This window comes from Salvia miltiorrhiza, chromosome 3 (assembly GCF_028751815.1).
Source record: "Salvia miltiorrhiza cultivar Shanhuang (shh) chromosome 3, IMPLAD_Smil_shh, whole genome shotgun sequence".
Taxonomy (NCBI): Eukaryota; Viridiplantae; Streptophyta; class Magnoliopsida; order Lamiales; family Lamiaceae; genus Salvia; species Salvia miltiorrhiza.
Window position 1 is genome coordinate 14,320,311 of NC_080389.1, and position 72,089 is coordinate 14,392,399.

General features: G+C 37.0%; 1 protein-coding gene and 5 long non-coding RNA genes across 11 annotated transcripts; 2 read left to right on the forward strand and 4 right to left on the reverse strand.

Annotated features, from left to right (window-relative positions):
• Nucleotides 1-10,378: 10,378 nt before the first annotated feature.
• On the forward strand, nucleotides 10,379-10,818 carry LOC131017753 (uncharacterized). Its single transcript, XR_009099845.1, has 2 exons — nucleotides 10,379-10,456; nucleotides 10,540-10,818. It is a non-coding gene; the product is annotated as an uncharacterized LOC131017753 (long non-coding RNA).
• Nucleotides 10,819-22,012: 11,194 nt separating this feature from the next.
• Nucleotides 22,013-24,498, reverse strand: LOC131017754 (uncharacterized). Its single transcript, XR_009099846.1, has 3 exons — nucleotides 24,152-24,498; nucleotides 22,860-22,935; nucleotides 22,013-22,240 (listed from the first exon to the last, which is right to left on the reverse strand). It is a non-coding gene; the product is annotated as an uncharacterized LOC131017754 (long non-coding RNA).
• Nucleotides 24,499-29,774: 5,276 nt separating this feature from the next.
• LOC131017756 (uncharacterized) lies at nucleotides 29,775-32,260 on the reverse strand. Its single transcript, XR_009099847.1, has 3 exons — nucleotides 31,914-32,260; nucleotides 30,622-30,697; nucleotides 29,775-30,002 (listed from the first exon to the last, which is right to left on the reverse strand). It is a non-coding gene; the product is annotated as an uncharacterized LOC131017756 (long non-coding RNA).
• Nucleotides 32,261-40,401: 8,141 nt separating this feature from the next.
• Nucleotides 40,402-42,648, reverse strand: LOC131017758 (uncharacterized). Of its 2 annotated transcripts, XR_009099850.1 has the most exons (3): nucleotides 42,243-42,648; nucleotides 41,274-41,357; nucleotides 40,402-40,672 (listed from the first exon to the last, which is right to left on the reverse strand). It is a non-coding gene; the product is annotated as an uncharacterized LOC131017758 (long non-coding RNA). The 2 variants fall into 2 exon arrangements; XR_009099851.1 differs by having other exon boundaries at nucleotides 41,274-42,648.
• A 7,195-nt stretch (nucleotides 42,649-49,843) lies between these two features.
• Nucleotides 49,844-52,095, reverse strand: LOC131017757 (uncharacterized). Of its 2 annotated transcripts, XR_009099848.1 has the most exons (3): nucleotides 51,690-52,095; nucleotides 50,722-50,805; nucleotides 49,844-50,120 (listed from the first exon to the last, which is right to left on the reverse strand). It is a non-coding gene; the product is annotated as an uncharacterized LOC131017757 (long non-coding RNA). The 2 variants fall into 2 exon arrangements; XR_009099849.1 differs by having other exon boundaries at nucleotides 50,722-52,095.
• Nucleotides 52,096-57,640: 5,545 nt separating this feature from the next.
• LOC131017759 (probable disease resistance protein At1g58602) lies at nucleotides 57,641-64,739 on the forward strand. 4 transcript variants are annotated; one of them, XM_057946474.1, is made up of 4 exons: nucleotides 57,641-58,856; nucleotides 61,422-62,132; nucleotides 62,217-63,208; nucleotides 63,337-63,451. In XM_057946474.1, exons 1-3 carry the CDS (start codon nucleotides 57,806-57,808, stop codon nucleotides 63,185-63,187), a joined length of 2,733 nt encoding a protein of 910 aa, XP_057802457.1. In that variant the 5' UTR covers nucleotides 57,641-57,805; the 3' UTR covers nucleotides 63,188-63,208; nucleotides 63,337-63,451. The 4 variants fall into 4 exon arrangements, with proteins under 4 accessions (XP_057802457.1, XP_057802455.1, XP_057802453.1 ...); XM_057946472.1 differs by lacking the exon at nucleotides 63,337-63,451 and adding an exon at nucleotides 64,433-64,739 and having other exon boundaries at nucleotides 61,422-63,208; XM_057946470.1 differs by having other exon boundaries at nucleotides 61,422-63,208.
• Nucleotides 64,740-72,089: the final 7,350 nt, after the last annotated feature.

A 72,089-nucleotide genomic window follows, 5' to 3' on the forward strand; every position in this document is an offset into this window, starting at 1 on the left:
TTTTTTCTTTTATGAAGAGAAAAATTCACTAATTAACCATGTTGTAGTGAATTTGGCCTTTTGGTTAATATGTTTGAGTAGTTTTTTCATCCAATGGTGTGGTGTAAGCTGAAAAACTGTGATCGCAGATTAAACTGTTGTCTATTTATTAGAAAAAAAATTGAAAGACCACGGGTTTTATTAGCCATGTCTTTTTATTTGGTTTATGTGAAATTTTGTGGCTAGGGGAATGATTATTTTTTGTACTTCAAATTCTGCAGACATGGCGATGCTAGAAGTTGACGCATGAAGAAACTTTGATACTATTTTTGTGCACGTAATTGAGTAACTTGATTGTTAGACTTATTGTAATGATGATATAAAATGAAAAAAAATTCATATACAATTTAGATGCAAAAATTGATGCTTGAAGAACATATTGCATTTTTGTACGTTGTAGTTGTATACTTGATTGTTAGACTTATTGTAATGAATATTAAGGGTTAATGCATGTAATATCATGAACTTTGCCCGAAATTCATTTTCCCCACGATCTTTAAAAAGTTCTTTCACAAACTTTGACATTTGTTCTATTTCCCATGGTTTTTATTTTCCCTCAAATCAGAATTGACGTTGCGATGATGTGGCTCGTTGGCACGCGTCATACACTCATACTTGTTCCATTCTGGCAGTTAAACGCAACGTTTGATTATTCTAATTAAATCTCAAGAATTAAGCATTAACCCTAATTTTTCGTCTCCCCCATTCTTCCTCAGTTGAACGCACAGATTGCTTGGAATCTGCAATCGTTTCCTCTTTCTTTATTATCCTTCTTTCTCATTAGCTCCCTCCTCGCGTTCTACGCCATTTTCCCAACTTTGATTGACCCTTCTGTCACCCCGCCAGTAATCCACCTGCCTCCCACTGCAGCGGTGGCGGGAATGCTGCCCACCGGCAATCGAGAGATTGGCAAGCACCAGTGCCAGCGATCGGCGAAACACCCTCCACCGTCGAGAGATTCGTGTGAGGGAAAGAGGAATTGGCGAAGGAGATTTATTAATTCACGATGAGTCAGAAAAAAAAAGATGAATTTCTTTTGAAACACAAGGAAGAATATATGAAGAAGATGTGTAATTTTTTATGAAACACGAAGCAATCCAACAAACTAGGGCTTTTTTATGAGTATTAATATATATGTGTAAATAATTTTAAATTTACATATATTCCACGTCAGTGTTTACGTGTAAAATTAAATCCACATCATTGCCATGTCAATTTTAAGGTCACGGAAATAAAAATGTGGAAAAATTGAACAAATGTCAAAGTTTGTGATTAAAATTAATGAATTTTTTAAAGATCATGGGGAAAATGAATTTCGATCAAGGTTCGTCATATTAAATGCATTTAACCCAAAATGAATATATTGGTATTGTGTGATTTGATTTGTCTTTATTATTTATGAATAATTGGATATTAATTATCAAAAATTGTTATAGCATTAGGACCATATTGAACTATCTGGGGTGTGCATTTCCACCCTTGCATTTCATAAACCCCATTCAGTTTAGTTTTATTGAAATAGGGTATGGATTCCTGTGATGGCATCGTCAAGTACTCGATCGACAGTTGAAAGTTGTATACGCCAAGCAAATTTTTTAAAAAAGGAACAATGTTTCCATATAAATCTAAGACAACGGTTTTCCGCTTCCGAAACACTATTCCGATCTGTTACCACAATTTAAAACTATGATCTATTAGTGCAATAGTTAGAAAATGGTTAATTTACCACTACGGTCACTACAAAAAAACCGAGAATTACCGGGGAAATTACCGGCGGCGAAACGCCCGCCGGTAATTATCGGCGGCCCCCACGACGCCGAAGAAGGCGGGTCGGTTTTTTCTTTAACGGCGGTATTACCGGCGGCATTATCACCGCCGGTAATTAGAGGCGGCTCGCCGCCGGTAATGTTAAATTAATTTAATTTAACTTTAATTTTAAAAAAATTGTTGATTAACGGCGGCATTGCCGCCGTTAATTAACGGCGGCAAAATGCCGCCGGTAATTCTTTAAATAAAATCGACTTCAGATCCCCTTTTTCTTTCACAGCAATCACGCGCAGCCCTCAAACCCTTCTCCCTGCCCCCTGCGCGCCTCCTCGCCGACCCAGCAGCCGCCGTCGACCGCCGCCGTCAGTCCACCGCCGCCGGCCAGCCACCCCTGCAGGTATTATTTCTCTCTCTTTCTCTTTAATTATCTCTCACTTTCACATTTAATTAATTTATTTCTTTAACATTTAATTAGTTGAACGACGCCGCGCCGTTGCCGACACCGCCATCGCCACCGCTCCGCCTACCACTACCGTACGCTTTCGTTCTCGTTAATTATTTGATTTATTTATTAATTATTTTGTTAGATTAAAATTAATATTAATTAGATTAATTTTAATTAATTTATAATATTTGAAGTATGATAATTAATTTAAAATTTGTTTTTTAATATTATTTTGTTAGAATCTTAATTAATGTTAATTGATTAATTTTAATTAATTTATAATATGTGAAGTGTGATTAATTTTAATTAGTTAAATTATATTGAAATTTGTTTTTACAATCTAATTAATAATTAGTTGGAGTTGATTAATTTTAAATTAAAGTTGTTTGATTAATTATAAAGCATGATTAATTTTAAGTATGAATTTGTTAGAGATTTATTTATGTTAAATAATTTTGTTAAATAAAGTATGATTAATTGAATTTTAAGTATGCTACGTATGTGTTTATCATGAAATGATATGATATTATATATTGTGGGATAGATTTAATCAATTTCTTAAGGATCTTCTCCCTTGGGGATAGAAATTGATTATTTCTTAAGGATCTTCTCCCAACAAATGATTGTTTTAAATTTCAAACTTTATTTTTTATTGCTTATACTGTATTGTATATTGCTTCGACATTGGGGGGCCGGGTAGTAGACCTAGTTATAGGCTTAGTAAATTAGGACCACTATGGTCACTATAGCTGCTGGTAGAGTCGAGCACTTTGGTAGTTAGGATAGTGTGGTTATGCTGTCGAAATTTCGTTTGATTCAAGTAATTATATTTATTTATTTTTCTCAATTAGAATTTGCAAGAATGAGTGATAATCGCATGTGGGATGTATGCGAGATACAATGATCGTTCTGCATTTGAACGGGGCTGGAGAGTTTCCTTGATTATGCGATAAATCAACGGCGTATACAGATGGAGTAGGTAACATTAGGTGCCCGTGTAAGAAGTGTAACAATGAAGCCTTTTTATCTGTACCTACAGTCAGGAAAACATGTTACTAGGCGTGGATTTGTCCACAATTACACAACTTGGGTTTATCACGGGGAAGCACCGATGTATATGGCGGCAGAACATGCTGGACCTAGTAATTACCAAGTAATGGATGAGGATGATGGGTCATACAATAACTATGAAAGGATGGTGCATGATCATGCTGGACCTAGTAATTATCAAGATGTGTCAAATCTGGAGGAGCCGCCCAATCCTGATGCTCAACAGATTTACGACATGTTGAGCGCGGCCGATAATCCATTGTACCCAGGCTGTGACACTTACTCACAGTTATCCTGGATGACTCAATTCATGAGCATAAAGACTGAAAGTCACATGTCAGAGAGAACTTACAATCAGTTGTCTTCGATGTTTCGAAATGCTTTTACCGAATGATAACAACTGTCCAGAAGACTTCTATAGTACGAAGAGAGATCTGCGCGGTTTGGGTTTGCCCGTGGAAAAGATCGATTGTTGCGTTAATAATTGTATGTTGTATTGGGGGGAAACTAGTGAGCTACATAGTTGTATGTTCTGTGATCAATCACGATATAAGGACAATTTGCGTGCATCTGGAAGTCGTCGAAAGAAACAGGTGCCCGCCAAACAGATGTACTACTTTCCTTTGACGCCCCGACTGCAGAGGTTGTTTGCATCTGCAGCAACAGCCGAGAACATGCGTTGGCATGCGACTTCAACAGACGATGGGGTTATGCGCCACCCGGCAGACTCTCCGGCTTGGAAGCACTTGAATTCAGTTTTATCCTGAATTTGCTCAAGAGACCAGAAAATGTGAGATTAGGTCTATCTACAGATGGTTTTGCCCCTTTTGCACAATCAGGACGTCAATATTCTTCTTGGCCGGTCATTGTCACACCATATAACTTGCCTCCATGGTTGTGCATGAAAGAACAATTCATGTTCCTCACAGTTCTCGTACCTGGCCCATCCAATCCAAAGATGAAGTTGGACGTATTCTTGCAGCCACTGATACAAGAGTTGAAATATTTGTGGGACGTAGGTGCGAACACTTACGACGTATCTGTGAAGCAAAATTTTCACATGCGGGCAGCTCTTATTTGGACTATCAGTGATTTTCCAGCGTACGCTATGTTGTCTGGGTGGGGTACAGCTGGGAGATTGGCATGTCCACATTGTATGGAGAATACAGAAGCTTTCACTCTAACGAAGAGTGGAAACAATCGTGGTTTGACTGTCATCGGAAGTTCTTACCTCGTAACCATGTGTTTAGAAGAAATAAAACCTCATTTTTGAAGAATAAGACTTGCAATGTGTATGCACCAGAACAGAGATCGGGGACAGAAATCTTGAATCAAATAGATCAGTTGGGCTTCGTGAAGGTTACAGAAGACTTTGATGGGAGAAATGCTCAACTTGCAAGACATCAAAATATAGGGTGGAAGAAGAAAAGCATATTTTGGGATCTTCCTTATTGGAAAGATCTTTTGATTCGACATAATTTGGATGTCATGCACATTGAAAAAATGTGTTTGATAATGTGTTCAATACTGTCCTCAATGTGAAGGGGGAAGACGAAAGATACAAAAAAGTCAAGAGAAGAACTGAACGTCTTTTGTCGCCCGGCCTGAATTAAAGAAACTGGATGGAGCCCGACAGTATCCAAAAGCATGTTACACGCTTGAAAGGGATGAGAAGAAGATTTTACTACAATGGATACAGAGTCTTAAGTTTCCTGATGGGTACGTGTCAAATATTAGCAGATGCGTTGATTTGAACAACCTGAAGATGCACAACATGAAAAGTCACGACTGTCACGTGTTCATGCAAATACTGCTACCTGTTGCCTTTAAAGAACTTCTTCCTAAGAACGTTTGGGAGGCAATTACAGAGTTAAGTTTCTTCTTCAGAGAATTAACATCTCGCAACATCTCAATAGATGATATGGGATCGTCGACATTGACGATGACGATGAAACCAGAATCAGATGATCAACCGTTAACATCTGATGACGACGATAGTGATGATGACAGTAGTTGATAATGTATTTGTTTGCACTAAGTAGTTGATAATGTATTTGTTTGCACTCAGTAGTTGATAATGTATTTGTTTGTTAACAGTAGTTGATAATGTATTTGTTTGCACCCAGTATTTGATAATGTATTTGTTTGCTTGGTTGATGGATAGTGGGGGTTATGCTGTCGAAATTTCGTTAGATTCAAGTAATTCATCATATTTTGTGTGTGTCAATGCTTATATAAATCATTTTGAAACAGGTAACATGTCTCGCCGTAGAAGTATATTTTCGTTTGCTGCATCTACTCGGTCTGATCGAGATGACCAGCCGACTGATGACACATCTGATGGGTCCGGCACAGGGATTTCTACGACTCCTGAGACCCCCCAGGCGTCTAGTAGTTCACGGGCTAGAAGGCCCATCGCCCCTCCAGCTGCCACCATCAGGGCCAACGCGCCTAGGGAAGCTCATGGGAGGATTGTCTTTCAGAGGATGCCCGATGGGTATGTATTTTAATTTAAATCATTATTTTTCGTACAACAAACAAATCCTTAAAGTATCCTTTACACAATGTTTTGATGGAGCCAGTGGGCATGGCCAAAGCCTGCACTAAAGCATTTAAGAAGGTGGATAACCCAGGCGGGTACACTTGGAGGTTGACTCCCCCGGATGTGAAGGAGTTGTACTATGCCGAATTACAGGTATGATTGAATTTATAGTGCATATAAAATATTTGATAATCTATTGTAAAATGTTATATATTAAATTAACTATTTCATTCAACAGAAAGAGTTTTCTTGGTCGCCTGCGGACGAGCTTGAGGTCAGGGCCATGTGGGAGGTTAAAGCCAGCAAGAGGTACAGTGACATGATGAGCGACTACAAGAGGAAGCTCAGGGCTCATACTGATGCAGGTCGGGAGATGGATAGACCCGTCTGGATGTCTGCCGAATTCTGGACAGGACTCAAGGCATACTGGAGTCAGGAGGCTGTTCAGGCCGTTTCCGAGCGAGCACGTGCGAACCGGATGTCTGAGCCCGATGGACCCGGTACTGGGATCAGCAGGCACGTGGGAGGGTCTCGGTCCACTCGTGTCCTGCAGCAGAGTCTGGTTAGTAATTATCAAATAAATTCATAAGTATATATATATATATATAATATCGCAAATAATAACTTGTTTATCTTATATGCATGCATGGACAGAGCTTGGACACTGGACTTCCCCTGACTGCACAGAACTATAGCACTTTCCTCCTCCTCCACATGCGCGAGGATAGATCTTTTCTGTCACAGAGGGATGCGGACATTGATGTAAGCGGTTAATTAGTTTAATCAAATATTAGTAATTCATAGTGAAATGTATTTATTTTAATACAATTTTCAATTGTTATTTCTGAATTAGGCGGAGATTCGTCGCATTGCTGTTGAGACTGGGCGAGAGGACCGGCTGCCTGAGATCTACTTGGAGGTCGTACGGCCCGACAGGTCCCGGCTCTACGGCACTGGAAGTGCCGGTAGGAGCCAGGTTAGTAGGGGGTCTTCTCAAAGCACAGGCACTTCCATGATGTCTCAGCAGATGTATGAGACACGGATCTCCACGCTTGAAGAGCGCCTTCTGGCCGAACAAGCAGAACGTGAGGCCCTCCAGCAGCGTATGGCTGAAATCGAGGCGTTCATGAGGCGGTCGGGTCAGCTACCTTGAGCAGCACTTTATATTTTGGAACTATTAATTTAATGTTTTGGACTATGTAATTAATTCATGTTTTGGAACTATTTGTCTGAACTATGTTTTGGAACAAAATTACACTTGCACTTTCTTTTACATTTATATATGTTATGTTGAGCAACTATTAATTTCATGTTTTCAAACAACATTACAATTAATTCGTAACAAAGTAATAAATTCAAAATAACGACGAATGGAAATAAATTCAAATTACTTATCTTATAACAAATTATCTCCTTGTTTTTTATAAAAATAAGGACGTATGGAAATAAATTCAAAATACAATAATTATCATCATAAAATACTAATGGAGTATATAAACTATATTGATTAAAAAAAATTAATTAATTAATTAATAATAATAATAAATTAATAAATAAATACTTTTGCGACATAAAAATAAAGACAAAAACGAGTTCGATCCGTAATTAACAGCATCTCATCGATATCATCTTGATATATTATAAGGTTATGAATATATATATGATTTTGTATAGTGAATTAGACTTTAAATGAATTAATAGGTACTCTATATATCAATAATACGAATGTTCTGTACTGGTGACCATTCGAAATGAACTTCCAAAGTTAAGCGTGCTTGACTTAGAGCACAACTAAGATGGGTGACCGACTGAGACGTTCGTCTAAATAATAAATAATAAATAAATTACAAAAATATTACCGGCGGTATTTTCCCGCCGGTTAATTAGCAGCGGCATTTTACCCGCCGGTGAATATCAATTACCGGTGATACTCAACCGCCGCCGTCCGGTGAATATCACCGGCGGCAAACCCCCCCGCCAGTAATTAACGACGGCATAATGCCGCCGGTAATGTGCCGCTATTTCTCCGCCTTTCGCCGAGGACCAAATAACGTGTCACGACCGCACTTGCTAAGGATAGCAATTCGGGAAAACCGCGAACTAAGGGAGGGGATTTAGGAGCGGGATTTAGAAAGGGGCATATTCGGTTTCTTGATGACTTGACTTGTATAAAGAAATCAATCGAAATATCTAGATATCAATGAAGGCCACAAGGGGACCGTACATAATATTATTCAAAGGGGTACTCAACGAGTTTGAGTACATTATTAAATAGTACATATTGTTTTGACAGATAACATAATGTCTTAGTAAAATCAGTGTTTGCAGCGGAATAATAATTTGAATATATGTATGAAGACATATACTCTACTCTGAGGTACTCATCCTAGATTGACAGAAGCTCCGCTTGCACACTACATCCTCGATCACAGCTCAACCTGCACATTTATAAATACATGCAGGGCTAAGTGGACACTTGCCGAAATTTACATACATGCATAATATTTTATTGTCAAGCCTTTCAACAGTAGTAAAATACGAGGGTTTTCCTTTAAAGACTCGTATTTACCAAACATAATATCATTTCTTTCATCAATAACCCGCGCAGGTATTTTATATCATTAATTACCATATCAGTAACTCGTGCCGAGAGGGAGGCCTCCCTCTACGGACACTATGATCGGCCAACCCGCTAGATGACTCACGATCACAAGGGTGTACACTAATTCCGAAGGGATTTGCGGTCCCATCCAGAATCCGAATTCGATTAACATCAGATAGGCAATTAATAATAAAACATAAAGCATTTAGGCATTGACAATATTCATTTAAATTCATAAGCATAAAGTCTTAACAATTCTAATATATAATTTTAGTTTATACGTAGAAAGCCTACCTGAATAGCAGACTCACGGTTTAGCTCTAACTCTGGTGCTTGACCTTTAATCCGAGAAAATAAAATAAGATTCTAATTCTCGAAAAATCTCAATAAATGAGGATGCGTGAAATGATTATGCATGACTCATATTCCTTTAATTAAATTATGAGATGCTAATCCTATTTAAGGAATTAAAGCTCGTCTTATGAGGTCGGATTATTAATCTTTAATAATCTACTCATCTTAAAATAATCTAATTCACTTACTAATTAATAATTAGTAAGTCTTAAAATCTTCTCTAATTAAACTTAATAGAATAATTATGAAGACCCAATTAAAATAAAATAATCAAGGCCCAAAAGGAATTTAATTCGAGCCCAAAAGAATAAATTCGAAGCCCAGTGCATTAATAATATTAGGCCCAACATCAATTTATTTCTAGAGCCCAACAAATGAGGCCCAAGATAATAAAATCATGAAGCCCAATAAGTGAGCCCATCATCACCCTTAAAAATTAGTAAATTATAATATTAATCTTATCTCGTCAAAACCTTAGACTCAAAACATTATCACATAACTATCATTTAGGTTCGAAACTATTTATTCGAACATCAACATGCGCATTAATCATAACTCGTTCTATTTATGTCATCAAGTCAAATATTCCGTCATTTAAAAACAAAACCTATAATATTACATAGATAAATTATATCATCATAGATCATGCTTTCTCATACATAAAACAATTTAATCATTTTCAAATAATCCATATTAATAAGTCATTTGAAAAGAAATAAGAATTTAACTCAAAATATTTTATTTTAAAAGTTCATTTGTAAATAATCAAATGGAAGACTCCATTTAATAATTAATTTAAGAGGTTAATATCAAGCTCAATTTAAATTAATAATTAAGAGCTCAAATAATTTAAATAGATATAAGCCCAAATTAATTAGATAAATTAAGTCTATCATGTTTTTCTTTGAATAAGGCCCAAACAATTTAATTAAAATAGGTCCAAATCCTTTAATTAAAAGAAGCCCATCAGTTAATTAAATAAGGGCCCAAAGACTTATTAAAATCGGCCCAAGTCTCGGCCCAAACAATTAATAAAATCGGCCCCAAACAATTTAATTAAATTGGCCCAAGAGTTTAATTAAATCGGCCCAAGAATTTAATTAAATCGGCCCAAACAATTAAAAAAAATCGGCCCATACCCGGCCCAAATCCTAACCTAAATATACACACACACTAAATACACTCAAACACACACATAACACAAGCTGCGCCCCATCTCTCCTTTCTCACTCTCTCTCTCGCCTTTCCCTCTCTGTTCGGCTGAGGGCGGCGCCGCCTCCGGCGCGCCGCCTCGCCGTCGCCTCCTCCCCTCCTCTCCTTCGGCCACCGCGACCAGCCACCAGGTGTCGCCACCCTCGACTCCCTCGCTCCCTCGGCCGCTGGAACCAGGCGCAGCAGCGCGACCACGCCGCCGCTGTCATCTCCTCCGCCTCTCCTCCACGGCAGATCCGCCGCCGCCGTTCAACGCCACGGCCACCCCTTGTTCTCCCTCTCTCTCTATCCCTAACTCTCAACTTCATCTCGATCTCTCTCTCTAACCTCACTGCCACACACGCCGGCAGACACGGCGTAAGCCACGCCGCCGCGTCGCCCTCCCTCTCGCTGGCTGCACAGGCCCACGGCCGTGGAGGAGCCGCCGTCGCCGGAGACAGCCCAGGTAAACCCTAAGTTTCCCCTTCTCCTTTCATTTTTTTTTTAAAACTTGAAGCTAAAAACCCCCTCTTCTTTCATTTTTGGCAGATCGGAACCACGGCAGGTTCACCGCCGCCGCTCCGTCGCCGGCGACGAGCCACCGCGGCTGCCGCCTCCCTCTGATCTCGACTCACACACACACAGCAGAGTCAGCCCCCCCCCCTTCAAAGGTTTCAAGCCTCAAATTCAGTCGAACACTTAGTACATAGGATTTGAGCAAAAATCAAATACTGTAATTGCTTAATGAAATCTGAAATTCTTTTCTTGAAACTGAACTAGTCTGTAAATTTCAGTTCATATGTGCATATGTAAACATGTTGTGAAATATCAGAACAGCCGTATGAATTGGTATGAATTGGTGGTTCCCTGAGGGTGATGATACCTTGAGTAGGTGGATAATAGTCTCTGCAGATATTGTATATCACAAAAATTAGGAATCAATTTGGGAAGAGAATGGAAAGATGCAGAAATTTCTTTGTTGCATTACCTTAAAATTGGCTGTGAAATTGGGCTGCAGTAGTTGAAAATGGTGGTGTGAGAATGGTGAAAGTGGCTGTGGTTTTAAAGAAAAATGGGGTGGTTTGGATGGATGAGGATTGTGGAATTTTTCAACTTACAGGTATGAACCCCTTTCAGCCTGCATGTATGACTGAAGAATTTCTTCAGCATGCGCTCAAAATTCTTCAGCATGCTTAGGATTCAGCATGCTTAGGATTATATATGTAATAAAATATCTAAGAGATTAATATATTAATTATATGGTTCCAAACTCATTTAAATACATTAAGACATATAAGCCTAATTCTTATTGAAGCATAAAAATCCATTTGAGCTTGCTTCTAACATAAATTAAATTACTCATGGGCTTAAGTAAACAATCGATAAAAGATTCATATTTAACACTTCAGTGTTAAATTCTCCACAATAAATTAATGGACTCAAAATATATTTTGAGTGCATCATCTATTGAAAATAAAAAAAATAAATCATCACATATATAAATTATCAAATTCATATAAGTTCGTATTTTATTAATGGATGCTGAACTCTAATTACCATAATAAATCCTTAAATCAGTAATTAAAAGTATATAATCCTTAATAAAAAGTCGGGTCATTACATACTATCCCCCTTAAAAGAAATTTCGTCCCGAAATTTGCATACCTATGTGAAAAGTTCTGGGTATTTTTCTTTCATCTGGTCCTCAAGTTCCCACGTTGCTTCTTCCGGTCCATGGTGTCTCCACAGTATTTTGACTGACGCGATCGATTTATTCCTCAACTCTTGCACCTTTCGGTCCAAAATGGCTTCAGGTTTTTCTTCGTACGTCAAATCTGGGTTAAGAATCATTTCATCTCGGTGAATCACGTGTTTGGGGTCAAACACGTACCGTCTCAGCTGTGACACGTGGAACACATTGTGGACGTTTCCAAAGCTAGGTGGCAGTGCCAACCTATACGCTACGAGACCTATTCTTTCAAGGATCTCATAAGGTCCTACAAAACGGGGTCTCAACTTACCCTTAACACCGAATCTAACGATCCCTTTCGAGGGTGATATTTTAAGGAAAACCTTGTCTCCAATCTGAAATTGTAGTTCAGTTCGTCGGGTATCAGCATAAGACTTCTGTCTGTCCTGAGCCTCTTTAATTCTTGCTCTAATCTGGCGGATGGTCTCAATCATCTCGCTTACTGCATCTGGCCCAAGGATTTTTCTTTCACCTACCTCATCCCAGTAAAGTGGTGATCTACACTTCCTTCCATACAGCGCTTCATAAGGTGCCATATCAATGGTTGCCTGGTAACTATTGTGTAGGCGAATTCGATTAACGGCAGCACTGATTCCCAACTTCCTCCTCGGTCTAGCACCACTGTCCTCAACATATCTTCAAGGGTCTGAATTGTCCTTTCTGATTGTCCATCTGTTTGAGGGTGAAAGGCGGTGCTAAAGTTTAATCTCGTTCCCAACTCTTTCTGTAAACTGATCCAAAATCTAGAAGTAAATTTTGAATCTCTATCTGAAGTAATGGATATTGGTATTCCATGTAGCCGTACAATCTCACGAATGTACAGTTGGGCTAGTTTCTCCGATCCATGGGTAATTGGAATCGGTATAAAATGAGCGCTCTTCGTGAGACGGTCTACTATTACCCAAATAGCTGTGTTGCCTCTATTTGTCTTGGGTAAACCCGTCACGAAATCCATCGCTATGTGCTCCCACTTCCATTCTGGGATTTCCAATGGCTGTAATTTCCCATATGGTCGTTGATGTAAAGCTTTCACTTGCTGGCATGCAAGGCAACGCTCTACAAACGAGGCTATATCTCGTTTCATCCCGTCCCACCAAAACTTCTGTTTTAGATCTTGGTACATTTTGGTACTTCCGGGATGAGCGGTATAGGGCGTGTCATGAGCTTCACTCATGATCTCGTTTCTCAGTTCCTCGTTATGGGGAACACACAATCTTCCTTCAAAAAGAACTGCGTTATCCGTTGCCTCTTGGTAGCCTCCTGGCGTGCCTGTTCGGATCTTGAGACGAACTTTTTCCAAGCTCTCATCCGTTCTCTGGGCACTGACGATCCTTTCTCTGAGGTCTGGGACGGCTACCAGAGTTGCAATAATTGCTCTTGTCGTTGCCGGTGGCTGAACCACTTCTATCTTCAATTTGTCAAAATCCCTTACAAGCGTGTCCTCTTGAGTGAGAAGAAGTCCTAACTCGGATTGAGTTTTACGACTTAAAGCATCAGCTACTACATTAGCTTTTCCCGGGTGGTAGTTGATACCGCAATCGTAATCCTTCACGAGCTCGAGCCATCTTCTCTGTCTCATGTTCAAGTCTTTCTGCTCGAAAAAATACTTAAGACTTTTGTGATCAGTGAAGATTTCACATCTAACTCCGTATAGATGGTGTCTCCAAATTTTCAAAGCATGCACAATTGCTGCTAGTTCCAGATCATGAGTGGGGTAGTTCAATTCATGTGGCCTTAGTTGTCGCGAGGCGTAGGCAATAACCTTTCCTTCTTGCATCAACACACAACCTAGCCCATTTTTGGACGCGTCTGTGAAGATCACGTATTCTTTATCGGCTGCTGGAACTGCTAGCACTGGTGCAGTTGTCAATTTCTTCTTCAGCTCTTGGAAGCTGGCTTCACACTCTTCGTTCCACTTATACTTGATTCCTTTGCGAAGTAATTGCGTCATTGGTCTCGCTATTTTAGAGAATCCTTCGATGAATCTCCGGTAGTATCCTGCCAAACCTAAGAAACTTCGGATTTCATTAGGTGTGGTTGGTGATTTCCACTCGCGCACTGCTTGCACCTTGGCGGGGTCCACCTTGATTCCATCTGCTGATACGATGTGCCCTAGAAACATTACTTCTTTCAACCAAAATTCGCACTTGCTGAATTTGGCGAACAACTTCTCCGTCTTTAATGTCTCCAGGATGATTCTTAAATGATTTTCATGCTCTTGGTCATTCTTAGAATAGATGAGGATATCATCTATAAACACTAAGACAAATTTGTCTAAGTATGGATGGAAAACTCGATTCATGAGGTCCATGAATACTGCCGGTGCATTGGTTAGACCAAATGGCATGACAATGAATTCATAGTGACCATATCTTGTGCGGAAAGCGGTCTTAGATATATCCTCTGGTCTGATCTTCAATTGATGATAACCAGACCTTAAATCTATTTTTGAGAATACACTGGCTCCTTTGAGTTGATCGAACAAATCATCTATCCTTGGAAGAGGGTATTTGTTTTTAAGTGTCAGTTTGTTCAACTCTCGATAATCAATGCACATTCTCATGGTTCCATCTTTCTTCTTGACAAAGAGTACAGGCGCTCCCCAAGGCGAGACACTGGGTCTGATGAAACCCAAGTCCAAGAGTTCCTGTAGTTGCACCTTCAATTCTTGTAGTTCCTTTGGGGCCATCCTGTACGGTGCCTTTGATACTGGGGCAGATCCAGGTTCTAGATCAATGGTGAAATCTAGTTGCCTGTCTGGAGGTAGTCCTGGCAATATTTCAGGAAAAACTTCTGGAAAGTCTCGTACTATTGCCACATCTTCCACCTTCTTGTCTTCACTAGCTTCCCCGTTTAGGTAGACGAGATAAGCTGTGCTTCCTTCCTTCATCATCTCTTTTCTGGCTTGTAATGCGGATATCACTGGTACTCTTTTCTTCATACCTATGCCGTGAAATTCCGTCGGTTCCTTTCCAGGTGGTCGAAGAGAAATTTTTCGTTCACTACAAAGGATGGTGGCGTGATTCTCAGCTAGCCAGTCCATTCCTAAGATCATATCTACGTCCCACATGAGCAGAATATTAAGATTGTTCGCTACCATCTTAAGTTCTCCTATTTCAAATTCTACGTTCGAGCAAACATGTGTGGTGGTAGATCTTCCTCCTGAGGGTGTAGTGATTCTTAAGGCACACTTAGCTCGTTCTGATTTGATTTCTAAAGTATCTACGCAAGGGGCAGATATAAAAGAATGCGAGGCACCAGTATCGAACAGAATCATTATGGAAAAACCTTTAAGCTTGCCCATACCTGCCAGGTTTCCTTGGTTTTTCTCGGGCTGGTTTTGGGTGAGAGCAAAGGCTCTCGCCTGCTGCGGCAATGGTTGTTGCCGCCTCTGTTGCTGTTGGCGCTGTTGGTGCTTGTGTTGGTATTGCTGCTGGTATGGCTGTTGTTGGCGGGGCTGGTATTGGTATTGCTGCTGGTATGGCTGTTGTTGGCGGGGCTGGTGTTGCCCTTGAACTGCTTGCAGGGGCTGGGCATAAGTGGCCCTGATTGCCGCGCCCTGCTGTTTGTTGGGGCATTGTGACGAGTAGTGGCCCTTCTGGCCACACGTGTAGCAACTGTCAGTTCCAGCCTCACAGACACCACGATGTGGTTTGTGGCATTTTGGACAAAGGGGAACTTCATTTTGTCTTTGGCTGCCTCCAGCCGGGGCAGGACCCTGTTGCTTCCCTTGTCCTTGTTGCTGATATTGTCTCAACGGCGCATTTCCTTGCCATGGCCTCTTGTTAGTCTGGTTTTCATTTCCTCCATGGTCGTTCCAGTTGCGCTTCCCTTTAAAGTTCTGAGGGCGTGCAGGTGGGTTGGCTGGCGCTGAGGTCTGTGGCGGAGCCAACCTTTCTACTGGCATCGCAGCTTCGATGTCCAGTGCCCTGTTCAAAGACTCAGTGTATGAGAGTCCACCATGACTAGCTAGAGTCATCCGAATCTCGTGCCTCAGACCGGCACAAAATTTCTCCGCCATTTTCTCATCAGTATCCACCTGTTGTGGAGCATAACGCGATAGATCGCAGAACTCTCTGTCATACTCGGTCACCGTCCTTTTCCCTTGTTTCAGGCTATAGAACTCAGCCTCCTTCTTCTTTCTGTAGCTTTTGGGAATATACTTATCATATAATCCCGTCTTAAAGTCTTCCCAAGTGTATGCTGCCCATTGTTCGGGAGTCAGAGTCTTTCGGCGGGCTTCCCACCAAAAGTCAGCCGATCCGGCTAGTTGGAAAGACATACACGAGAGTCGCTCTTCTTCTGTGCAGTGTAGGAAGGTGAAGATACGCTCCAAGGCGCGTATCCAAGCTTCGGCCTCGGCTGGGTCGCCTGTCCCAGTGAATGTGGGCGGATTCTGTCGAAGAAACAGTTCTTCAGTCCTTCTAGCAGGGGGTGGAGGGGGTGGGGTAGGTTCCCTATCGTTTCGCCGCCCTTCTGGTATTTCATCGCGATTTCCATCATTGTTAACGTTTCTCCTAGGGGGGCGACCTCGTTTAGGCGGCATTCTGCAAATTACAAACACCCTTTTTAATACATTCTATACAGGAATCTCTAAGGTAATTAATAAAGAACTGTTTGTTAAATTTAACTTATCATAACTCCAAAACTAATATATTAACAGGAAACGTTGCATACACAAGTCACTTTATTCAAAGTTACTACATTCTTAACTGACTCGTGAAGAATAAAACCCGTAGAGAAACATAAAACATACACGAGATCGTCGTAGAAAACCCATGCTAGGGTCATTTATATCTCATGGAAAATTGTCTCATTGAGGGCTTTTACATTGTCAACCCAAAATGTAAGTAAAGTCTATCTAGTATTCCCTATGATGTACCGGCTTACTAGTTAAGCAATCACAAAAGGGTTTTTATTCACGGAACGTCCTAGAGACCAACATTTCCGTACTAATGCTAGCTAGAAACAACATAAATAAAATCATAGTCATTGGAACGAATCATCGTTTCCGGAGTACATCCACAAGCTAAAAACTATCAAATCTGTGAACTCTGAGTCGCGGTACGACTGCTCCTCGGTGACGCCAGGGGGTCCTCTTCTGGATCCTCCTCGGGGTCTTCCTCCTTATCCTCCTCGGGGTCCTTCTCCTCATCTTCCTCGGGGTCCTCCTCCTCATCCTCGCCCGGCTCCCAGCTGGGCAACGGAGTCTCTCCCTGGCCCTCGCCTGTCTCCTGCATGATCTGGGCTGAGCGGAAGATGTCGTTCACCATCTCACGGATCGGATCGTCTCTGGTGCTGATCCTGGCCGTGGCACGAGGCTTGATCGGAGCTGGAGTTGGCACGGGCTCGGGACGAGTACTCCTCATCGTACCATACGGTACTGTACCATCATCCTCCTGCATAGGGGCTTTGCCCCTATCTATGAACTCCCTCAGGTTGGACATGACCCTGTCAGCGTTGGCCATGGCAGTCGAAAGCCTTGCTTCTGCCGTAGGTATCATTGGTGGTGGAGGAGTAGCAGCCCGGGCTGATAAGTCAGGAGGCGATGGGAAATCCCTGCGAGCCCGTGGACGAGAAGGGCCTGTCTCGTCATCGTGCCTACCACGGCGCCCTAGAACTGAGGCACGTGGTGGAGAATCTCGTGGCAAGGCCATCGGAGACTCAGGGGCAGTAGCGGATGTCTCCGCTGGCAAAGGCGTCCCCACTTGTACGTAGTCTCCCGGAAGGATGTAGGGCCCTAGAGGAGCACGGCCCCACAAAGTGAAACAGATCTGAAGCTCCGCAATAAAGCTAGGGAAGTCTCCCATGAGGTCGTGGTAATCTTCTCGGCGAAAGATGTAGTGGGCAGAAATCTGTCTAGCCCATCCCTGCCACTCGGAAGGTAACAGTAAGATCAACCTCTGGATACCGTCATACCCTGATACTCCATGTGCACTCGCCTCGACCCAGTGTTTGTGAAAACCTGCGAGGAACTGTCCGAGGTTATCCCCGTGACATGGAGCATAGGTGCGGTAGGACCGCTTGACCTCCTCTGGACTAGCCCATGGGGGCAGTGGTCGTCGTCGGGTGAAAACAGTCCTCGCCATCTAACAAAGGAAATTCTATCGTCAAAAGTAGCACACGACACGTAACTTAAGGCGATAAGGTTCTAAATATCTAAAATGGGAAAACAAGTTCGGTTCAATAACCATAACGTGCAAAAATACCTCATCATCTAAATCTAGCATTTACACAAGTCATACAGGTTCTTAATACTTAATCACAGATTACCTAATTCGACTATCATATAGCTCTAGTGTCGTTGTTTACCGAACTTAGGGCTTGTTATGTGATGATGATATTTTCTTAAATCTAGCAACGAGCACTAAAAGTTTCAACAAAATAAGTTCAAAAGGCCAAGCTAATTCGAGATCTCATCGTAGAAAAACACTCGAATATTTAAGTTATGCCCATGCCATCAACGTACTATTGGCGTTCGTTACGCTGCTCAATCTTCATGCTCGTGGTTTCATCATGCGACCCTTCGTGTGATTCTTCTTTCTCTATTTCGACCATCATTGTCGATGTCATCGTAACATGAAGAAAAAGTTAAGGCATCTCCCTAAGTTCTCTTCTATGTTCCGTCGTGAGAGTGAGCATATATAACTTAACAGTTCTAAGTTCTTGTGATTCATACCATAGTCATACTTATTCATGCTTCATACATTTCAAGAAATTAACTTAATTAAAACTTGAAAGTACTTACCATAACCTCCGTTGAGCGTGACGAGATGTAGTGCCAAGCTTTTGTCAACTAGTTCAAAGTGTATTTACTTACTTAATCTAGACTCAACTTAGAAGGAATGAGTAGTACTCAGAGCAAAAGAAACGCTCTGATACCATTCTGTCACGACCGCACTTGCTAAGGATAGCAATTTCGGGAAAACCGCAACTAAGGGAGGGGATTTAGGAGCGGGATTTAGAAAGGGGCATATTCGGTTTCTTGATGACTTGACTTGTATAAAGAAATCAATCGAAATATCTAGATATCAATGAAGGCCACAAGGGGACCGTACATAATATTATTCAAAGGGGTACTCAACGAGTTTGAGTACATTATTAAATAGTACATATTGTTTTGACAGATAACATAATGTCTTAGTAAAATCAGTGTTTGCAGCGGAATAATAATTTGAATATATGTATGAAGACATATACTCTACTCTGAGGTACTCATCCTAGATTGACAGAAGCTCCGCTTGCACACTACATCCTCGATCACAGCTCAACCTGCACATTTATAAATACATGCAGGGCTAAGTACAGGAGTACTTAGTGGACACTTGCCGAAATTTACATACATGCATAATATTTTATTGTCAAGCCTTTCAACAGTAGTAAAATACGAGTGTTTTCCTTTAAAGACTCGTATTTACCAAACATAATATCATTTCTTTCATCAATAACCCGCGCAGGTATTTTATATCATTAATTACCATATCAGTAACTCGTGCCGAGAGGGAGGCCTCCCTCTACGGACACTATGATCGGCCAACCCGCTAGATGACTCACGATCACAAGGGTGTACACTAATTCCGAAGGGATTTGCGGTCCCATCCAGAATCCGAATTCGATTAACATCAGATAGGCAATTAATAATAAAACATAAAGCATTTAGGCATTGACAATATTATTTAAATTCATAAGCATAAAGTCTTAACAATTCTAATATATAATTTTAGTTTTTACGTAGAAAGCCTACCTGAATAGCAGACTCACGGTTTAGCTCTAACTCTGGTGCTTGACCTTTAATTCGAGAAAATAAAATAAGATTCTAATTCTCGAAAAATCTCAATAAATGAGGATGCGTGAAATGATTATGCATGACTCATATTCCTTTAATTAAATTATGAGATGCTAATCCTATTTAAGGAATTAAAGCTCGTCTTATGAGGTCGGATTATTAATCTTTAATAATCTACTCATCTTAAAATAATCTAATTCACTTACTAATTAATAATTAGTAAGTCTTAAAATCTTCTCTAATTAAACTTAATAGAATAATTATGAAGACCCAATTAAAATAAAATAATCAAGGCCCAAAAGGAATTTAATTCGAGCCCAAAAGAATAAATTCGAAGCCCAGTGCATTAATAATATTAGGCCCAACATCAATTTATTTCTAGAGCCCAACAAATGAGGCCCAAGATAATAAAATCATGAAGCCCAATAAGTGAGCCCATCATCACCCTTAAAAATTAGTAAATTATAATATTAATCTTATCTCGTCAAAACCTTAGACTCAAAACATTATCACATAACTATCATTTAGGTTCGAAACTATTTATTCGAACATCAACATGCGCATTAATCATAACTCGTTCTATTTATGTCATCAAGTCAAATATTCCGTCATTTAAAAACAAAACCTATAATATTACATAGATAAATTATATCATCATAGATCATGCTTTCTCATACATAAAACAATTTAATCATTTTCAAATAATCCATATTAATAAGTCATTTGAAAAGAAATAAGAATTTAACTCAAAATATTTTATTTTAAAAGTTCATTTGTAAATAATCAAATGGAAGACTCCATTTAAATAATTAATTTAAGAGGTTAATATCAAGCTCAATTTAAATTAATAATTAAGAGCTCAAATAATTTAAATAGATATAAGCCCAAATTAATTAGATAAATTAAGTCTATCATGTTTTTCTTTGAATAAGGCCCAAACAATTTAATTAAAATAGGTCCAAATCCTTTAATTAAAAGAAGCCCATCAGTTAATTAAATAAGGGCCCAAAGACTTATTAAAATCGGCCCAAGTCTCGGCCCAAACAATTAATAAAATCGGCCCAAACAATTTAATTAAATTGGCCCAAGAGTTTAATTAAATCGGCCCAAGAATTTAATTAAATCGGCCCAAACAATTAAAAAAAATCGGCCCATACCCGGCCCAAATCCTAACCTAAATATACACACACACTAAATACACTCAAACACACACATAACACAAGCTGCGCCCCATCTCTCCTTTCTCACTCTCTCTCTCGCCTTTCCCTCTCTGTTCGGCTGAGGGCGGCGCCGCCTCCGGCGCGCCGCCTCGCCGTCGCCTCCTCCCCTCCTCTCCTTCGGCCACCGCGACCAGCCACCAGGTGTCGCCACCCTCGACTCCCTCGCTCCCTCGGCCGCTGGAACCAGGCGCAGCAGCGCGACCACGCCGCCGCTGTCATCTCCTCCGCCTCTCCTCCACGGCAGATCCGCCGCCGCCGTTCAACGCCACGGCCACCCCTTGTTCTCCCTCTCTCTCTATCCCTAACTCTCAACTTCATCTCGATCTCTCTCTCTAACCTCACTGCCACACACGCCGGCAGACACGGCGTAAGCCGCGCCGCCGCGTCGCCCTCCCTCTCGCTGGCTGCACAGGCCCACGGCCGTGGAGGAGTCGCCGTCGCCGGAGACAGCCCAGGTAAACCCTAAGTTTCCCCTTCTCCTTTCATTTTTTTTTTAAAACTTGAAGCTAAAAACCCCCTCTTCTTTCATTTTTGGCAGATCGGAACCACGGCAGGTTCACCGCCGCCGCTCCGTCGCCGGCGACGAGCCACCGCGGCTGCCGCCTCCCTCTGATCTCGACTCACACACACACAGCAGAGTCAGCCCCCCCCCCTTCAAAGGTTTCAAGCCTCAAATTCAGTCGAACACTTAGTACATAGGATTTGAGCAAAAATCAAATACTGTAATTGCTTAATGAAATCTGAAATTCTTTTCTTGAAACTGAACTAGTCTGTAAATTTCAGTTCATATGTGCATATGTAAACATGTTGTGAAATATCAGAACAGCCGTATGAATTGGTATGAATTGGTGGTTCCCTGAGGGTGATGATACCTTGAGTAGGTGGATAATAGTCTCTGCAGATATTGTATATCACAAAAATTAGGAATCAATTTGGGAAGAGAATGGAAAGATGCAGAAATTTCTTTGTTGCATTACCTTAAAATTGGCTGTGAAATTGGGCTGCAGTAGTTGAAAATGGTGGTGTGAGAATGGTGAAAGTGGCTGTGGTTTTAAAGAAAAATGGGGTGGTTTGGATGGATGAGGATTGTGGAATTTTTCAACTTACAGGTATGAACCCCTTTCAGCCTGCATGTATGACTGAAGAATTTCTTCAGCATGCGCTCAAAATTCTTCAGCATGCTTAGGATTCAGCATGCTTAGGATTATATATGTAATAAATGTCACACCCCAATTCTTGAAGGAATAAATACAATCGAGGTGTGAATAATTCATAGAAATAAACAAGGGAAAAACCTTGTTAAAGCCGAGTAATAAAATATCAAGTCGGGCTATGCCCCTTTGGATCACAAGTTTTGTTTCATGCTTCTGACAACCGACATTCATTAGCATAAATTTAGTCAAAAGACGGATATGAGTGATTGCTACAACGGAAGTCTAAAATAGGAATTTGACCCTAGCCTCAGCTCCGTCCCGTCAGCACCAGCCAGCCAACCTGAAAACATTTGAAAGTATTTTTGGGCTAAGTACTAATGTACTTAGTGGGCATGCATTTTCTGAAACATTTCACATTTTCATAAAGACAGTTTATCCAATCATACTTGACATGACTTAGAAGGTTTTAAAGTGAAAGAACTTCTAAGCATGTTAAAACATTTCTTTCATTTGTGCGCACATGTCACACTCCCTTTCTGTTACTCGCTGTGATCCCGGACCTCTAGCCACCGACGGATCCGTTTCTCCCATTTACTTGAACTGAGGGCGTAACCCAGACAAGTTTACTTTTGACCTCGGGACGCTACCCAGGCAGGCCCTTACATTACGTGCTTCGGAACACATCCAGCAAGCACCCTTATAACGCCTCTTAGTTAGTGCCCGAATGGAGATCAACCCACCGAGTTAGCTAACGGTGTACACAATTCTCAAATAACGTTTTAGGCTATAAGAGAACCTCAATTGATTCGTTGTGGCGAGCCTTAAACAGAGCAGAGTGCACATAAACATTTTATTGGATAAACAGTTTGCATTTCATTAAATAAACATTTTGCATTTCATTGAAACATTTAGAGCTTAATAACTCAATCATACTTTATACATTTGGAAAGTAAGCCCACCTGTATAGGCAAAGCCTGTCGTTTAACCTTATCTCAGAATCGGAATAGCAGTGCTAATCCTCCTGACGTTCAAAGCCTACAAGAAATCTATTCTTAATAGGTCTCCTTGAATCTAATCTTAAGTCATGGTGTAGTGCTTAACATTCTATGATTCACTTAGCCGAGTTTTCAAAATTTAATGAATAAATAATTGAAAACAATTCTTTTGAGTTAAGAACACCAACAATATTCTTACTCCTCTTTCTTTAATAATTGGAATTATAAATAAACCAATTAAATCATAAATACTTTTATTGTAAAATATAAAGCAATTTCATGTCATAACATGGTGTATTACTCCACTAAAACCCTTTAAAATCCTTAATACAAAATTAAGGTAAAATTTTCGGACACCAACAGTTCATCACTCTGTTCTGTCTCAACTTCAACGAATAAACTGTTTTAATTCCGAAATCTCCTGGACTCGAGACTTATACCGATGAAAACCTCTTTGAGTCTAGTTTTGTTTAAAAAAAAGTAGAGTGAAAAACTCCAAGTGGTTTAAGAGATATGGGTGTTTTCCCACAGTCTACCAGATTCGGCAGTTTCGCACGACTGGAAGCTAGGATTTTTAAAAATTCGTAAACGTTGTCCGAATGCTTTGAAATTTGACATGCGTCTGTAAAACACATGTATCTTTCTCCCATAAAACTTTTGGAGGCTGAATATATTTGAAAGTCACTGAAAAGTGTGACTCTACAGACTGCCCTTCTAAATTTCCGGCGGAAATGCGCAGTAAAAGATTTATATTTTAAAAAGGTAGTAAACAAAGTCCAAATGACTTGAAATTTTTCCAGAGCTTACAAGACACATATGTCGACACACTGTAAAATTTTGAAGATTTTTGGAGGAGGGAAACCTCGTCGACTGAACAGTCCAGAACGTAAGAAAACTTTCTGAAATGGTCGAATTTATAACATATACACATATCCTTTTAGATCCATGCTTTCACCATCATTCTCATGCATTTTCTTACTAAGAACTCATCATGCTTCACTTATCAATACATATATCCCTTTCGAGGGTTCTCAAGAAATATATCTCTTCCTCTCATGCATCTAACATGTAGAGGTGTATGAGCACATGAAGGTAGTGGAAAGTTGAAAGAATTCATCATGCTCTTCTTTTATCAAAATTTTCGAGAATTACAAGAGTAGAGAGGGGACTTTCATGCTTCAATATACATCAATATACATGCTTATATATCACGGAAAATATATATATAATCATGAGAGGAGGATTGAGGTTGCTACCAACAAGATCAATGGAGGTGAAGTAGGGGATGATGCGTAGGCCTCTTGGAGCTTGTGCTTGAAGATTGAAGCACACTTAATAGCTTGGTGTGAGGGTAGCACTTTTGGCTTCCTTAATCCTTTCCAAAAATGGTGAAACAAGGAGAGACGTGTGGTGGAGTGAGGAGGGGAGGGGGCTGCCGAAGGGAGTAAAAAGGAGAGAGGGAAGCTTGCTTTGATGAGCTTTGATGAGATGATGTGATGGAGTGATTTCTTCACTTAATGCATATCTTGAATTTAATGGGATGATAAATGTTGAGGATGTCATCCTATTAATGGTGTAGGAGAGTGAGAAGAGAGAAGGAGAGAAGAGAGAGGGGAGAGGGCCAAGCATGAGGGAGAGAGAGGGAGATTGGTGCATGTGCATATGTGATCTTAAAATGGGGGATCTTGTTTGCTAGAAAGGTTGGCTACTTAGGTTAGTGTTTAATGCTTGCATGTGTGCTTCATTGATGGTGAAGAAGAATGAAGTAATGAGGGAGAGAAGAGAGAAGAGAGAGAGCTGCGTGAGGGAGGGTTTCATTTGGTTAATCAAATACTTAACTTAAGGGGTCCAATATAAAAATCAAAGCCCAACACATAAAATAATTAAAGTCCAATCATAGACTTTAATTTAAATCTTATAAAAATATTAATTATGTGTAAAATATTTCACATATACACATGCTCATATTTAAATTAATATGCAATGCACAAAAATTTAAATAGCTAAAATATTTACAAACGTTTTTTGTAAATCATTTTGTTGGAATTAAATAAATTCTTTTTCTCAATCCGGCGTGAATCATCTTAAATCTAAGTTCAAAATTATTCTAAACTTAGCTCGAGGAAACGGGGTATTACATCCCTCCCTCCTTAAAGAAAATTTCGTCCCCGAAATTACATACCTTGGTAATCTAGCTCGGGATACTTGACTTTCATTGAATCTTCAAGTTCCCATGTGGCCTCTTCCATCCCGTGATGGTTCCACTTCACTTTGACAAGAACAATGTTCTTGTTCCGTAAAACTTGAACCTTGCGATCAAGTATCTGGATTGGTTTCTCTTCATAACTTAAGTCCTGGGCTAGGACCACTTCATCGTGCTTAATCACATGTTTTGGATCAAACACATACTTTCTTAACTGAGAGACATGAAACACATTGTGCACGTCTCCAATACTGGGCGGCAATGCCAACCTATAGGCTACAGGGCCTATCTTATCTAGGATCTCAAAAGGTCCTATATAACGGGGTCGTAACTTGCCCCTCTTTCCGAAACGTATAACTCCCTTTGAGGGAGAAATTTTGAGGAAAACTCGATCCCCAACATTGAATTCTAACTCCGATCGGCGTTTATCGGCGTAAGACTTTTGTCTATCCTGAGCTTCTTTGATTCTTTGCTTGATGTGGTCGACTTTCTCAACCATCTGTTGGACCAGTTCAGGACCTAACAGCTTTCTTTCACCCACTTCATCCCAGTAAAGTGGTGATCGACATTTTCGGCCATACAAAGCCTCATATGGAGCCATTCCAATTGTTGCTTGATAACTGTTGTTATAAGCAAATTCTACAAGAGGTAACAAATCCTCCCAACTTCCCCCTTTGTCTGCGACAATCGTTCGCAACATATCTTCTAGAATCTGAATCGTTCTTTCTGACTGCCCGTCAGTCTGGGGATGGTACGCTGTGCTGAAGTTCAGCTGAGTGCCCATTGCTTCTTGTAAACTTTTCCAGAAACGCGATGTGAATCTGGTGTCACGATCCGACGTGATAGATACAGGTACACCGTGGAGGCGTACTATCTCTTTGACATATAACTTTGCAAGTTTCTCCAATCCAAAAGTCATTTGAATTGGCAGAAAATGCGCTGACTTTGATAATCGGTCCACTATGACCCAAATAGCAGTGTTTCCACGTGCCGACCTCGGTAAGCTTACGACGAAGTCCATGTTGATGTGCTCCCACTTCCACTCGGGGATAGGTAGTGGTTGCAGCATTCCATACGGCCTTTGATGCACGGCCTTAACTTGTTGACAAGCGAGACATCGCTCTACAAACAACGCTACATCTCTTTTCATTCCTTTCCACTAGAAATATTTCTTCAAGTCCTGGTACATCTTTGTGCTGCCTGGATGTGCAGTGTAAGGAGTATCATGAGCCTCGCTCATAATCTCATTCTTTAATTCTTCTTTATGTGGCACACACAATCTTTCACCAACCATTAGTGCGTTATCTTGTGCTTCAGTGAATCCTTTCGTTTCATTCGTTCTTGTAGCAAGATGCATCTTCTCCAAGAACCAATCTTCTCTTTGTGCTTGCACAATTCTTTCTCTCAAATCAGGTTTAGCTGTCAGCGCAGCTACGCAACCCGACACTGAATCTGGGGGACAAACAATCTCTAAACTGAGTGAGGCGAACTCACGAATCAGTTCTTTCTGTTGGGTAATGAAAAACCCTAGCTTAGCCTTCGTCTTTCGACTCAGGGCGTCAGCTACTACATTCGCTTTTCCTGGATGGTAACTGATGGTGCAATCGTAATCCTTTACTAATTCGAGCCATCATCGTTGTCTCATGTTCAAATCCTTTTGCTCAAAGAAGTACTTCAAACTCTTATGATCTGTAAAGATCTCACACTTAACTCCATAGAGGTAGTGTCTCCAAATCTTCAACGCGTGCACGACGGCTGCTAGTTCTAAATCATGAGTCGGGTAGTTCAGCTCATGAGGCTTCAATTGACGAGACGTATATGCTATCACTTTCTGATTTTGCATCAACACGCAACCCAATCCTAGTTTCGAGGCATCAGTGTACACCACGAATTCTTCATTCTCTTATGGTATTGCTAACACTGGTGCAGTAGTTAGTCTTGTCTTGAGCTCTTTAAAACTTTGTTTACAAGCTTCGGACCAAACATACTTAGTCCCTTTTCTTAAAAGTCGAGTCATTGGCCTAGCCAATTTCGAGAATCTTTCGATGAACCTTATGTTGTAACCTGCTAGACCGAGAAAACTTCTGATCTCATTGACATTTGATGGTGCCCTCCCTTCCTTGACTGCTTCGACCTTGGCGGGGTCTACTTAGATTCCTTCGGTCGACACTATGTGACCGAGAAACATAACTTCCTTTAACCAAAATTCACACTTGTTGAATTTGGTAAACCATTTCTCATTGCGCAGGGTTTTGAGTACGATGCGTAAGTGCTCTTTATGTTGTTCTTCGGTCTTAGAGTATACGAGGATGTTGTCGATAAACACTAAGACAAAACTATCAAAATACTGATGGAAAACTATGTTCATCAGGTCCATGAAAACTGCTGGGGCATTCGTTACATCGAAGGGTATCACTGTAATCTTGTAAGGTCCATAACGCGTTCGAAACGCTGTCTTTGGGATGTCTTCTCTTTTCATCCTGAGTTGGTGGTAACCAGATCTTAGGTCAATCTTGGAAAACACACCGGCTCCTCTCAACTGATTTAACAGGTCGTCTATCCTCGGAAGAGGATATCTATTCTTATGGGCTTGCTTCAACTTCTTATAATCAATACACATCCTTAGTGTATCATCTTTTCTTTGACATCTTGAATTAGTGCTCCCCATAGTGACATACTATGTTGCATGAAACTAGGTCTGGTGAAAATTTGATAATTCATTGGGAAAAATATCTTTGTACTCTCAAATCTGTTGAACTTCCTTAATTGTTTCCTTCGTCCTAAGTCACCTTCTCAGATTGACCAGGGAATTCTAACATCAAACTTTTCTCATCGTCTTCGTAACTTTCACTTCGAGGGTTAATGGCACTCCTTCTGCCATGTAAACTCATTTTCCCATTTCCAAATGGTTATTTAATGGGGGTTTTTAAGTTTCCATTGTGATGGCGTTCCATCTTTATTCTTGCTGTAGCTTCTGGAACTTTAGCCAAAGCATTCACTCTCTTAGCTTGAGCTTACTAGCCTTGGGGTCGGGTTATACCTTAAGTTAAGTTCCATTGCTTTCCTTCCATTTCAGAGTTTCCTCTATTTCTTTCATTCCATTTCCTTTTCTTTACCTCCATCTTGAAGTGGTGTACATATCTTGTTGGTGCGTGAATTTCTCCTTCTCCAATTGTTGTAGTGACTCGGTGGTGAGAGTCTCGCTCATTGCTTGTTCCTTCGTAATATCTCCCTGGTTTACTAGGGGAAATGAAAATCTCATGACGCGATTCATTTATGAACTTCTTTACGCATTTCTCATTATTGTCCACCATGTGAACCACACATATTGATAGCTGGTTGAAAACTTCACCATACTCACTATCTGCTCCAGTTCTTCGCTTGGGATTCCAAAAATCGCTTTGATTACTAAAGGACAGCTTGATACTTAGTGCATCGTTCTAATGGTTGAAAACTAATGACAAACTTGAGTAATTCTAATCGCTACTATACTTATCGTGATAAAAGGATATTCTATTGTGACAACTATATAGTGCGAGTCTATATATTGGGATGATGCTCTACCTCGAGATAAAAAATCTTAATTGACAATCACCGAGATCTTAGTCATGTGGGCTGGCCAGACCCAACAAAACGAATCACTCAGTCAAATGGGAGCTTCGCCCCCAATCATGTCAACTTCTTATTCATGTAAGGCTCTGGTCAAACTTCTAACTTTAAAACACTTACTAACAAGTACTTCATCATCAGTCATCGATACCTTGAAAGTCCATTCTATGCCGTTCTAGCAAAGCTATCACGACTAACATCATAATCATAAGCAACATAAGTTCTTATGTGAAAAACTTAATCTCACCGCTATTGAAATAGCTCAAGTGAATCCTTAGTCTCAAGGCATTGCCTCTATGTTGTAACATATCTATGTTAAACATTTCTATCTTACCAGTCCTTACTTAAATCGATCAAGCGGTGCTATCACGATTAACATTCTCAAAGCATTCTTGGGTGGTACTCAAACAGTTTGTAAGAGGACCCATCATTCTAATCGTATAGGCAGCTAGCCTAAAACGACAACATAAAGCTTTCTCATTCATTCATTCATTCATACTTCTGTTTCTTTTGAAACCTTAACATATATGGACATTTAAAGTCCCTTTCATGAAAACTTTGCTTGTGCCGGAAAGATTCAAGGAATCTAACTCGACCATACGTTCATTGATTCATTAAGGGCTCGGGTAGTCCCAAACACGAAATAACATTCATTGAGTCGTTATGGGTTCGGGTAGTCCCAAACACGACACTTGCTTAGTTATACGAGTCGGAGACTCAAAATAACAATATGAAAGCGATTAGCAATTCATAACTTATAACATATGGAAAGCGGTAAGCAATTCACATAGCATCATTCATTGAAAGCGCACACTTTTTCTTTTCTTGAAAACATTCATAACATCTGAAGTACATATATGTATATTTTTGAAACTATTATCGTACCTTAGTTGCGGCAGTGTGACGGCGAGCTGAGGGCTACTGACATTCTTAGAAGTCTAGAGATACTATTCTAGACTCGACATTGAAAAGCTTATGGTTATCAGAAACATGAAAGAAAACTCATGCTTTGATACCATTCTGTCACACCCCAATTCTTGAAGGAATAAATACAATCGAGGTGTGAATAATTCATAGAAATAAACAAGGGAAAAACCTTGTTAAAGCCGAGTAATAAAATATCAAGTCGGGCTATGCCCCTTTGGATCACAAGTTTTGTTTCATGCTTCTGACAACCGACATTCATTAGCATAAATTTAGTCAAAAGACGGATATGAGTGATTGCTACAACGGAAGTCTAAAATAGGAATTTGACCCTAGCCTCAGCTCCGTCCCGTCAGCACCAGCCAGCCAACCTGAAAACATTTGAAAGTATTTTTGGGCTAAGTACTAATGTACTTAGTGGGCATGCATTTTCTGAAACATTTCACATTTTCATAAAGACAGTTTATCCAATCATACTTGACATGACTTAGAAGGTTTTAAAGTGAAAGAACTTCTAAGCATGTTAAAACATTTCTTTCATTTGTGCGCACATGTCACACTCCCTTTCTGTTACTCGCTGTGATCCCGGACCTCTAGCCACCGACGGATCCGTTTCTCCCATTTACTTGAACTGAGGGCGTAACCCAGACAAGTTTACTTTTGACCTCGGGACGCTACCCAGGCAGGCCCTTACATTACGTGCTTCGGAACACATCCAGCAAGCACCCTTATAACGCCTCTTAGTTAGTGCCCGAATGGAGATCAACCCACCGAGTTAGCTAACGGTGTACACAATTCTCAAATAACGTTTTAGGCTATAAGAGAACCTCAATTGATTCGTTGTGGCGAGCCTTAAACAGAGCAGAGTGCACATAAACATTTTATTGGATAAACAGTTTGCATTTCATTAAATAAACATTTTGCATTTCATTGAAACATTTAGAGCTTAATAACTCAATCATACTTTATACATTTGGAAAGTAAGCCCACCTGTATAGGCAAAGCCTGTCGTTTAACCTTATCTCAGAATCGGAATAGCAGTGCTAATCCTCCTGACGTTCAAAGCCTACAAGAAATCTATTCTTAATAGGTCTCCTTGAATCTAATCTTAAGTCATGGTGTAGTGCTTAACATTCTATGATTCACTTAGCCGAGTTTTCAAAATTTAATGAATAAATAATTGAAAACAATTCTTTTGAGTTAAGAACACCAACAATATTCTTACTCCTCTTTCTTTAATAATTGGAATTATAAATAAACCAATTAAATCATAAATACTTTTATTGTAAAATATAAAGCAATTTCATGTCATAACATGGTGTATTACTCCACTAAAACCCTTTAAAATCCTTAATACAAAATTAAGGTAAAATTTTCGGACACCAACAGTTCATCACTCTGTTCTGTCTCAACTTCAACGAATAAACTGTTTTAATTCCGAAATCTCCTGGACTCGAGACTTATACCGATGAAAACCTCTTTGAGTCTAGTTTTGTTTAAAAAAAAGTAGAGTGAAAAACTCCAAGTGGTTTAAGAGATATGGGTGTTTTCCCACAGTCTACCAGATTCGGCAGTTTCGCACGACTGGAAGCTAGGATTTTTAAAAATTCGTAAACGTTGTCCGAATGCTTTGAAATTTGACATGCGTCTGTAAAACACATGTATCTTTCTCCCATAAAACTTTTGGAGGCTGAATATATTTGAAAGTCACTGAAAAGTGTGACTCTACAGACTGCCCTTCTAAATTTCCGGCGGAAATGCGCAGTAAAAGATTTATATTTTAAAAAGGTAGTAAACAAAGTCCAAATGACTTGAAATTTTTCCAGAGCTTACAAGACACATATGTCGACACACTGTAAAATTTTGAAGATTTTTGGAGGAGGGAAACCTCGTCGACTGAACAGTCCAGAACGTAAGAAAACTTTCTGAAATGGTCGAATTTATAACATATACACATATCCTTTTAGATCCATGCTTTCACCATCATTCTCATGCATTTTCTTACTAAGAACTCATCATGCTTCACTTATCAATACATATATCCCTTTCGAGGGTTCTCAAGAAATATATCTCTTCCTCTCATGCATCTAACATGTAGAGGTGTATGAGCACATGAAGGTAGTGGAAAGTTGAAAGAATTCATCATGCTCTTCTTTTATCAAAATTTTCGAGAATTACAAGAGTAGAGAGGGGACTTTCATGCTTCAATATACATCAATATACATGCTTATATATCAAGGAAAATATATATATAATCATGAGAGGAGGATTGAGGTTGCTACCAACAAGATCAATGGAGGTGAAGTAGGGGATGATGCGTAGGCCTCTTGGAGCTTGTGCTTGAAGATTGAAGCACACTTAATAGCTTGGTGTGAGGGTAGCACTTTTGGCTTCCTTAATCCTTTCCAAAAATGGTGAAACAAGGAGAGACGTGTGGTGGAGTGAGGAGGGGAGGGGGCTGCCGAAGGGAGTAAAAAGGAGAGAGGGAAGCTTGCTTTGATGAGCTTTGATGAGATGATGTGATGGAGTGATTTCTTCACTTAATGCATATCTTGAATTTAATGGGATGATAAATGTTGAGGATGTCATCCTATTAATGGTGTAGGAGAGTGAGAAGAGAGAAGGAGAGAAGAGAGAGGGGAGAGGGCCAAGCATGAGGGAGAGAGAGGGAGATTGGTGCATGTGCATGTGTGATCTTAAAATGGGGGATCTTGTTTGCTAGAAAGGTTGGCTACTTAGGTTAGTGTTTAATGCTTGCATGTGTGCTTCATTGATGGTGAAGAAGAATGAAGTAATGAGGGAGAGAAGAGAGAAGAGAGAGAGCTGCGTGAGGGAGGGTTTCATTTGGTTAATCAAATACTTAACTTAAGGGGTCCAATATAAAAATCAAAGCCCAACACATAAAATAATTAAAGTCCAATCATAGACTTTAATTTAAATCTTATAAAAATATTAATTATGTGTAAAATATTTCACATATACACATGCTCATATTTAAATTAATATGCAATGCACAAAAATTTAAATAGCTAAAATATTTACAAACGTTTTTTGTAAATCATTTTGTTGGAATTAAATAAATTCTTTTTCTCAATCCGGCGTGAATCATCTTAAATCTAAGTTCAAAATTATTCTAAACTTAGCTCGAGGAAACGGGGTATTACAATAAAATATCTAAGAGATTAATATATTAATTATATGGTTCCAAACTCATTTAAATACATTAAGACATATAAGCCTAATTCTTATTGAAGCATAAAAATCCATTTGAGCTTGCTTCTAACATAAATTAAATTACTCATGGGCTTAAGTAAACAATCGATAAAAGATTCATATTTAACACTTCAGTGTTAAATTCTCCACAATAAATTAATGGACTCAAAATATATTTTGAGTGCATCATCTATTGAAAATAAAAAAAATAAATCATCACATATATAAATTATCAAATTCATATAAGTTCGTATTTTATTAATGGATGCTGAACTCTAATTACCATAATAAATCCTTAAATCAGTAATTAAAAGTATATAATCCTTAATAAAAAGTCGGGTCATTACATCTATCCCACAAATTTATACTCTTGATAATGATATATGTAACTAGGAAACTTATTGACAGCAATTATTGACAGAAACTTATACTTTATATATAATCATATTTACTTTTGTTCAGTCGAATTATTACTTTTGTAATTTAAATGGTTCAAACAAAGTAAATCAAACATGTGGAATAGTTATTGATTTAGTAAATTACCTTGAGCACTTGACATGATTTGTAAAGTATTTTCACTCCGTTGTTCCACATTCACACTTGATGAATCATCATTTTGAGTATGTGAATTAGATCCCCCCGTGTTTGTATCATCATTTGTTTCCTCGGCATTATCAGACATCATTCTTCTAAAAGAAAAGACAATAACAAAACAATAAATCTTCAATAACAACATAATATCTTACAGTCAGTAAATGTACAATATTTTATATACAAAAGTAAACTTTATATTGATACAATGTAAACATTGCAACAATAACATATTATTGAAACTTCAATTATGATAAAATATAATTTGTTCAGACAGAATATAATTTATTGTAAACAAAAGTAATCTTTACAGTGAAACAATGTATACATTAAAATATCTATACCTAAATTATGAAATCTGTTTCGGAACTTTAATAAACTTCAAAGAAATCTATGCTTTGCGCCGCCGTCGAGAGGTCTGAAATCGTCGGCGATTGAGGTGACGGCGAGAATTGAAGAAAACTCGACCGTTGAGGTCCGAGATCGGTAAAATTGGAGGTCGGAAATCGGAGGTCGTGCTCAATAGAACAGAAAATCTACGCGCCGCCGTTTATTCGGCGCGGATGTTGAAATTGCGAAGAAAATCGGACAGCCGATGTTGTATGAAGACGGCGTTGGTTTCTTCGCCTTGGCTTGAGAGTGCTGGAGGTTGCAGAACGACGGCGTTGGTTGCGCCGCCTTGGCTTGAAAGTGGCGGAGATTCCAGAAACAATCGGAAAGGAGGCGGACGAGTGTTCAGAGGAGGCGGATGAATTTTAGGAGAAAGGGGACGAAAAAATGTGAACAGTAACCCTAATACCTATTTAAACTCCGGGTCAGGGTTCCGGGTCGAATCGGGCGTGGGTCGGGCCGGACCCGTCGCACGGGTGTGCGACCGTCGCACAGGAGACCTGCTGTTAGAATTAGGGTTGTTTAAATTGTACTCAGTTTGCCTTTCAGAAAACTAAAAGTAAAGTAAAGTTGTACTGCAATAATAATTTGAGAAATGGATAAATGAATTAGTAAATAAATCGAACAAATAAATATACTAAGTTTTACAACTCATAAAGAGCATGAAGATAAAAATTATTTATTTTCTTATGACTGTTGATGTTGGTCTATTTTTTTTTTTCGTCTTCTATTTTTCTTTTCTTCGAATTATTTTTTGTTTTAATTCCATTTTAGCTTTATGAAACAATACAATTTACTTATCTTTATCTCTTTTCTATCAAATATGTTTCACTTTAATTAATTATATAATAGAAATGAATGGTAAATTATAGAATTTATATTTATATTGCTAACTAAATGGAACCACACTTCACATGGTGATTCATATATATATATATATATATATATATATATATATATATATATATAAACTAACATTTAAAGAAATTTAAAGGTCGCGCTATAGGGATCTGTGGATCCACTATTGTATTGATTTTTAATATTTATTTATGTTTTAAATACTTATATTTAATATTTATATTTATGTTTAATATTTATATTGTGTAATAGTATTGTGTATTGAGTTTTAAAGTATCAGTATTGTGTATTGATTTTTAATATTTATATTTATGTTTTATATTATTAGAAAAGTAAATATAAATTATAAATAATATATATTAAAAAATGGATCCACGGGTCGGATTTGGGGCGGAGTCAGATCTAAAAACTCAATTTTATGATCATAGATAATAGACTTAATTTTATATAATTTGTGTATTGGAGTTGTCATCATTATATATACGATATAACTTTATGGTTTTTTTTAGAATGTCGTATTTTTTTTAGCTTGCACAAATATTATGCTTTTTCGAATAAAATTATTACATATTTTTGTGTAATTAAATGAACCTGATTTCTCTTAAAGTAGAATGTTTTGTTGTGTAGAGACCATAAGTTTCATTGATTATTTCGCACAAATATAATCGTGTAACTGGATATCTTTCACGTTTAATCTTTTACGTAATAAACATGCTTTTTATTCCATGGGTTACTGATTATTGATTATTTCATAGGTTCGATTAATTTTAGCTTGCACATTGATTATTCCATAGGTTGGATTCATTTTATGTTCATATATCAATGGTTACTAATTATTGATATTTGAAACTTGAAAAAGACTAATTCTCGATAATATTGTGTATATGGAACTCTATAGAATTGATTTGTATAAGATATTTTGTTGTTTGCTATATATATTTTGCTTTATTTAATATTATATTTCTTTTTATATTTATAATTATATTTCATGTATTTGTTAATTTCATATCCGTGCGTATGCACGGGTAAAATACTAGTTTTATTTACAAACACGGGCCGGTGGAAGGGAAAACCGAGTGGACGACACTTAAATAAAATTACACGTGTCATCATCCTACCGTCAATGTGCACTACACATTGTGTAGCTAAGACATTTCCCTTTAGAGAAAGGATGAGATCATCCAAATCGTACTCTTCCGTTTTAATAGGTCATTTTCTAAAATAGAAAGTCAATACACAACAAAAATTCTCATATAACTCATTATTTACACTAAATGTTATTATAATCCACATATAATTATTTTTTTATTCCATTTAAAAAATATCTTCAATTTTCTCTTCTACTTTCTGAACAAATATATATGTTATCACAAAGAAGGGCAGTCAAAGGCTGTTGAATCCTACCTAACATGGAAGCTTCCCTTGGAGAAGTATGGGCTGAAACCCGAGCACCCTTTTGAGGAGGACTACGCGTCTTGCCAGATGACGATCCTGCCTCACAACTATTTCTCCGAGGCCGACAAGGGCAACATTGTCATCAAAAGATCTGCCTCAAAGTGGTGGTTTTGGGACGAAGGAGTCCAGTTCGAGGATGGGACCAAATTGGATGCTGATGTCGTGCTTCTTGCGACTGGTTTTGATGGCAAGAGAGGAAGTTGAAAGCCATAGTTACAGAGGAGCACGTAAGCTTCGTCAAATAAACTTGAATTATTGTGTGTTTCCTTAATTCAATTTCAGCTTTGTTTTATTAATTGAACGGAAGAGGGTATTGAAAATGTTGATCTAAAAGTGTAGATGGTATTTAATTCAAATTGAATTTTACCAATTATCTAATTTTCTTTATTGGAAGTGGGCTTCTGTGTGGCCCATTAAGATTATTTTAATCACAGTGTAAAATGGGCCGTCTCCAATTTTGTATACATATCCACTATATATTGCTGTAATAATCCTCCAGCTTATAAAAGTATGGATTGTCTTGGATTTCTAATATGTATCTTATAGCAAATATATTCTCTACACAATACATTCTTAACGTTTTCTCTTCTAACACCTAAAAACATAGATAAATACAATATAAAAATAAAAAAAAGTTATATTATAGTGTTTAGTGAAATAAAATAAATATAACAATATACAAAATAAATATATATGTCAACAATTGCTTAATTATATAAAACAATCTCAAACCAATTAACAACTAAATGATTTTCCATTCAATCTATGTTTAGAAATTTGAGTAAATGTATTCATTATTACCTGAATACTCTAAATACAAATCAACACTTTATCGATTCAGCTCGTTCATAGGTAAGATTTACAGATTATGATTAAGTAGGGATTTCATTAAGACATGCATAATGAGAGAAGTAAATAGCCTTAAGCTAAGGTGGAGCATAAATATTTGCAATTTTGTAATTGTAAAATTTTGAAAATAAATTTATATACTTGTTTATATGATTAGTATGCTACAGTTAATAGGTGGGAATGAAAAGAATGTTCTCTACTCATAGCGAATTATATGATTGGAATAATATAACTTTAGAAGAATAAAATTATCCAAAAGTTTAATACTACGATTTATCAAATTAGTAATTAAAATCAATTACAAACATTATAGAAATATAAAATATGATACTTAACTAATTTAATCATCAATCAATTTATAAAAAGTTAATAGAGATACCTTGTTCTTCATTGGAGATAATATCGCCTGCAGTTATGGTTCTTGCTAATAAAGTAGAAGTTGAAACAGAATTTGTGTTACGAACCAAAGACGCTAGATTAATCTTTCTAATGTTTTGATGCCAACCTGTTTCGCCTATTGGAAAAAGAAGTGGATATTGCAACGGATCATAACATCCATAATAATGCTTTATTCTATGTATGTCGCCGAAATGAGCAAGTACTACAATATCCCGCTCCAATGGGATATTTTCATTATTTTCCTCAACCCGTATAGCTGCAACTTGATCTACATGTGGAGAATTATATACTCATTGATCTAAGTTGACATCTTTAGAGATATGAAGCTGAACATTGTCCATTGAAGGATAATATTTCAATCTTCGAAAGAATTTTGCAAACGGGTTGATCCCTAAAATTTTCATGAGCATCTTTACAACTGTTTCAGACAAAATTTGATTTTCTATTATGTTAATTCTGTTTTCAACCTCACTTTGTGTGCCATAAACATATAGTTGAAAAAACGGTGGAGATGTATATTGTGGGATCAATCCAGATAAACCGTTCCTTGTGCTCGAAAGGAATAAATTCTCCGTCTTGCAGATGCCAATTCTTTATCCAATTTTACAACGAACGAAGTAAATGGGAATATACTATTATAAGCACGAATATTCCTTCTGAAATTAATAGCTTCTTTTGACTGGGCTGTAAACTGCAATTCATCCAACTCCGGAGGAACTTCAGAAAATGCAAGTTTAATTTTTCCATTATCACAACAAAACGTAGAAGGTTCATATTCAAATATTCTTGCACCATAATGAATGCAATCAGACACATTTTTCAATTCATGTAGCAATGAATCTAAATAGATAAACAATATAATTAAAAAAACAATGATAATTTATCATAATGTATTAAACGTATTTTTATCTTAAAAGAATGTAATACTTACAATTCAAATCACTTGCATTTCGTTTACGTTTCTTTTGCCTTTGTAGATTTTTTCTTTGTCTATATACCTCATTAGCTGCAATATATAAATATAAATATATTAATTAAAAAATATTTTAATTTGTGCTCATGTTGTGTGATATGTGGTAATTATAACATAGACAATTAATATATATATATATATATATATATATATATATATATCCATAAATATAAATACTTAGAAGCTTGTGCACCCTGTAACGCGACAATAATAAATAATAATAAACAAACAACAACAAAAAGAATGTTAATAATAATTATAAGTATAACTCTAATCAAATGAATATAAACATATTGATATGACAACTACAACTTCATAAAATGTTACCCAAATAACTAACCAGTCAATACAGGAAAAAATAATTCATAACAGGACAAAAACATTAATATGAAGAAGCTTTAAGATGGCATACATGATTTATTTCATCCTTGTTATTATTGTAACTTTCAAGTTGCTTCCACGAAGTTGTCCGACATATTGCAGAGGACTATTAGTAATATCTTTATGCCAGTAACCAAGATTCTATTTTATTGTTCACTATCTATAACAATATATGATACGATTGACATATCTATCCTAATTATCAGATAAACTTGGAAACAATAAATATATATAATAATCTAATTCTAGTAGGATCCTGAATTTATAGCTATAATCTAAATAGAATAATAAAATCTTAAACTTCAAATATCACGACAAGATATCAAAATTAAAGGTTATAACTATGTATAATATAAAATATGTAGAGGGGTAAAATAGGCGATCCACAAGTTGTCCCATAGAATCCTTAGACTCTTTTTCTATTATTATTATAATTATAATTAATAAAATAATATAGATATAGATATAGATTTTTCTATTAGTATAGATATAGATTAATAGAAAATTGATAATTAATGATTTAGAAGTTGATAAAACACTAGATTTCGTTAGGAAAATTTCTCCTTATAAATAAGGCCTCACACCCTCACAATTCTTTACACCTCAAAAAACAACTCTCTCTCTCTCTCTCGGAATTCTTCACACCACAAACACCTCTCTCTTCACCTCTTTCTGTCTCTCTCTGAGCTATTGTGATTGCGACGATGTGGATGATTGTGTAATTTTGGTGATCGTCGGCGGCGCCGAGGGCGAGCAGTCGGCATGTGACAAGGTCCCTTCACTCCACTGCCCAACGCTATTAAAAAAGGAACAAGTTCAATTCGTTAATCATTTTTTACATGCATTAATTAATTTTTGTGTTTGTTTAGGGAGGCGAGTGGTGTGAAAAATTAATTTTGGCAACAGCCATCGCCGCCGTAGTTCCCGTGACCGTTTTGGGATGAGCAGTTGAAGTATTGCAAGTGATGTTAAACGATGCCACCAGAGAGCAACCCGACCCGACTCCAAATGGATATGGAATCACTATGTTTCCATGTCGGGTAGGGCAATCAGATCCCTGGGATGATGCTACTGAAAGAAGAAGGAAGAAGCTGAAGTGCACAAGAGAATTCATTTGACGAAGCTTACGTGCTCCTCTGGAACTATGGCTTTCAACTTCCTCTTGCCATCAAAACCAGTGGCAAGAAGCACGACATCAGCATCCAATTTGGTCCCATCCTGGAACTGGACTCCTTCGTCTCAAAACCACCACTTTGAGGCAGATCTTTTGATGACAATGTTGCCCTTGTCGGCCTCGGAGAAATAGTTGTGAGGCAGGATCGCTATCTGGCAAGACGCGCAGTCCTCCTCAAAAGGGTGCTCGGGTTTCAGCCCATACTTCTCCAAGGGAAGCTTCCATGTTAGGTAGGATTCAACAGCCTTTGACTGCCCTTCTTTGTGATAACATATATATTTGTTCAGAAAGTAGAAGAGAAAATTGAAGATGTTATTTTTTAAAATAAAATAAAAAATAATTATATGTGGATTATAATAAAATTTTGTCACAGCCCGCCCTAACTAAGGATAGTTAAGCCGAGTGATCTACGACTAGGGATGGGGTTAAAGAAGAAGGGGAAGAAAAGGGGCGTCATTTATAGCCGTAAAACTTACTCATCTTAATAAAACTCGTCATTTTTATTCATGAATACTCAATTGAAAATAGTCTATGAAAGACAGCATAAAACTTAATTAATATCATTAATCAAGTTATACATCATATGAAACCATTCTCTTAAGACTCAAAGTATGACATAACATACTATAACATCAACAACATCTTGCAGCGGAAAGTAGCTAGACATATGTATGAAGACATATTCTAGACAGGTTAACTATTTATTAACAACCCTGGAGACTCCGCTCATTGCAGCACCATCATCACATCAGCTCAACCTGCACATTTAGAAAACATATGCAGGGCTGAGTACAAAAGCACTCAGTGGGCACGTATGCCTAGGTATAAAAATACATGCTTCAAAACTGTAAATTGTCATGCCATCATAAACAGTACAGCAAGGGAGTTTTTCGCTAAAAAGGCCCAAGCTTACTAAGTTCATTTGTGATTCTTAAAGTTCGTCTGCAGACTAAGTTCTCTTGTAATCTATCATATCTGGAACTGTGTGCCGGAGAGGTGGCCACCTCTCACGGTCACTTGACCGGCCAACCCGCTAGATGACTCACGGTCACTGGTGTACACTAGTCCTGGCAGGATAGCTATCAACTGCTCAGGACCCGAATTCGATTGCATCATTGGCAAAGCCAAAGCAGATAGATATCATACTAAAATTTAAACATTTTATGGCAAGACAATACTTGAAATAACTTTAACTCAAATATTTTGTAACGAAATAACTTGCTCAAATGTAACATTAAACTCATTTGATAGATATATAAAACTGAAATTAACAGTTAAATCATCTCATGCATTCATTCGTATAAGAGGCCTACGACACGCAGGGGATCTCTATATACGTATAGTAAAAGTAATGCCCACCTGATTGCAGTGTTTTGCTACTTAAGACAACGATTCTCTTTCCTTAGCGCGATAGGTTACTCAGACGCTTTTGTTTATTTGAACCTTTGATAACACGAAAACATGTGTTCGAGTGAATAATAGAAAAGATAACAACAAATGCAGTGAATCACTTATTCACTCATTTCTCTAACTACCCATATTTCCTTAAACGACTATATCTAACTCATATACAATCGTTCTTCCTTTATCAAAATACTTCATGTACCTTTGAGGATGTAGGAAATTCCATTTTATTCATTTATTTATCTATTATAAATAAAGAATAATTCTATAAACATAAAACGTTTTCCTTTTCCCCATTTAATAATGCCAATCTCCAATATATATACATACACATCAATAGCTCATTTATAAACTAAAAGTGATATTTTATCAACAATAAAACTTTAAAATCCTTAATAGGAATTATTTTGAATCATTTCCATCTCAACAAAACTGTATAGATTCAACTTCAACTAATAAACTGCTTTTACTCCGAACTCGTATGGAGTCGAATTTTATTTCAATAGAAACCTCTTTGAGTCTAGTTTAATTGAAAAAAAAGTGTGTTGAAAAACTCCAAGTAGTTTAAGAGATATAGCGATTTTCCCATCGCCTACCAGATTCGGCAGTTTCTGCCAACTGAAAGTCCAGATCTTTGAAAAATAGCAAACGTTTCCGGAATGACCCCAAATTTTATATGCAGATAGATAACGCATATAAATTTATACCATAAAAATTTGAGAGCTAAATATCAACATATGGTTACTGAAATAGTTAACTTAATCATCTGCCTCACGACAGTTTCAACAGATACGGGCAGTAGACTTCTCAAATTTTAAAAGGGTAGTAAACGAAGTTCAAATAACATGAAACTTTGTACAAATATTCACCACACTCCCATCTATACCCCAGAAATTTCACATAATATAATAGAAACGGGAATACCTTGAATAGGTGTATGGTATTAGTCTCTGCAGATTTTATATATGGCATAGATTAGAAGCCAATTGTGAAGAAGAATTGAATGAGATGAATAATCTTCACTCTATTACTTTATAAAACTTGCTGCAGAGGTGGGAATGGGTGAGTTGAGATAGTGGAATAGGTTTTAAAGAAGCAAAATTCTATTTGGAGATTGACTTCAGAGGTGAAGAAAATTGTGAAGTAGTAGGTGAAGAAAATTGTGAACGTATTGGTGAAGAAAATTGTGAACGTATTGGTGAAGAAAATTGTGAAGTAGTAGGTGAAGAAAATTGTGAACGTATTGGTGATTGGTTTAATAGAAGAATGAGAGGGATGTGGATGAATGAGAACCATATGTGCTTAATCTCATATAAACACATTAAGATATATAAGCCTAATTCCCATTGAAGCATAAAATTCACTTGAGCTTGCCTCTAACATAAATTAAATTACTCATGGGCTTAAGTAAACAATCGATAAAAGATTCATATTTAACACTTCAGTGTTAAATTCTCCACAATAAATTAATGGACTCAAAATATATTTTGAGTGCATCATCTATTGAAAATAAAAAAAATAAATCATCACATATATAAATTATCAAATTCATATAAGTTCGTATTTTATTAATGGATGCTGATCTCTAATTACCATAATCAATCCTTAAATCAGTAATTTAAAAGTATATAATCCTTAATAAAAAGTCGGGTCATTACATACTATCCCCCTTAAAAGAAATTTCGTCCCGAAATTTGTACCGCAGAAAACAACTCTGAGTACTTCACTTTCTTGTTAGACCGTAGTCTATTCTTGACCATGTTATATTCATAGGTCCCTTACTATCGGTATCGACTTAGTCCTTAGTACCTGAACTTCCCGATCTAAGATAGATTTGGATCTTCCTTCGTGACTCAAATATTGACTAATAACAATGTTGTTCTTATGGATCATATGTTTTGAATCGTAAACATTTTTCTCTAATTGCGACACATGGGATACATTACGCACATTCTCAAAGCTTAGCGCTAACGCCAAACAGTAAGTTATTGGGCCTATCCTTTCTACAATCTCGTATGAGCCTATAAAACGGGGTTTAGGTTTACCCTTCACATTGAGTCCAATGATTTCTCTTGATGGAGAAACTTTTATGGAAATTATCTCTCCACTTTCACATCATAGGTCAATTTGTCATTTGTCAACATATAACTCTGTCAATCATGGCCCCTATTTTATTCACTATCAAATTTTGACGGATGATTTCAATCATCTAGTCATTTCATCCCAACAAAGTGGTGATCTATATTTTCTCACGTGTAACGCCTCATTTGCCAACCTATCGATAGTCGATTGATAACTGGTATTATATCTCTCACAATGAGTGGCAAAAACATGTTCTCAGCTTTCACCCCGGTTTAGCTCAGTCGTCCTTAACATACCTTATTAGTAATTTCTATGTCATTTAAGCGGAACTATAACGACTAATATCTCTAAAGTATTCCTAAAGCAACTTAAACAGTTTGTAAGGAGACCCACCATTTCGAGCATGTAAGCAGTTAGCTTAAAATGCCGTTATAAACTTTTATTCATTCATTGAAGGAATCTCGAGTCATGTGGGCATTGACTACCCCCTTTCGTGACAACCTTTGCTTAAGTCTTAAGGATTCGAAAAATCAATCTCGACAAATCCATTAGTTCGTTAAGGGTTCGGTTTGTCCCAAACACGATTTTAAGCTAGACTTTATGAGCTCAAATACTCAAAGTAACAATATGATATGTTATAAAACCTTCACTTGCTAGCACGCAAGACATATTTCAACAAATGAGGTTACATCTCGTTTCATTCCTCCTAACTAGAATTTTTTTTCTAGATCTTAATACATCTTAGTACTTCCTGGTGATAGTATAAGGGTGTCGTGGCTTTATCTTATTCTTAAGTTCATTGTCATGGAGATGCATATCTTCCCTTCAAAGAAGATAGCATTATTTGATTCCTCGTGGTAATTCTTGAAACTTCTTATCCTTCCTTCGTGCTCCTACCACAATTTTCCTCAAGCTGGGTGGTTTAATCACTTCTATCATCATCTTATCACATCTTAGACGAGGCCTTCCGGCTCACTGTATCATCTACTACATTGGTCTTGTCCATGTGATGGTTAATACCAAAATCATAATCTTTTTCGGGTTCAACCCATCCTCTTTGTCTCATCAGCTACTACAAATTCCTTATCAGGTTTTAGAATTTCTAGCACTACAATTCAAAATCATCACAACTCTTTATCAGTAAACTATCATTTATACTCGACACCAATTGTTCGAGTGTCAGATACCAACATTTATGTGCGTTATTCATAACTCTCACACTCACTCCATTTAGACACATAATCGATATCAAACTCAAATAATAATTTATATCTTAACAATTTATCATGCTCATAGTTCTCGATTAAATCTCGGACTTTGTAATTAAATACTAAATTCCAACTATAATTAATTAACATGCTTCTCTAATTTATTTACCTCATTTAAACTAATAAATCTAATCCATGCTAATTTCTCATACTTAGCCATTTTATATGCATTTCTCATGTAATTCAAAAAGCTCAATAACTTACTAATCATGCTCATCTCATAAATACTCAAATAATTCATATAGTCTTACTAACATAGCATTAACTCATATGCACTGCTAGTTCACTTACATGACTTCACATACTCCACATATCTCAACTTAATAAATCATCGAATAGTTAGAAAATTTGTATTTAATGGAAATAAATTCCAAAAATTTAAATACAAATATTTTTAACTAAACACATTGGCATGCTCAAAATAACTCAATTAAAATCGAGCATCGCTCGTCTCTGGCCTTATGACTCACGGCCTTCATCAAATCTGAACCTTGGTGTTTAAATTAATCTAAGTAAATTATACGTGCAATATTTAATAAATATAAACACATATATAAACTCAAATCATTCAATATGTTCCAGAAAATGCCACTTTCTTGAGCAAAACTCACACCTACTGATTTGGCATAAATTCGTTCACCCAATAGTACTTTTGTACATGGTCCCTAAATGTTCCTTATGTTCATCTTCATTCTTGGAGTCACTAAGACGAACTTATCCAGGTGAAGGTAGAATACTCTATCAATGATGCCCATGAATATATCTGGGCATTTGTTAGCCTGAATGGCACAACTACAAACTTGTAGTGGTCATAACCCGTTCTAAAAGTTGTCTTGGGTGATGACATCCGATCCTCAATCGATCTTGGAAAACACATTTGCACCTTTGAGTTGGTCAAACAATTCATCTACCCTCACTAAAGGATATTTATTCTTGAGTATTAATTTGTTCCACGCTCTATTGTCTGTGCGCCTTTTTAAAGTACCATACTTCTTCATAACATACAAAATATGCGCTCCTGATGGGAATGCACTAGACATGATTAAACTTAGGTCTAGTCGTTTTCTGCAATTGGATCTCTAGGTTCTCCAACTCCCTTGGAGTAATCTTGTTCGATGCTTTTGATACACGTGTCGATCCTGGTACTAGGTCGATGGTAAATTCTACTTATCTATTGGGTGGCAGTCTTGGTAAGTTCTCCGGATAATCATAATGAAATTCACGTATAACTTCTACGTCCTCAACTGTCCTTTCTGTGCTAGCTCATCCGTTTAGGTATACAAGGAAAACTTGGTAATGTTTCTTATTTATCACCTTCATGGCTTGTATGTATGAAATAACTGATATTCTCTCCTTATACTTATCTCTTGAAAACTTAATGCGTCTATTCTTGAAGGTTTGAAGGAGATTTCTCATTTAATGCATAAATCGTAGCATATAATTCTCAGCTAACCAGTCCATTCCTAGGGTTACATCTACGTTCCATATTGGTATAACATCAAGTTATTCGCTACCACCTTAAGTGATCTTACATTCAATTACAGGTTCATATAACTACGCGTTACTACCGTTATCCCTTCTACGGGTGAAAAGTTTTTTTTTTTTTTTTTTTTTCATGTCTTGACCACTTTGTTCAGTTTGAATTTGTGTCGGTTGATCCCCGAGCATAACTACCTTGGCGTCTAGAGTTTTGTTGAGTAATTCAAAGTACGTAAACTCACCGTGGTTGGCGAATGCCATTCTTATCTCATACTTTAGGCCAGGTCGAAACTTCTTCAGCATCTATTCATCGATGTCCACCTATTGTGGGGCATAACGGATATGTCGCAGCAAATCTGGTCGTACTTGGTCATAGACATCTTGTTTTGCTTGAGGTTGAACATTTTCGTTTCTTTCCACTTATCGCAGATATAAAAAAAATATGTAATATGTGTCCGTCTTATAGTCTTACTAAGACAAGTTTGCTAACATTCTTGAGTCATTGCTTTTCTTTTGGCCTCCCACCAAAATCTGTAGATCTAGTCAACTGGAATGCAACATATGAAGTCGTTCTGGTGCGGTACAAAGAAAATCAAAGATTCTCTTCATCGTCTTAATCTAGAGTTTACCCTCAACTGGATTCTTAGTTTCATTGATAAAACAATCTTTACTCGAGAAAAAGTTCATCCATCTTTCGTGATGGTTCATTTCTGTCCCCACCTCGTTTCTAGCTTCTCATCTACCAGACATTCTATTTTTAACAAAAAAAAAAACGATCATCAATACATTCCTTTTCTCATATCACATGTGTAACACTTTTTCCATGATTCCATCGTGAAATCAGCATAGACAAAATAACTCAAGTCCTTATTCTCAACCTTACGGTTTGTACTATAAATTGTTAACAAAAGGAGTGGTCGATAATAATCAGAGGAGAAATACTAATCTCAACTAATTTAGACACAACTGAAAGTCAATTAACCATGCTATAGTTTGGGTGACTTACTAAGTCAATATACTAACACTTCTTAGTCGTATACCTCAAAAGAATCTACTAGAACAACTCAAAAGTTGCAAAGGCTCAAATCTCGAATGATATAAAGTGCTGCAGAAAATTTGTTCAAGAGACTCAAATAAATAACCAGAGGGTAGAAAGGAGTAACTACCAAGTCGAACAAAATGACCTAGAGTGAGAACCCATCTGATTTTTTTTTTTTTTTTTTTTTTTTTTAAACTGAAGTTGAAATACAGGGGTTTATAAACCCAAAAGACGTCTACTGAGATTTGGATCATGTGGACTGGCCAGGTCCAACATAATCACTTCCCAGTTACACGGGAAACATCATCCCGAACTTGGTAATTCTGGGTCTTCTAAATTCTCATCATACTATACATAACAAAACTTAAGTTCACACCAGCAAGCTAAAAGCTTAAACTCAGGGTCCTATGTTCTAGACTCTTGTTTCGAAAGTTCAATATTTTTCGACTCTCCTCTCATGTTGCGGTGGTGGTGGCGGAGAATTATCCCGCCTATCTTTCACATCACACTCTTGATGACATCTTTGAGGCATTTTTGAAATCACAAAAGGAAAACTCAACTCGACCAACGCTCTAAGCATCCTCAAAACTCAAGTTCAATTTACTAACTCAACTTTAAGGAAACCCTCACGGTCACCTTAACATTCATCTGTAAGGCAATAAGCACTCACGAAATGCTAACAAAAAGACCACTCTGGTCAACCTAATATATCCATCAGTAGAATGCCTCTTTTTAGAGGACTTACATAAAGGGGTTATATAAACCCTACAAAACCATAGTATCTATCGTAATGTCCCTTCTAAACCGACACCATTAATAGTACTATGTCTCGGTCTGGACCTCTTACAGTAATTGCTACCAGTTAACTCATCTAGTTGCTACTTTAGCACACTAGGAACATCCATCTATTTAACATCAGTAGGGTACTATATTCGCATGCTTATCTATCATCATGTCAAAATCTCAAGTACTAGTATCTCCTAAGTAAGTTATATACATCGCAATGTAATTGCAACTAATCAAAAACGAGGGTGTACCGCGCATACTCTCAAGATCATCCTTAGCTCTAGCCTACATCGACTTCTCTTCTCATCCTCATCAACTCTAGCCCTCCTCGGCTACTTCTCATCCTCATTATCGTTTATCATTTTATCATCTTTGGTAACTGATACTCAAGGATCGACTCGATATCTACTACACTCTTCTAGAGTCCCTGGTAGAAAACAAGCATCCGGTCAGTAGATCCGCATAGAAAATCTGGGTATCTGTAACAAATCCCATCTCCTGTGGGTCCAATGCTCAAGACGACATGTCCCATCATATTGAGTGGCTTTCTTCCTTGCTCAATCCTACCACTCGATTGGTAGCACGGGGACTAGGTGCACGATGCCATCCAGTCTAGTAACAACCATAAGGCTTTCATCCTTTCATAGTCTATGAACATGTGTTTGAAAATCTGCTAGGGTATCTCTGTACCACATACTGTACGCCTCGTCCTCGTATCCGATCTTTCCTGAGTTCGATCTCACAACAGTCCACTTTCGTGCAGTGCCAACAGTCCTGGCCAACCTATAAGGAGAACTTAAAGGTGACTCTAGGAACTAACTCTACTTGGCTCCAGCAACAAAAATAAACAAAACATAACTTAGCAAAACTCCTATTAAGTAGTACTGTTATCTTAAAACTCAAGCTCAAAACATCTAAATTCTCATCTCGTCCCGTCTTTACTTAGTAGGGAATCTCTCTAAACAATGATATTAGATCCCTTAATCTAAATCATCGTGACTCAGTAAGACAACTCAACAATTCTCTCTCAAAGCCATCTCCAAAGACTATGGCTCATGATACCTCCTCAAGTACCATTAAGGTTGCGTGAGCAAAACTCGCGTCACAAAATAACTCAACATATCGTACAATATCTCATTGCAGCATGCTAATAACTCATCATTAATCATGCTATTATACTCAAGCTCATAACTCAAACTCATAACTCAAACCAACAAGTACTTAAAGCAATTGCTAATTCTCTCAAGCTTTAGCTCTAAGTTCTCATTTCATCCTTCTACTTAGTAAAAAAAAATCTCTCTTAACAATGACATTAGATTCCTTCATCTAAATCATCGTGACTTATCACAACTGCTCAAACAATTCTCATCACAAAACATCTCAAATACATCACATCATAACTCATAATTATGCATCCTCAATCATATAACATCATATGATATAAACGCTCTCATGATTCATCATGTAACATCAACATATGCTCTTACAACATAATAACTCATTATTAATCATGTTGTCATCCTCAAACTCAAACTATGCACCTTTAAAGTGTAACATCATAACTCATCATATAACCTCAACATCATGCTCTTCAAAATTTAACGTCAAATAAACTTTGAAATTTTACATACCTCGTTGAGCCTGGTGTGATGGTGCGCTGAGCTCACGGTTGTTAATAACTATTAGTCTAGCGACTCATTCTAGACTAAACTCAAGACTTCTAATTCAGAGCTTTCCTTCGCTCTGATACCACTTTGTCACAGCCCGCCCTAACTAAGGATAGTTAAGCCGAGTGATCTACGACTAGGGATGGGGTTAAAGAAGAAGGGGAAGAAAAGGGGCGTCATTTATAGCCGTAAAACTTACTCATCTTAATAAAACTCGTCATTTTTATTCATGAATACTCAATTGAAAATAGTCTATGAAAGACAGCATAAAACTTAATTAATATCATTAATCAAGTTATACATCATATGAAACCATTCTCTTAAGACTCAAAGTATGACATAACATACTATAACATCAACAACATCTTGCAGCGGAAAGTAGCTAGACATATGTATGAAGACATATTCTAGACAGGTTAACTATTTATTAACAACCCTGGAGACTCCGCTCATTGCAGCACCATCATCACATCAGCTCAACCTGCACATTTAGAAAACATATGCAGGGCTGAGTACAAAAGCACTCAGTGGGCACGTATGCCTAGGTATAAAAATACATGCTTCAAAACTGTAAATTGTCATGCCATCATAAACAGTACAGCAAGGGAGTTTTTCGCTAAAAAGGCCCAAGCTTACTAAGTTCATTTGTGATTCTTAAAGTTCGTCTGCAGACTAAGTTCTCTTGTAATCTATCATATCTGGAACTGTGTGCCGGAGAGGTGGCCACCTCTCACGGTCACTTGACCGGCCAACCCGCTAGATGACTCACGGTCACTGGTGTACACTAGTCCTGGCAGGATAGCTATCAACTGCTCAGGACCCGAATTCGATTGCATCATTGGCAAAGCCAAAGCAGATAGATATCATACTAAAATTTAAACATTTTATGGCAAGACAATACTTGAAATAACTTTAACTCAAATATTTTGTAACGAAATAACTTGCTCAAATGTAACATTAAACTCATTTGATAGATATATAAAACTGAAATTAACAGTTAAATCATCTCATGCATTCATTCGTATAAGAGGCCTACGACACGCAGGGGATCTCTATATACGTATAGTAAAAGTAATGCCCACCTGATTGCAGTGTTTTGCTACTTAAGACAACGATTCTCTTTCCTTAGCGCGATAGGTTACTCAGACGCTTTTGTTTATTTGAACCTTTGATAACACGAAAACATGTGTTCGAGTGAATAATAGAAAAGATAACAACAAATGCAGTGAATCACTTATTCACTCATTTCTCTAACTACCCATATTTCCTTAAACGACTATATCTAACTCATATACAATCGTTCTTCCTTTATCAAAATACTTCATGTACCTTTGAGGATGTAGGAAATTCCATTTTATTCATTTATTTATCTATTATAAATAAAGAATAATTCTATAAACATAAAACGTTTTCCTTTTCCCCATTTAATAATGCCAATCTCCAATATATATACATACACATCAATAGCTCATTTATAAACTAAAAGTGATATTTTATCAACAATAAAACTTTAAAATCCTTAATAGGAATTATTTTGAATCATTTCCATCTCAACAAAACTGTATAGATTCAACTTCAACTAATAAACTGCTTTTACTACGAACTCGTATGGAGTCGAATTTTATTTCAATAGAAACCTCTTTGAGTCTAGTTTAATTGAAAAAAAGTGTGTTGAAAAACTCCAAGTAGTTTAAGAGATATAGCGATTTTCCCATCGCCTACCAGATTCGGCAGTTTCTGCCAACTGAAAGTCCAGATCTTTGAAAAATAGCAAACGTTTCCGGAATGACCCCAAATTTTATATGCAGATAGATAACGCATATAAATTTATACCATAAAAATTTGAGAGCTAAATATCAACATATGGTTACTGAAATAGTTAACTTAATCATCTGCCTCACGACAGTTTCAACAGATACGGGCAGTAGACTTCTCAAATTTTAAAAGGGTAGTAAACGAAGTTCAAATAACATGAAACTTTGTACAAATATTCACCACACTCCCATCTATACCCCAGAAATTTCACATAATATAATAGAAACGGGAATACCTTGAATAGGTGTATGGTATTAGTCTCTGCAGATTTTATATATGGCATAGATTAGAAGCCAATTGTGAAGAAGAATTGAATGAGATGAATAATCTTCACTCTATTACTTTATAAAACTTGCTGCAGAGGTGGGAATGGGTGAGTTGAGATAGTGGAATAGGTTTTAAAGAAGCAAAATTCTATTTGGAGATTGACTTCAGAGGTGAAGAAAATTGTGAAGTAGTAGGTGAAGAAAATTGTGAACGTATTGGTGAAGAAAATTGTGAACGTATTGGTGAAGAAAATTGTGAAGTAGTAGGTGAAGAAAATTGTGAACGTATTGGTGATTGGTTTAATAGAAGAATGAGAGGGATGTGGATGAATGAGAACCATATGTGCTTAATCTCATATAAACACATTAAGATATATAAGCCTAATTCCCATTGAAGCATAAAATTCACTTGAGCTTGCCTCTAACATAAATTAAATTACTCATGGGCTTAAGTAAACAATCGATAAAAGATTCATATTTAACACTTCAGTGTTAAATTCTCCACAATAAATTAATGGACTCAAAATATATTTTGAGTGCATCATCTATTGAAAATAAAAAAAATAAATCATCACATATATAAATTATCAAATTCATATAAGTTCGTATTTTATTAATGGATGCTGATCTCTAATTATCATAATCAATCCTTAAATCAGTAATTTAAAAGTATATAATCCTTAATAAAAAGTCGGGTCATTACAAATTTGGTGTAAAAAAATGAGTTATATGAGAATTTTTGTTATAAATTGACTTTCTATTTTAGGAAATTGCCTATTAAAACGAAAATTTTAGACGTGGGAGAATTTCCTTGTACCTCACATAAAGATTGTGATGAGAAATTTTAGACGTGGGAGATTTTTAGTTGGAACTGAAATTGTAGCTTTGCTCAAAACATGCCTTAATAAAAGGTGCATGAATAAATCAAAGCTCAAGTGAGATGCTTGTATTTTGCCCGTTTAGAGAAAGGATGAGATCATCCAAATCGTACTCTTCCGTCCAAATTTAACAGGTCATAGTATTTCCTTACTTGGATTTAAATGTTCCGTTTTAATAGGCCATTTTCTAAAATAGAAAGTCAATACACAACAAAAATTCTCATATAACTCATTATTTACACCAAATGTTATTATAATCCACATATAATTATTTTTTTATTTCATTTAAAAAATATCTTCAATTTTCTCTTCTACTTTCTGAACAAATATATATGTTATCACAAAGAAGGGCAGTCAAAGGTTGTTGAATCCTACCTAACATGGAAGCTTCCCTTGGAGAAGTATGGGCTGAAACCCGAGCACCCTTTTGAGGAGGACTACGCGTCTTGCCAGATGACGATCCTGCCTCACAACTATTTCTCCGAGGCCGACAAGGGCAACATTGTCATCAAAAGATCTGCCTCAAAGTGGTGGTTTTGGGACGAAGGAGTCCAGTTCGAGGATGGGACCAAATTGGATGCTGATGTCGTGCTTCCTGCGACTGGTTTTAATGGCAAGAGAGGAAGTTGAAAGCCATAGTTCCAGAGGAGCACGTAAGCTTCGTCAAATAAACTTGAATTATTGTGTGTTTCCTTAATTCAATTTCAGTTTTCCATGACATTCGTTGAATAAGCCACGACACAACCTTTGTTTTATTAATTGAACGGAAGAGGTATTGAAAATGTTGATCTAAAAGTGTAGATGGGTATTTAATTCAAATTGAATTTTACCAATTATCTAATTTTCTTTATTGGAAGTGGGCTTATGTGGCCCATTAAGATTATTTTAATCACAGTGTAAAATGGGCCGTCTCTTTTTTTTTTTTTTTATACACAATAAACTTGAGGGTGATTCTATTCATAGCCCCCCATTTTATTCCACATAGCCTCCCATTTAAAATAATAATTATGAATTTACTAATTTATCCTATAGTTTATAACCCCCAAAGTATTTTAGTTCATAGCCTCCAAATTAATTACCATACAACACGCGTTATCATCATACGAAACTTGCATCTGATCTCAGTTGCTTATTGATTGATAGGGCGGAACGACGATGTTGCTTATTCCGAATTCTAATCTCAGTTCTGGAATTGTTTTCATATCCTTAATTTATTAATTGATGTTTCCCTGATCTAACGCAGCCATTTTTGCGCAAACTGCCGCCAAAGAGAGCAAAGAGCATGTGGTGTATATATTTATTGTGTTGAACTCCACAAATTTGTGAAAACTTATGTTGATGAATAACAATTTACTTTATTTTGTCGAATTTCTGTTTGTAGATTTGTATTGTGATGTCAATCAAGTTTCGTTAATATCTATTGAAACACATTTTAGATGCAAATATCGGATTTTTATATATGTAGTAGAACTAACCCACACCCCAATCTTTGAGGTGGTGAAGATTACTTCACTGTTAATTCTTCTAAATTTCACATTTGCCACAATCTTTTTATTATTGCGTGTGTTTCCTAGTTCAAAACAGAAGAAGCCATTATTATAAAACTTAGTCAGGTACGGGGTGAGTGTCGTCCACCATATTAGTATTTATTCTAAATTTAACATTTGCTGCAATGTTCTTATTATTGTGTGTGTTTCTTAGTTCAAAATGGAAGAAGCCACTATTAAAACTTAGTTAGATACAGAGTCGGTGCCATTCTGATCTATGAATATTTGGGAAGAAAGATCGGGCTCTCGTTACAAATGTGAAACCCTTTTTGGGTCTATAGACTATAGAGTATTTTATTTGGAGGCTATACTGAGTAAAAAAGGGGGTTATGAATAGAATTACCCAATTTAAATTTGGCTCATCAATAACTAGGCCCAATTCATATTATAAAATCCAGATCAAAATCCCAATGTCAATAAGTCTTATGCAAATTTAATCCATTTGAAAAAAAAAATCACATAAAGAGCATTAATTCAATGTCAATCATAAAACCAATTATTCTCAAAACTCTTTTGTTAAAGCCTTTGTTAGGATTTAAACATTTTTTCCCTCTCTCGGGTGCGAATCGATTAAATTTTAGGATAACCTTCTCTACTCACTGTATTGGGCAAAACCCTAAAAAGGGCTGCTACTTGGTGAACAAGAAAAGCAAAAAGGCATCGTGGGATATCTTTTCCCAAAAATTCGGAGCAGTTAGGGTGGAAATTAAGCTAAGAAGCAACCCTAGCGGCCAAGGGACTAATATATATATATATATAACCCGACTAGGTCAGAGTGGGGATCCATTCATTCGTACTCTCAACTACTCCATCTACTCACGTTCTCAACTCTTTTCACTTGCTTGATCCCTCCACTTCCACGCTTTCACGTTCTAGATTGAGGCTTGCTCTGACCAGTCAGACAGACCAGCCAGACCAGTCCGACCGACGAAATTCACTATCTCACATTTACTCTAGTGTTCAATTATCTTTACACATTATATTTATTTTTTCTAACAATTAATTCGAATTGTTTGACTGACTTGAGCGTCAGAGGCCCTTCCATCGACACCCCCACCGGTGCTCCTAAAAGGGCTCTAACATGTTTGTGATTTCAGGTTGCTAGTGCCCGCCGAACCGGACATACCCGACGTCCTATTTCGTGATTGTTGGATCTATCCCCAACACTCACTAAACACTCATATAACATTTTTTAAAACCCAAGCCATCAAGAATATTGTATATTTTTGTGGAACGGAGGGCACAATATTTATTTGAAGACAAACTTTTTCTTAAAATATGACACTTATTAGGGTATTTGTAGGATGGAGGAAGTATTTATTACTACAAAATTATTCATTCAAACGGTATAGACAATAAAAGGTAAAGTAATCCTGATTATATTGAGAAATTAAAAGAAAATAAAAATAAAATTCCTAACCCGTTTATAGGAATTTAGAAGAAAGTCTATTGGTGGGGTACCCTTACAACGACCACCACCTCTATAATTAGCACCACAAGCACCTTATCTTATCTTATCTTATTCTTTTTCTTTTTTGATAAATACATTATCCTTAATCCCACCATATCATATGAGAGTATTCCCAATCAATTAGACCAACAAAGCTTCGAATTGCTACAATGGTAGAAGCAGTGGTGTTGACTGCGCTAGAAACCTTGCGCGATTTGTTGTTGGAAGAAGCAAGGTTTTTATCTGGTGTGGGCGATGAAGTGAAGGAGCTCGAAATCCAGCTCAAAGAGATGAAGCGTCTCCTCAAAGATGCCCATAGAAGATGACATGAAAGCGAAACCATTTTGAAGAACAAATATCAAGTCACTGTTGTTTGGTTATTTCACTTTATAGATTAAAGTTATTTAGCCACACAAGTATGAAAGACAATTATGCGCTATCTATAATTGACAATAAAAATATCGAAATTTCATTTCTTAAGGAGTCCATTTTTTTGTTTTCACCCAAGGCCTTCATGTATAAGGACCGATCCTAACAAAGAGGTTTACGTTAGACCACAAACATAAAAAATGCACATATATATATTGAACATTAAGTAGCACGTAGTACTCCTCGTCAACGTAAAATATGATCTTTTACAATTTTGACTCGTCCATAATAAGTGTATTGTTTACATTTTGGTAGATACGTATATTTTTATATTTTTAATCCCATTCCCACTCAATATTAAAAAAAAAAACTCATACAAATTTATATCTATATACTATACTAATAGAAAAAGAGCCTAAGCATTTTATGGGACAACTTGTGAATTGCCTATTTGACCCCTCTACATATTTTATATTATATTATATATAGTTATATATAATATTTATTATAAACCAAATCTCCTCTACCCTGGTATAATCACGTTCCTTTTTAATGTTGTTCTTATCCATAATTATCCTGATTTCATCCGCATCATTCCATCTTTCAGCATCAGCATACATATTATAGCATCAAGACGTACCTACTACGTTTATGTGCCCGTCTCTGTTGCTCTTTTCTTTTGGTTTTAGAAAGCTTTAATTGAAACTAACTGCACAGTCTCCTCAAACAACGGCGTTGTCAAGAACACAACAATGGGTGCATGAATCCTTAGTATTGGAGAAATACATGTATATATCTATAAACCAAATCTCCTCTTCCACATCACCAAAGAATATGTATTGCATTAGAATTCTATTCCTCTTCCACATCACCGTATTGAAGATTTCGTTGTTAATAAAATCAACGTTACCTTCACAAGAAAAACCGACCTTTCTAATCTGCAACGGCATCCTCTTCTTCCTTGCCAAAACCCGCCCCCCTTAATACTTTATAATAATCCAAATTAAAACATAGGCATTTTAATAATTCAAACTTGATAATAGTAGATTTCTTATTGCACTAGAATTCTATTTAATTTTACATGTATCGGATCTAATACTTTATAATAATTCAAATTAAAACATAGATATTTTAATACGTTCTTTCTCCTAGTCATTTAAAAATGGACTATAAATATAAGGCCATCCACTATGGTGCTACAGATGCTGCTTTGTATCATCACATCAAATACAGATGCTGCTTTGTATCATCACATCAAATACAAATTTATTTGTTTGGAGTTGGAAAATGGAAGGGAAATAAATAGGAAAAGGATGGGGAAAATGAAAAATAAAAAAAATAAAAAAAAAGAAAGAAAGGAAACAGACGAAAATGGAGAGAAAGAGGTGGGCCAGGCCGTGTGCGGCAATTCCAGGCGCACAGCGGGCGCGTGCAATGCACGCGCTCCAGCTGTGTGCGAATTGGGCGACGAGAACTCAAACGCGCTGTTTTCTTTTGCCTTGGGGGCCCACGGCTGAACTGCTACCAATTTGCTACCTTTGAAATTTTGCTACCCCAAATACAGCCGCCCACTGTGGTTCTCTCACCTCCACGTCAACAACTACCCACGATTTTTGAACCATAGTGGATGCTCTAAATCAATTTTGTTGAGTCATCTTTCCACTTTATACACTTTATCTGTAGCAACCAGCTCTAGACTAACGACCACATGCTTCTTATCCTTATTCCTCTTTTAACTTTACTAATTTACTTCACTCTCTCAAGTCTCAACAGTAGCAAATCAAGAGTCTTCCACCAATCAATTAGGCCAAAGAGATCTGAGCTTCCCTCAAATTGGTGCAATGGCAGAAGCAGTGGTGTCGACTGCTCTAGGAACCTTGCGCGATTTGTTGGTGGAAGAAGCAAGGTTTTTATATGGTGTGGGTGAAGAAGTGAAGGAGCTCGAGATCCAGCTTAAAGAGATGAAGTGTCTCCTCGAAGATGCTGACAGAAGACGACATGAAAGCAAAATAATTTTGAATTGGATCTCGGAGATCAAAGATCTTGTGTACAGAGCGGAAGCTGCCATTGAAAGACACGCAGCTTATCAAGTGTCTTCAAGGAGAAGACGAGGCCTCACACAGCTCATACGCAGATATTCTTGTATTTTGGAAGAATGCAACTCGCTCCACCAACTAGCCTCCGAGATTTCACAAATCAAATCCCGTCTTGGAAGAATCACCGACGACCTGCGATCCTTTGGAATAAAGAACATCATCGACGGCGGGGAGAGCTCGGCTTCCGGCGACAACAAGAGGAAAACATTTTCCGAATTCGAGATTGGAGATTGTTTTGTGGGGATGGAGGATGAGCTCAACCAACTTGTTCATCTCCTAGTGGAAGACAAAAAGCATCGAGTTATTTCAGTGTGGGGAATGGGGGGATCAGGCAAGACCACCATTGCCAAAAAGCTCTACAACGAGACCAAGACCAGCTTTGATCTTTCTGCATGGGTTTGCATTAGTCAGCAATGTCTGAGTTTTCAATCTGTTTGGAAGGATGTTCTCAAGCAGCTGGAGCCACAAACAAGGAAAGGTGTGAGCGATGATGGGCCACAAATAAGAGAGGACGTTATTGCAAATCTGAGCGAGTGGGAGTTGAAGGAGCGACTATGCAAGATACAAAGAGAGAAGCGATGCCTCATTGTTGTGGACGATCTTTGGAAAGTTTCTGATTGGAATGAGTTGAAGCATCCCTTCATTGTTCATGGTTTGCAAAGCAAAATCTTGATCACCACGCGTGAACAGGAAGTTGCAGAGATTGGATGCCCAGTAAAAGTTGGGCTTCTAAAAGAGGAAGATGCTTTGGAACTACTCAAGATGAAAGCCTTTCCAGATGCCAACATTCCTGCAGGTTACTTCATATATTCTAGTTGACTTTTGGCTACTTCACAAATTAATCATATACCCATCTATTATATAATAGGATTAAGCCTTAACCTATGTGGCATATCTAAAATCTCACCATTTCAAAATTTACCATATATAATCTTCATCATTTATTAATTAATTAACTATTACATTCTATATAAAGATTCATTAATCATAATAAATATAATTAATAATATATATATATATAATATTAACATTACATATAATCTAAATTAATAAATTTTATTATTTATTTTTTCTAGATAAAAATTAGATTTACATGTCTGATAAGAAAAAAATTATAATCTATATACGATAAATTATTTTAATTGAATGTTAGTAATAGTGATTAGATGTATATTTGTTATTAATTTTATATTTCTCAACAGCGTACATATTATATGTATATGTTGCAATATATTATATTATATGAATATATATATATATATATATATATATATAATATTTATATTCTTAATTTTCAATAAAATTAATTTTAAATTAAGTTTGAATTGAGACATGCACGTATATGTAAATTATAAACGGGTCTGGTCATTGATTTACATGTTTGCATAATAAGGCACAAATTCTATAAACTGATTACTTTAAAACAAAATCTTATTTTATGTCTATCAAAATAATTAAAATTTTATTTTTATTTTTTATAAAATAAATCCATACATTTTATTTATATAGGGAAGAAAAATATATTTTTCATTTCTGCAAATTTTATTTGTTTCTGTTCGTCCATTACTACAATAATAATAATAATAATAATAATAATAATAATAATAATAATAATAATAATATCAAATATATAATACGATTAGGCCTTAGCCTACGTGGCAGGCCTCAAATTCTTTCTTTTCAATCTCAATCTCCAACGTGGCATTTGAGAATCCAATCTATATATTCTCATTCTCACTTTTAAAACAAAAGTCACACCTCCCTCTTCCTCACCCCATCGCCGCCGTCCCTGAATCCGGTCGGCATCGTCTCCCCCTTCACTGTCTCTCTCTTCTCTCAATCATTTTCTCTCTCTAAAGTCGATTGCACACTCAAATCGTGCCCTAATTCCCCCTTAAAATGCCCGCCTTTCTCTCCCTCTAAATTCAGGCGTCGCCGCCGTCCTAAGGGCGGCGTTGCTCCGCCTCATCTCTGACTCCCTCTTCCATTCCTTAATTAGTTCGATTCTGTTTCCACTTCTTAAACCCATGAGAATTCTCCATTCGAAGCAATTAATACAACAGCCCTAAGATTTCTTTTTCCTATAACGCGTTGTCGTTCCTTCTTCTAGACTCCGGCGAAATAGTCGCCGTTGAGCTTGCGGTTCGTTTGCCGCCGAGTCACCGCTGAGCCCTGGAGTTCGTCCACCGTGCTGTCGACCCCCACCCCACCGACGACTTCTCTGTTTTGATACCTCCATTTCCTGATCTGCCGTGATTTTTCCTACACACCTATGGTAAGTATTAAATTAGTTTCCTAATTTAATAACGTGTTTCACTATTTTAAATATAGAATGATTATTATTTTGGAAAGAACAAATTTTGGAAAGAATTACTAATAACGCTTTAAGAACTCTTCTATTTCCTTTCTATCTAGAGTTTGAACTAATAAAATTACATATATAAATAAAATATCTAAATTGTTAGAGTTATGTTTGTTAGATAGTTGACAATTGGAGTCATGGTTGAATATAATTTCATATTTGATGATGCACTCTCAAACTTTAGATGAGATGATGCTCAAAACTCCAGACGAGATGATGCTCTTTCAAGTTTTAGACGAGATGATTCTCTTTCAAGTTTCAGACAAGATGATACTCAGAAGTTAGAGGTGATCTGTCAAGTTTGCGACGAGATGATGCCCACAACTTGGTTGGTCTTAAAACTCCAAATGATACGATGTTCGATAAATCAGTTATGGTCTTTTAAATATCAGGCGAGATTATTTTCATAATTAGTTATGCTTTTAGAAGTTCAGAAGTATATGATACTCACAATTCAATTATGATTTTTCAAACTCCATATAAAATTATGGTCAAAAGGCAAAATAAAAAAAAAAATGAACAAAATTAATAAATCTTGTAACAACAAATGCAACAAATCAATCCTCCATCATACTTATGTCAAATTTCTATGTATTTCTACTCTTTTTTTTTTCTTACGTGTCAACTTTTTTTAAAATTTCATATGAAAATTAATGGGTCTTTTTATGATCTCAACAAAATTAATAATTTAATTGCTAAAAGTTGTTGAGATTAATATAATTTAAAATGTATTACTAATTTAATTTAATTTAATTAATTATATAAATAATTTACATAAAAAGTTATTTTATATAATTATCATAAGAATAACATAAAATATATAAATTACAAGAAAATATATACCCGTCGAATTTCGACGGGTAATACACTAGTCTTTTTAATTGTTGCATTGCTTCTTCTTCACTCAAGCCAAATGTTGTGCTGTGCCAGCGTATAAAATTTATTCATTTTCACTATTCAATGATCGGCATTAATTCGTTACTTTATATTTGAATACAGAGTTTGCATTGGAAAAAAGAACTGAGAAAATTGCCAAAGAAATGGTGCAGAAATGTGGGTATTTGCCATTGGCAATTTCTTTGCTCGGTGGAGTCTTGAGAATGAAAAATTCGATGATGGAGTGGGAGTTAGTAAATGAGGATATCAAAGAAGCCATATATAGAGATGAAAGTGAGATTGATGGAGTGCTAAATTTAAGCTATGAAAGTCTACCCTATTATTTGAAGCCTTGCTTTCTCTACATGGGTTTATTTGAAGAGGACGAAGATATAGGTGTTGAGAATCTATACAGGATGTGGATAGCACAAGGCATGATTTCATATGAGAATATTCGAGGCAAGGACAAAACTTTGACGGAAATCGCGGAGCTCTACTTGGGTGAGTTGGCCTCCAGGTCCATCGTCCAACTTCAAATTAATCCCTTCGATGGTGTCACACCTGGGGAAAAATATTGGTGGTGCAAACTTCATGATGTAGTAAGAGAACTATGTTTGAAATTGGGGAAAAGGGAGGATTTTGGTGTACTGAGTTTGGAGTATCAAAGTGGGAAACTTAGTACCTTACTGCGGCAAGCTTCCTCTCATATGAAAATACGACATTTGGCTATCCACTTCAGAACAAGAGAAGTCGAAGTGGAACCTGACGAGCTTGGAGAAGATACTAGCAAACATTTAAGGTCTCTTCAAATGTTCAATCGCAGTAGTAATTCTGGTGAGTTTCCCCCGCCAAGCATCGTTGATTTTCATAAATTCAAATTGCTCAAGGATCTAGTTATGGTGGGATTTGCATTTGCAGGAAGAAAGTTACCAAAAGGAATCACTAATCTTGTTCACCTTAGATGTTTGCGTTTAGAAAGATGTGAATTTGATAAGCTACCGACGTCCATAAGAAATTTGGTATACATGGATACCCTTGATTTAAATCATTCGAGGAATGTTGAAGTTCCAAATGTTTTTAAGGAGATGCTACGTTTGAAGCACTTGCTTCTTCCGATGTATGATGAGGAAAATATTGGAAGTAATCGATTAACGTTGGACGAGGAAGTGGTTGAGTTGGAGAGTCTGATGGGGTTGGATACTAGAGTGTATAAATTAAAATGTCTGAACAAAATGAAGTATCTGCGAAGATTCTCAACAAGTATACACGACCACAAAAGCTTGTCAGCCATGATCGATGGCATTGCTATCTTGGACGAGTTAGTGTATAGTGAGGTTAAAATCGAAAAGGGTTGCGAGTTAGGAACAAATGAGGGAGTGTTGAACAAGGCATTCACATGTCCCAATCTTTATATCTTGTCGATTGGAGTTAAGTTAGGGAAGGCGCTGGCAGAGTGCGAGCGTGATTTTATCAGCTCTATACTTGTTAGTTTGTCCCTGTTAGAATGTGAGCTTGAGGATGATCCAATGGGAATACTGGGGAAGCTTCCTTGCTTAGCAGCTTTGTCTTTAGAGAGGAAATCATTTGTGGGGGAGGAGATGACGTGTCCATCAAACAGTTTTCCTTGCCTCAAGAGGCTTTGGCTAGACGAGTTACCAAAGTTGAGGGAGTGGAGAGTGGAGGCAGGAGCCATGCCCCTTCTCACTCATTTAGAGATATGTGTGTGTCCTAATCTGGAGATGCTTCCAGATGGATTGAGTGGCATTTATACTCTTCAGGAACTTCATATCTATGGAATGCCGGAAATGGGGAAGAGGGTATCGGCATCAGGAGAGGATTTCCACAAAGTCACCCATGTCCCTTCAATTATCATCCTTGACGATGACTAGTCTAGTTTAGTCTCCAGCCGGGTAAATCTCATTCTCCATTTTATTGTTTGAATTGTTGTTTTTTCTCTTAAAGCAGGTGTCCCATATATAAGGTTTTGATTATAAAGCTCGATCCATTCTAAACTTGTATCGTCTTTTTTTGGTTGCAGGGTACTTTTCCAGTTTTGTTTCAGTTGTCCCAAGTGTTTCTTGCGTTCTTTTCTGTGCAATATTAATTGTTTTGCTTTAATCACTTATATTTTGAAATAAATCGTGTGTATATATATATACTTTCGTCATTTTGGAGTGTCCACAAAAATTAATCTCTTTTCACTTTTTGTTACAATTTTTATGTTTCAATAATATTCAGAATCTTAATTTTGAATCTAAATAAGTGGGTATTATCATATGAGTTCGGGACGAGAACGAATTTTAAAATTATTTTTTTAATTATATTTGAGATTGGTATGAGTTATAAATTGTAAATTGGTTGAAACATTAATTGATATGACTACATAATTGTTTGTTTTACTTTTTTAATCTTAATTTTTTTTATTTAGTTTATTTATATTAATATTTACTTTGTAATGTCGATTTGTTACTATGACAGATAATAAATTAGTGTAAGAATATATTTTTATAAATTCAAATAGGTTTAGGTAAATAGTGAGTATAATACACATGTTTGAGATTAGAATTAATAGTAAAATCACTTTTAACTGGTTTATATATGAATGCGTGCTTACACATAATTATTTCAAATTATTTTGGAAAAAGGAAACACAACAATAAGTGGAAAAGTGACAACTCCTCAAACACAATCAAAGATCAAGTGGGTCATCCTATTTAATTGACTATTATATTTCAAGTAACACCGAGTTAGTGAAATATTAAATAACTCTTGGGATATCGTGAAAAAGAAATTATTGTGTGAGAATGATGTTGGAATTACATTAAATTTTTGGTGGTCCATTCATTCACACACCAATTTAGAGTAGTTTGTATCTGGATTTGTTGGATTTTATCTCCATACTATGAAAACTGAGACTGTAGTGGGTGGAGGATATCCGATGGATAGCGGGTGGCGGGTATCCGATGGGTAGCAGGTTGATGGATACTCGATGGGTGACGGGTATCTGCGGGTCGTGGGTAAATGTGGCAAATAGTAGTGTACAAGAAGTTGAAATTTTCTCTAAAATTTGTTGCAGTTTCGTGGTGATTTATTTGTTGGGTGATTTATTGCATTTGTTGGGTGGTTGATTGCAGGATGTCGACACCGAGAAGCAGCAGCGGCCCTACCTCTCAAGCCTCGACGGGTAGTGGGTGACGAGTATCTGACGGGTAGCGGGTGACGGATATCTGACGGGTGGCGGGTATCCGCGAGTTGCGGGTATGGGTGACAAATAATTTTTTGGAATCTACGTTTCGCTAAGTCATGTTAACGATGAAAATTCTCTTTAATTTGTTTTTTCATTTTAGTTTGATGTGTAATGTAGACATATGTCATATTGACAGTTTTTTAGTGGATAATCTCCATAATTTATAAATATATAAAAAAATACTCCCTCTGTCCGCGAATCTTGAGTCTATTCTTTTTGGCACGAGAATTAAAAAAATAGTATTTAGTGTGTTAAATGTGATAGGTGAAAAAGTGAAAAGACGAATAAAGGAAAAAAAATTTGCCAAAAAAGGAAATGACTCAAGATTCATGGTACTGCCGAAAAAGAAAAGTGACTCAAGATTCGTGGAATGGAGAGAGTAATTTGTATATTTTTTTATATAAATTATAACACCAAATGATACCCGTCGAAATTCGACGGGTTACACACTAGTGTGATATTAAAACAATGTATATATGTTTTGTGGGTTTCAACTAAGAGAATTAATTTGAACTGAAACGCATCCAACCATCTAATTTCTACAAATTATTATAAATACTTACAACATTCAACATTTAAATACTTCAATTCGATCTAAAGTTAAATATCATGATTCAAATCTTTTTTTTTCCTCGTTATTAGTGGAGTAATGGTGAATGAATCTCAAGCGCATCGTCAAATCGAATCGATCGTTTCAACAGTTGTTACAACAAATAATAAAACCGATTTTTGCGACAATAACGAAATAGACTCTGTAGCTTGTTGTCAAGCGATTCTTAAGTGCTTTTGCAATCTCGCTGATTCATTGCCAAGTGGTTGTTGTAATTCATATAAAGCTCTTAGTTCAGATAGTTTTGATGCATTTCGAGATGAAGCCATTGCAGAAAATAGTTCTGAATATTGTAACACTGAGTATGGGATTAAAACTTTACAACATTTATGCAATCCTTGAGAATTACTAAACATGTAACGTGGCAATAATCGTTAATGAATTTATTTATTTTGAATTTCATATTAACTAGCATTTGTATCCGTGTAATGGACGGAAAAATATTTATATATATAAGGAGCGTTTCAATGAGATCCATCATAAATGGTAAGATCTTAGATTGATTTATAAATCAACACATATAATTATATGTGTTGATTTAATGTATTTTAGACCTGATATTTTGAGAGGGAATTTTTTTACCTGGATTCGAATTCTGGAGGGAGCGAAAATTTTACAAATTGTTTGAATATTGTTATTCAATACTATATATTGCATTATTCAACACTATATACTGTATTATTCATTATACTCAGGGTCTCACGAAAAAATATCAATCTCACTGGAGCGTACCCCTATATATATATATAATTCAACAAGTTCAAGTATGGTAAGGAAACAACAATCATAGACCGTAATTAACAATTGTAGTATGTTTAAATTAATTATCATTAATTAACAGCAACCACACTTATCCATTCCCCCAAAAAGTACACCAGCCACATACACAAGCAAAATGGGCTTTTAGCCCATCCTATTCTAGTTGCTTTCGAAAACACACCAACTTCTCTATCTCGATTGAGAAAAAAACAAAAAACAATATATTCTCTCTGTCCCACGAATCTTGAGTCATTTCCTTATATAGCAAAAAAAAAATATATTCACATTTTCACCTATCATACTTAACACACTAAATACTCTTAATTGACCTAAGATTCGTGAGGCGTAGGGAGTATAACAATATCATACATTGTAAAATAAAATAATACTCTCTTTGTTTCTCAAACATCTTTCTCTCTTTCTATTTTGGATCGTCTCCAAAGCATCTTCATAACCTACTTTTGAAAATAATTATATTCACTATTACTCTTATAATCTTCATTTTGTGTGGGACTCATTATCCACTGATCAGGTACACAATTAACTTTTATTAAAATCTGTGTCACACCCTCCCTTAAGAAGATGTTTAGAGGACGAAGGAAGTACCTTTTTTAGAAGAAAAAAAACTAAAATAATACCTTAAATTTGTCTCAGTTACACTTTGAAGAGCTATGAAATTGATATATATATATATATATATATATATATATATATATATATATATATATATATTAAGATTTATAGACGATAGGATAAATATTACGTCCTCCGTCCATGAAAAGATGTCGTAACTTGTAAGTAAGGGTGGCACGAGTTTTAAGAAAAATTATAATGTTTATTTAATTAGTAGTAAAAGGGGCCTACAAATGAAAAAAAAAATGAAAAAAAGTTAATTAAATTAGTGAGTGGTGAGTGGAGACAGAAACCCATAAATTATTACTAAAAATAGATTATGACATCTTTTTATGGACGTGCCAAAATAGCAAATTATGACATATTTTCGTGAATGAAAGATATAATTTATAATTATATTAAAATAACATTTTAAATAGGGAGGTATAGTAAAATAGAGGCTATGAATAAAATTACTTGTATTTAAATCAAAAGTAATAAACATGAAAAACGCCTTCCAAGCTCATAGTAATTACTGATTAGGAATGGTAATTGGTCAAGCTCATTTAGTTTTGGGCTGGCCCGCTCATTTTGGGCTAGTTTTAATTCGGGTAATTTAAACTTTTTTTTCTTCATTTTAAATTACTATTAAAAATCAATCCTAATCCTTAATCTTTGATTTTCGAGCTAGTCCTCGGGCCAGAAAAATTGCAATATATATAGTTTTCTTATAATTATATTCTTGTAATAAAAAAAATAAATCATATTTTTTCCCTCAAGACATTTAACCTTGAATTATATACAAAAATGAATACTATTTTAACATTAGTTTGCATAATAATTAAAACGAAATCTCATGAGAGGTAAGGATTTGACGCATATACTCCCTCCGTCCGCGATATCGTTTCCACATTGTGGACGGCATGGATTTTAAGAAAAGTGGTGGATAATAGTAGATAGTAGTGGATATTTTATTTTATTTTATTTTTAATGTATATTTTTCATTTGTTTATAGTTTAATTATGTTGAATATTTATATTTATTTATTTAAGCATATCATTTAATTTTGATATTCGTCGTGCATCGCACGATGGACGTACTAATAAACTTATGGAATAGAAGAATACTTTTTAATAACTTACCATTGTCATTTTCAATTGTTGTCTAAGTAGACAAATAAATATTATATATATAATGAGAATTACGTGAAAATGAATAATTGAACTCGAATTTGAAGACAAACTTTCATCCATGGCATTGGAAGCGACCGTGGGACGGTTCAAATTGATGCTGTAGCTTACTCCGTAATAAATGACATTTTTAATATATGAAAATAAAACTATTTGCATTAATGAATGGTGCTTATCATATATGTAAATTACACCTTCAATACATGTAAATATTATTTACTATTTACTTTAATAAATTATACTTTTATATATGTAAGTAACACTTTCAATATATATAAATAACACTATTTACATTAATAAATGATAATTTTTATATATGTAAATAACCTTTCCAATATATGTAAATGATACTGCTATTTACATATATTGAAACTAGAGGTGTTATGAACCTTAACTAAGAAAAAAATATGGCTTAGGCGGTATTTCAACATAACTTTATAACAAGCTCAAGGAAAAGAAAACTACTAAACTAGATATCACTTGGCTATGTCAAATTCTAGCATGCTCTTCAATAGAATGCAAGCAATGGTCTTGGCAACTATACAAAAAAATGAATTAACCATATTTTAGAACAAGGAAACACAAGAAATACACACATTTATTTTGACCTAATGGTAAGGACTGTAACTTTCAATATTTTCAAAAAGAGGACTATATGTTATGAAATTTGAAAATGAGGACTATTTGTTACGGAATTTGAAAATGAGGATCATAACTTTCATTTTTTACATTTACACTCCTATTTCGGGTCGTGATGAAAGCTATAGTCCTTATTTTGATGTGTTAAATAGAAGTGTAATTATAAAAATTGAAAGTTATGTTCCTCATTTTCAAATTCTGTAACATATAGTCCCCATTTTCAAATTTCGTAACATATAGTTCTCTTTCTGAAAAATATTGAAAGTTACAGTCCTTACCATTAGGTCAAAATAAATGTGTGTATTTCTTGTGTTTCCTTGTTCTAAAATATGGTTAATTCATTTTTTTGTATAGTTGCCAAGACCATTGCTTGCATTCTATTGAAGAGCATGCTAGAATTTGACATAGCCAAGTGATATCTAGTTTAGTAGTTTTCTTTTCCTTGAGCTTGTTATAAAGTTATGTTGAAATACCGCCTAAGCCATATTTTTTTCTTAGTTAAGGTTCATAACACCTCTAGTTTCAATATATGTAAATAGCAGTATCATTTACATATATTGGAAAGGTTATTTACATATATAAAAATTATCATTTATTAATGTAAATAGTGTTATTTATATATATTGAAAGTGTTACTTACATATATAAAAGTATAATTTATTAAAGTAAATAGTAAATAATATTTACATGTATTGAAGGTGTAATTTACATATATGATAAGCACCATTCATTAATGCAAATAGTTTTATTTTCATATATTAAAAATGTCATTTATTACGGAGTAAGCTACAGCATCAATTTGAACCGTCCCATGGTCGCTTCCAATGCCATGGATGAAAGTTTGTCTTCAAATTCGAGTTCAATTAAGTATGTATCCCGAGTATGCATCCAAGAAGTCACAAAGCTCCTCCGAAACAGACTCATCCGGGAGGCTCATTACCCCGAATGGCTTGCCAACGTGGTAGTAGTAAAGAAGAAGAATGGTAAATGAAGGGTGTACATCGACTTCACGGACCTCAACAAGGCATGCCCGGAAGATTCATTCCCTCTACCACACATCGACATGCTGGTAGATGCGACAGCCGGACATGAACTACTGAGCTTCATGGATGCATACTCGGGATACCACCAAATCCAAATGCACCCTGACGACGAGGAGAAGATGACATTCCTGACAAGCCTTGGACTTTATTACCACATCTTCATGTCGTTCGGCCTAAAGAATGTAGAAGCAACATACCAACGCCTAGTCAACAAGATGTTCGAGAATTTAATTGGGCATACGATGGAGGTCTACATCGACCACATGCTCGTCAAGTCCATCCATGTGCAAGACCATATCGACCATCTCTGACAGACATTCAACATCTTAAGGGAATATAATATGAAGTTAAATTATACTAAGTGTTCATTTGGTGTAACTGTAGGCAAGTTCCTAGGCTATATGGTGACGCAAAGAGGCATAGAGGCCAACCCCGCCCAGATTGATTCAATCCAGAGGATCCCGTCTCCTACTTGTGTGAAGGACGTCCAGAAGCTCACCGGGAGGATAGCCGCACTCAGCCATTTTATATCAAGGTCATCCGAAAAGTGCCACCCATTCTTCAAAACTTTGTGAAAATCCAAATTGTTCGAGTGAACAGAGAAGTGTGAAGCCGCCCTACAGGAGCTCAAGCGGTACCTGACCAACCCGCCTCTTCTGGCTAAACCTAAGGACCACGAAACCTTGATGGTTTATTTGGCCGTATCTGACACAGCCGTGAGTGCGGTGTTGGTCAGGGAGGATGATGGGAAATAATCTCCCATTTACTATGTGAGCAAGTCTCTCTTGGATGCAGAAACACGATATAGCCAGTTAGAGAAGCTAGCCCTCGCACTAGTACAAGCCGTAAGGAAGTTGCGGCCTTATTTTCAGTGCCACCCAATACAAGTCGTAACCACCTATCCCCTCAAGGCCATCCTCCACAAGCCAGAACTCTCAGGTCGTCTGACCAAGTGGGCAGTGGAATTAAGAGAGCATGACATTACATTCAAACCACGCACGGCCCTCAAATCTCAGGTATTAGCAGATTTCTTAGTTGATTTTACTCCTAACCTTACCACGCAGGTCGACAAGGAACTCTGTTGCATGATCGAACAACCCGATCAAGCCGAGATATGGAGACTATATGTGGATGGATCCAGCAATATGTGAGGTAGTGGATTGGGTCTTGTCCTCATATCACCACTAGGTGACGTGATAGAACAATCAATCTGATGTGAGTTCAAGGCGACCAACAATGAAGCAGAGTACGAAGCCATGTTAGTCGGACTTGGACTAGCAAAAGAAATGGGAGTCAAGCGAATCAGTGTATTCAGCGACTCCCAGCTCGTGGTTAACCAGGTATAAGGCGCCTACCAGGCCAAGGATACCAAGATAGTTGCCTACCTAGGCAAGATCAAAGAACTTCAATCCATCTTCGAGGAGTTTAGTGTAACCCAAGTGCCTAGAGGCGACAACAGCCATGCAGATGCCCTCGCCAATCTCGGATCATCCATCCAAGTCATAAAGCCTAAGACAATACCGATCATTTGCCTCAAATGGTCGGCCATTCAGAAGGACAAGGAGGACCAGGTGGTGGAGGTATCATCTGAGCCAAATTAGATGACTCACATAATGGAATACTTAGATCACGACAAGCTACCAGATGACAAGAATGAAGCTCGTCGGCTTAAGGCCCAGGTCACCAGGTTCTCTATCATTCGAGGTAAGTTATACAAACGTTCTTTCACTAGTCCATACTTGAAATGCATTAACCCTGCAGAGGCGAGATACGTCTTGTCCGAGCTACATGAAAGAGAATGTGGAAACCACTCAGGTGGAAGAAACCTAGCTCATCGAGCCTTAACCAACGGTTATTATTGGCCGACCATGAAGGCTGACTCGACTGAATATGCTAAGAAGTGCGACAAGTGCCAACGATTCGCTCACGTATCTCATCTACCCCCGGAGCCACTGACCGCCATTACATCACCATGGCCATTTATGAAATGGGGAATGGATATCGTGGGTAAACTACCTACTGCACCCGGACTGAAAGTATACATGCTAGCGGTGATGGATTACTTCAGCAAGTGGATCGAGGCAGACTCATTCCACCAAGTACGAGACAAATAAGTGAAAAGCTTCATATGGAGAAACGTCATATGCCAATATGGGGTGCCAAAGAAAATCGTCACGGACAACGGGTCACAATTCATCAGTGCGGATTTCCAAATTTTCTGTAAGTTCTGGAATATCAAGTTGAGCTTTTCCACCCCAAGGTACCCTCAGGCAAACGGACAAGCAGAGTCTTCCAACAAGACCATCATGAACACGCTAAAACAGAGACTGGAAAAGGCTAGGGGAAAGTGGGCAGACGAGCCACCCGGTGTACTCTGGTCATACCGAACAACCACAAGAACTTCGACAGGAGAGACCCCCTTCTCGTTAGCCTACGGAATGGAAGCGGTAATACCTATCGAAAGTGAAGTGCCTACCGCCCGGTATGAGCTCACCGGAGATACCGACAATCCAGAGGCTATGTGCCTCGAGTTAGATCTACTTGATGAGAAGTGAAACAAGGCTAACATCAGACTAGCCTCGAATCAACAAAGCGTCGCCAAACACTACAACAAGCACATTCGTACCCGGACATTCCAACCAGGTGATTCGGTACTTCGCAAAGTATTCAGAACACCAAGGAAACAGGAGC

Bases quoted from the DNA above. Each gene is read 5' to 3' on its own strand.
- LOC131017759 (XM_057946472.1), top strand. From the start codon at position 57,806: ATGGCAGAAGCAGTGGTGTCGACTGCTCTAGGAACCTTGCGCGATTTG. The intron at 58,857-61,421 runs GTTACTTCATAT...ATTTGAATACAG, and splicing joins AGATGCCAACATTCCTGCAG to AGTTTGCATTGGAAAAAAGA.